The 72089-nt window shown below is 39.7% G+C and overlaps 1 protein-coding gene across 1 annotated transcript; it reads right to left on the bottom strand.

Annotated features, from left to right (window-relative positions):
- Positions 1 to 28287: 28287 nt before the first annotated feature.
- On the bottom strand, positions 28288 to 46880 carry LOC136740511 (neurexophilin-1). The gene is made up of 2 exons (XM_066698443.1): positions 46436 to 46880; positions 28288 to 31095 (listed from the first exon to the last, which is right to left on the bottom strand). The coding sequence occupies exons 1-2, from the start codon at positions 46487 to 46489 to the stop codon at positions 30346 to 30348; spliced, it is 804 nt and encodes a 267-aa protein (XP_066554540.1). The 5' UTR covers positions 46490 to 46880; the 3' UTR covers positions 28288 to 30345.
- Positions 46881 to 72089: the final 25209 nt, after the last annotated feature.

The following is a 72089-nucleotide window of genomic DNA, read 5'->3' as shown; positions in this document are numbered from 1 at the left end:
CACCAGACATATGCCCATGCAGAGTCTGCCTAGATACGTATTGTGCCCTTTACCTCTTTCCAACATTGAGGATTAAAATTGCAGGGGGAATACATATGTTTATAACCGTTAATAACTGTTTTATAACCATGTAGATGGATCTTTCAAACATTGACCCTACAGCAGTAATTGAAACAAAGAATTCGTAGGATGTGTCAACATTAGAGATTTGTATAGCTTCCCATGTGACTGCTTGATGATACAGATCTGATAGTTTCAATTGTTTGGTGCCCATTATTTTGCTTGCCTGGTTGGCAACTCTTGCCAGTTTTGTCTTGTTTTTACTGAGAATAAAGTGTTGCTGCGCTCCTCCCATCATGGTGTTCAGTCTCCTCCAAACTTCCCTTGCATTGCTTCCAGTGAACTGTTCCTCTAGTTTGTGCTTGAAATCCAGTTTAGCTGATTTCATCTCTTTTCTCAGTTCTTTCTCTACACCACTGAGATGTTTATTCCCTTGTAAAAAAAAGCACTTTTCTTGTACACAGACAATTTGTGTCAAAATGTGTGAGATTTTTGCTACTATATGTGAGATGAACTATGTATTAATACAAAATGCATTACATTTATGTTAGGGATGCATTTCCTTGAACTGGAACTGAGGCCGTTATTTAAACGTGTTCATTTTGTGTGTTTACGCAGCAATGCCTGCATAAAAGGTTAATTGGCCCTCACAGCTCGGCTCCTGGCATTGTGTCTTCATATAGGATTGGGCCTTGATCTGACTTTGCTATTGTTTTGATGTAACTGGATCCAGGTAGCACAGACCTTTCACCTTCTCCTCTCTCTCTCTCTGTATATATACATACATATACATACACCGATCAGCCATAACATTATGACCACCTGCCTAATATTATGTAGGTCCCCCTTTTGCCGCCAAAACAGCTCTGACCTGTCGAGGCATGGACTCCACTAGACCTCTGAAGGTGTGCTGTGGTATCTGGCACCAAGATGTTAGCAGCAGATCCTTTAAGTCCTGTAAGTTGTAAGAGGTGGGTGGGGCCTCCATGGATTGGACTTGTTTCTTCAGCACATCCCACAGATGCGCGACTGGATAGAGATCTGGAGAATTTGGAGGCCAAGTCAACATCTTGAACTCATTGTAGTGTTCCTCAAACCATTCTTGAACCATTTTTGCTTTGTGGCAGGGCGCATTATCCTGCTGAAAGAGGCCAATGCCATCAGGGAATACCGTTTCCATGAAAGTGTGTTCATGGTCTGCAACAATGCTTAGGTAGGTGGTATGTGTCAAAGTAACATCCACATGAATGGCAGGACTCAAGGTTTCCCAGCAGAACATTGCCCAATGCATCACACTGCCTCCGCCGGCTTGCCTTCTTCCCATAGTGCATCCTGGTGCCATGTGTTCTCCAGGTAAGCGACGCACACGCACCCGGCCATCCACGTGATGTAAAAGAAAATGTGATTCATCAGACCAGGCCACCTTCTTCCATCGCTCCGTGGTCCAGTTCTGATGCTCACGTGCCCATTGTAGGTGCTTTCAGCAGTGGACAGGGGTCTACATGGGCACCCTGACTGGCCTGCGGCTACGCAGCCCCATACGCAACAAACTGCGATGCACTGTGTGTTCTGACACCTTTCTGTCAGAACCAGCATGAACTTTTTCAGCAATTTGAGCTACAGTAGCTCGTCTGTTGGATTGGACCACACGGGCTAGCCTTCACTCCCCACGTGCATCAATGAGCCTTGGCCGCCCATGACCCTATCGCCGGTTCAGCGCTTTTCCTTCCTTGCACCACTTTTGATAGGTACTGACCACTGCAGACCGGGAACACCCCACAAGAGCTGCCGTTTTGGAGATGCTCTGACCCAGTCGTCTAGCTATTACAATTTGGCCCTTGTAAAAGTCGCTCAGATCCTTACCCTTGCCCATTTTTCCTGCTTCTAACACATCAACTTTGAGGACAAAATGTTCACTTGCTGCTTAATATATCCCACCCACTGACAGGTGCCATGATAACAAGATTAATAGTGTTATTCACTTCACCTGTCAGTGATCATAATGTTATGGCTGATCGGTGTAATATATATATACAGCTCTGGAAAAAATTGAGACCACTTAACATTGATTTCTGAACTTGGAGTGGTCTCTTATTTTTTTACATATATATGCACTTATCCTTTTTAAGGTATTTATGTATTTCTTTTTCCAATCTATCTCTGCAAGTTGGTACTTCTGACCTTTCAGGCTGCTAATGAATTAGCACACCCACATCTGAATCGATTGCTCCCGGCTCTGCGAGCATTTTCCTCAGGGGGCTCAGCTAGAAGTGCTGTTCCAGGTCTCTCGGGGAGCGCGATCCGCTTGTGGCAATAGGGATTCTGTAGAATAAGATGTAACACACATTGCCTCAAACCATTAGAGACAATGTGTATGGTACTATAGGCAAAATTTGCCTGCAGCTAAATACAGGAGGAAGAAAATAGCTTGGCTAGGGTGGCCCGAGGGCTTTTGAGAAGGAATGCATCATGGAGTGCTTCTGGTTTTATTTACACTACTTGTTATACTGGATGTAGAAAGAACATAGTGCTCAACACTTTCATAGAGGGGAATTCCCATAATCATTCAAGGGAACTAAATCACTTGCAAATAATTTGAATTGTGGATATTTTTCTTTATTTTATTTTGTTTCTTGGCTACACCAGGAACATTTTATTGAACTTCAAAATCTTTGAATGTGAATTCAGGTTATTTTATGTGATCCACTTGCAGCTTCAAGCAATTGCCTTGAGTGGATATTGTCTACATTTTGTGTGTTGTAAAAAATTCTGACTATTTTATATGCTGGGGTCTTGCTCTATCTTTCCTTTATTTAGTGCTTTACTGTATACCCGCTGAAGAAATTGAACATACCAAGAACATAAGAACATAAGAACGTTTACAAACGAGAGGGGGCCATTCGACCCATCTTGCTCGTTTGGTGTTTATTAATATCTAAGTGATCTAAGGATCCTATCCAGACTATTTTTAAATGTTCCCAAACTTTCAGCTTCAACCACATCGCTGGGTAGTTTATTCCAGATTGTGACAACTCTCTGTGTGAAGAAGTGTCTCCTGTTTTCTGTTTTGAATGCTTTGAAAGCCCAATTTCCATTTGTGTCCCCGGGTCCGTGTGTCCCTGCTGATCTAGAAAAGCTCCTCTGGTTTGATGTGGTCGATGCCTTTCATGATTTTGAAGACTTGGATCAAGTCCCCATGTAGTCTCCTCTGTTCCAGGGTGAAAAGGTTCAGTTCCTCAGTCTCTCAGTAGGACATTCCCTTCAGACCTGGAATAAGTCTGGTTGCTCTCCTCTGAACTGCCTCTAGAGCAGCAATATCTTTCTTGAAGTGTGGAGCCCAGAACTGTACACAGTATCCAGATGAGCTCTAACTAGCGCATTGTACAGTCTGAACATTACTGCCCTTGTTTTAAATTCTGTACTTTTGACAATATACCCTAACATCCTGTTTGCCTTTTTTATTGCTTCCCCACATTGTTTGGCTGGAGATAGTGAGGAGTCCACATAGACTCCTAGGTCTTTCTCATGCGTTACTTCATCTAGTTCTATTCCTCCCATAGTGTAATTATAGTGGACATTTTTGTTACCTGCATGTAATACCTTGCACTTGTCCACATTCATCTGCCAGGTGTCGGCCCACAACTGAATGTTATCTAAGTTCCTCTGAATAGCTTGTGCTGCCAAGATTGTATCTGCTGAGCCACCTATTTTAGTATCATCTGCAAATTTGACAAGTTTGCTAACTATCCCAGAAGCCAGATCATTAATATAGATTTGAAAATGCAAAGGCCCTAGTACTGATCCCTGTGGAACTACACTAACAACCTCACTCCAGTTAGAAGCAACTCCTCTAATTGACACCCTCTGTTTCCTATACATCAACCAGAGATCTGTTTCAGATTTTACCAAATACATTTTGCAAGTGCTGCACTGTTGGAGAGTAATTTGTAGGGCTTCCACCAGCAACTAGGCTGGTGTGGAGTGGTTTGTTTCCAAATGCCCCAGTATGCATTTGCTTTCACACTGCAATACAATTGGTGAAGTTCACTTTCAAACTAACTGAGACCATCCTTTCTAATGCTTTCCATCCATTTGGTTTGATCCGAGTCCTGGTGCGATAGCATTACTATCAGAGGTTGCTAATACAGCTCCAAATGGACTGGCCCACACTTTAATCAAACCATAGGTGTGAAAGGCCTAAGTTTAACATGTTTTTGTTGTTGTTTTTTACTTTTCCTGGAAAGAGATGTAATTTGAGCTTTTTCAGCAAGATTTGTCCTTGATTTGTATCTTCAGTTTTATATTTTTAATGAAAATCTTTCTTATAACATTTCTATACTTGAAAGAAAAACTCAGATTATGGCAGTTTAGATGTTTTTTTTTCTTCTGCTTCTACAGATTTTCTTTTTAAAGTGAACACTTGGGAGCATTGGCTTCAAGCAAGAGGCAGAGGATGACATTTTTGCTGTAAGTCTTTGTAAAGGTTCTCTGTAGTGTTGGAACTCGGGGGTGAAGGGGAAAAAAGACAAAATCTGCTAATTTTGCCTGCCATTATTCCCTGTGTGTTTGTATGGAGTCTTCTGGGAAGGGGGTTTATTTGAAGACACTTGCAGGGATCATGTGAGGATAGCCTGCACATGTTCAATGGGAATGATCTTGAGCCAAGGCAGGGTTGTTAGGCCCTGACTCGCTCAGCATGCAAACCAAAGCCTGTCAATCACACACTCCAGAGTGGTGGGTAATAAAACAATTACAAAGTGTACAGCCTGCGATTCCACTCCTGTGTGTGAAAAGTGGCAAGCAGTCTGATGTCACACTGATAGAAGTTACTGTGTCACTCTGTGGTCTTGAATTGAGTTCATATGTCCTTTGTGGAATTAGTGTCCATTCTGCATTGTGGGAGGAACAAAGACCACAAGCAACTGACTTTTCATTTATAAAACCCACAACAAGCTGACATACCTGAGAGATATATGAGGCCATTGGAATCCAATTAGTATCAGCCATTATACCAATCAATCAATTGATTTTTATTTAGCATAGCGCCCTTTACAAAGGTTGCCACAGAGTGCTTTACAGATTAAAAATAAACAAATAGATAAATAAACAAAATTAAAAAATAAAACGGGAGGCACGGAAGAGAGAAAAACTAGAACTCCTATAGGATGGCAGATTTTTATAGGAGAAAATAAATCCCTGGAGGGCCATGGTTTAAGGCCTAGGCCTAATAGTTGGCTCCTCTCCAGGCAGTATAATTGATCAGACAAGTTGCAAGAAGATCAGAAAGTTCTTAAGTGGTCCTGCTATCTGTGGTCTTCCCTCTATTGGGGGTGCCTCGCCGGCCCTCTGGGGAGGGGGAGGGGGGTGTAGTGTAGTATGTTGTCAGCCCTCAAGGGTGGGGGGGGTCTGTATCAATATTTGTAGCAGCCTATTGAAACATAAGCTCGTATACAGCTCAGCTCCCAATGTCATAACAAGTAAATCAAAAAGGTAGAAAACTGACTGGAGCAGCCATCTGCAGTTGTGTGGTGTTATAAATGCAATCTAGTTTCATTCTTTTCCTAAAAGAGAACCCTTTACACTTAACATTGTTCCAGGAGTTCTTGGATTGTTGCTGTTGGCATCGTCTGGCAGTTTGCCATGTGACAATTTTTGTATTGGAGCCAATATCTGCTTTTCTTATCGGTACAGGAAAGGAGTTTTAAAGCACTCTGTTCTGTTTGTGTATGTATGTGTGTGTGTGTGTGTGTATATATATATATATATATATATATATGTGTGTGTGTGTGTGTGTACAAAAAGGGCTTTATTTGCTTGCATCTTGCCTTGCCTTCTGCAAAAGAACACTTGGCAAGATGAATGATAAACAAGGATCATTATGATATGATATTATTATGACATGACGCTACAGGGGCTTGTAACCTTGGTTCTGCTAAATTAATTTCTAACACGGCCACAGAAGAACAGACACTTGCATACAAGGTTAATTGCCTTGGAGACAAACAGGATCGTGAGACGTCAGAACAAAGACTCAGACAATCACATCACATTCCAGATTTCCCCGTTTGCTTCTTTATACTGTGTTTTTTTTTTTTTCTTTCAGGTACAACCACGATGGATATCGGTTATTAAAACAAATTAAAACAAATTTTAGGTGTCAAGTTTTGCGAGAGTATGCAAGGCTTCAATGCTTGTTGGTAATATTTTCTTTGGTTGAACAGCAAAATTGAGCGGCTAGATTGCTAAATTTTGAGTTTTTAATTGGTATCTATCTGCAAAAGATAGATCATAAACAAGGAACAAACTTTGCTGCCTTTGTGTCCTTTGCCTGATGGAGTAAATGAATACACTACCCCCTTCTCTGTACTTCTATGTTTGGTCATTGTATGAATCAACAATAACACTATTTTACAGTTTCATTCATAAATTATTTGTACATAGTTTATAAAACAGTTAGGAACTAGTAATACTTCAATTTATAAACTATAAATCAAAAAAGTAGAAAACATTTATTCTATATGATTTATCATTTATAATAAAGATTTGAAACAAAATAGTGTCTTGGCAAACTCCCAAAACACAGTTGTATCTTTTTTATATATATAAACAATACATCATATATTATAAAGGTTTATTGATCATTTGGAAATGGAATTATTAATGGTTCCCACCTGTTTTATAAACTAATTACAAATCATGTTTTAATGACACTGTAACATAGTGTAACCAAATAAACAAATAGCTGACCAATGCTATATTTTATTGGGAAATATAGCCTTTAGGCCTTTGAGATCAGTTGCAAATGTCACAGTATAGGAAGTGGAGTGACTGGACAATGATTTACCTCCAGTGTCCTGGAGTCATGTTGTAGAAAGCAAGCCTTTGAACTTTGAACTGGCCACTGCAATGCTGAGGAAAAGTGCCCAAGAAAGTGTCCATGGAGTGAGAGAGAAATGTGTTTCAAGGCTCAATGGCATCGTGCCCTGGGAGCGAACGGCATGTGCAGAACTGTTGTACCCGATGCAGGAAAGGAGCTTCTCTCTCCTACTGTGTTCTCATTCTGAGGTGAACACTCCTGCTAAATTTAGATTAATGGAATGAGAGCTTGGTTAGTTTCTCATTAATTTAGCTGACCTTGTAGGCTTGCATATTCCTGACTCTATTTACAATCTTTTTTTTCCTTTACTTTTCTTTTTCCCCCATTAAAGGGAACTTAAGCCTGGCCCTTTTAGCCTCAATTTTAAAAAGTTTGTTTTCCAGTGTGAAATATATTGTTGCAGGTTCTCTGTGTTTTATGGTGGTGTTTTATTTTTATTTCACTTTCAGAATACCCCCAGGTTTGCACTAGATTAAAGTAGGGTTGTTTGGGGGATCTGTGACATATCGTTTGACATGGCATCATTCCTGTTACAAATTGAGCAGGTGTGCCATTCCAACTATAATACGAATTAGACTATTATACATGTGGGCAACCCCAGATCTGTCTCTGCAGGGTTTATGGGTCCACTTGGTTCTAGTTCAATGCCCACAAGTGCAACCATTTTGGTTCCCCCAGGGAATTCTGTATCTCCCTCAACTCATCCATAACAATGCAGTTCACCTATGGTACACAGATTGATTTCATTCAAGTCAGTGAAGGTAACATTGTCTGCCTTTGGAATCTTGTTAAATGCCTGGGTTTGTCACTTACACTAACTGCAGTGTAATACTTTACATTGTGGTGTTTGTAGGCCAGTGGTGGTTGTATTGAGATCCGCCTCCCAGTCAGTTTACAATGCAAGTCACTCCCAGGGGTACAGAATTCCTCATGGTCGTATCAGCAGAGTGCTGTGCCAGGTGTTTGGGAGACAGGGCTGCTGTAAATGAAGGGCGGTGGTGGTTAATCGGGGGAAGCGGGCAATCTGTCAGCAGTTGTGCTTTGTTTTTTTATGAATGGCAGTTTCCTTTCACCACCATCCTACCTCATTTACAGCTTTGTGCTTCTTCCCCTGTACTCAGGTCAAGGATGATGAGGGGTGGTGGGTGGTTGGGGGCGGCAGGTGCTTTCACTGCCAAACTGTGTTTCTCAAGGCCCGTCACTGTTGGGGGAGACAGGTACCATCCATCACAGCTCTCCCTGCACTCCACAGAGCTGCTGAAACTCAATCACCATGGCTGCAGTCATGGAGGGGAATGGATTGGCACACCCACATTCACGGTCTCCCACTTATATATATATATATATATATATATATATATATACACACACACACACACACACACAGGTACTCAAAAATGCACACAGGAACTCACAGACACAAACACACAGACAGACACACACACTGTGCATCAGCAAACCCTGACTTCTAATGATGTTCAATTGCATTTCACGATATCTTTAAATCATATACAGATATCTCTAATTGAATTTGAAATCTCTTAACTCTATTTACAGATATCTGAAATTAAAGATCTTTATTCCATTTCAAGATATCTCCAATTAATGTCAAGATATCTTGAAATACCTACAAATCATTTTTAGATATCTGTAAATGACTTCATTTTCATTTGGAGATATTTGCAAATCATTTTAAGATATCTGTAAATGACTTCCTGTATGTTGGCTGAGATTATCACTTCCTGTTTACTCGTTAAGGTACATAGAAATTAATGAACGAGTGAACAGGAAGTGATAATCTCAGGCTTATTTACAGATATCTTAATGATTTGTAGATATCTTAATTTATTTCAGATATCTTTCAATAATCTTTCAAGTTATTTGAAGATATCTTAACATTTGTTGCAGATATATTATTTTATAGTGTATTTGAAGATATTTTCAAAATATTTCAAGATATCTGAAATTAGAGGAGATATGTAGAATTATTTTGAATGAAGATATCTCTAAATGATACCCTGGCTTGCCACACTAACAGGTATATTTTTAACATTTTGGTCACTTGTGTGTTAAGTAAGTAGCTTTTCCTTTAAACATTTTTTTTTTCATAATCTTAAAAATAATATAAAACAGGAGCCAAATCAAGAACACTCTCAATTAGAGTTAAAAAAATGACAAGCGAGAACTGAACAAAGGCAAAATGTGGCACTTTCACTTTCATAAGGAAGGTCAGAGAGCTCAGCAGGGATTGCCAATTTGATGTAGCAAAACCCAGATCAAAACAGTGGGAAGATAGATCAAGAGAAGGCGCTGGGGGATCAGTGCTGGTGGACACCTTTAAAACACAGAACACAAGAATTTAAGGTACCATGCTAAGTAGCTACAGTCTGCAGAGTTGCCAAGTTGTTTTGTCATACAATATACACCCTGTTCCCAGTGTATCTATTCTCCTGCTGAAAGGATAACATTTTTAGGTACTCTTATGCTGCAAATGAGCTTTGGATTCATCTCTACTGGGTATTTTAAAGAGCAGACATTTCTCTTAAGGGATTCTCTTATATTTAGTAAGGGAGTCGGGTATCTCAGTTGGGAACAATGAAAAATACCTTTCTAAAACCCTAGTTCTTCCGTGTAGTATCTGTAGTTATTTCTTCGAGGGTAATATTTAAATATACTGCTTTTTTGGGAAAGGTGGCAGAGCTCTAATAATCACTAGTTAGTATATAGTTGTCCTCTTAAAGGACTGATTACGTTGAGGAAACATTTCAGTTGACTCATTTTTTTCATGTCAACTGGGATTAAAACTCCCAGTTGATTCTGAGGGTTTGATTATTTGTTTGTAAATCCTAACAACCTGTAAAAATGGGCAGATCACTCTTACTTTAGTTGATGATTTTAATAAGACATACATGTGGTCCATTTCTAAGTACAGTATAGTATTTGCCATATTTTCTAAAGATATGGGTTTATGGATTAACCCCAGCACTGCAACAGTTTACACAGCTATGCTATTGGTTATTATTGAGAATCTCATGGGGTAGAATTGTTTTTTTCAAGAGCACTGTGACCCCTTCCAGAAATGCAACGTTTATTATTATTACTCTTTTGCAAGATCGATGGAAATCATTAAAATGAATGCTGTGGCAGTCCATGGTTTACACATCCACTGTCTTACCTTGGTTCAGTCATCAGTAAATCTTTACTGTTTTCTATAGGCTGAATTATATAATTGATAAATAAGTGTAATTTAATTAACAATATATTTATTAAAATAAACAATTGCAGAATAACCTTTTTTCCAAATATGGCTGTGAATACTATTGACAATAACTGTACAATCAGTTTTCTTGTATTTCTTTGTGTTTTTCAACAGTTGCACACTAATACATATAGCGTAATTATTTTATTATTTGAGTCCTTTGGCTGAAACTGTTACACAAATCAACTTGCAAAAGCAACTGCTGCCAAAAGAAAAGAATCATGGGCACTTCAAAGGTTTTTACAAGGTGCCAAGGCATGATACAGAATATGATCATCCACACACTTCTTTCAACTGCACCCCCAAAAAGGTTTTAAGTAAACTTCATTGTGATAGGACAAACAATCTGATAATCTCAGGGGCTTTTCAACAAGGAAAGCATTTTTTGTTGCAGAAATGTCATGAGACATCAAGCTTACAGGAACGTGCAACACTTTATTTATGGCTGCACATCAAATGTGCACTGTGCAGGTGATGTACAAATATAGTAAATGCAATACCATACACAACATACTGTAAAGTGGACTAGCCACAATTGCACAGCAGTTACTGGTGCATTCAGAAGCAGACGATTGTGTCGGTGTAAGTGTATGTGTGTGTGTGTGTGTGTGTGTCTATGTATACACATCCTATATAATATGAACTCAATGCCTTTTATTTCCGTATTTGACTTCCTCCATCGCCAATCAAGCTGTCAGTGGTGAAGCTCAGGGCCTCGCCAGTATCAGGGTGGTGATGGATGATCAACATGTGGGGAAGGCACACGCTTTAATAGAGACACAAGATTGAAATGCTTTGGGAGTAAATGCTAAAGGCCTCATAAAACATCCCCGCACAGACAGGTTCATTAATTGCTGTGTCCTGCCATTCCGTCTTTGTAAATGTCTGCCACGCAAGATCGAGATGGGCCGCGGACGCCCCGGTAAATGGAGCACGAAGCCATATACCCGCTAATGCATTGCAGGGGCCTTGCACTGCAGATCCCGAAGCCTATGAGTTGAAGACTGCCGTCAGTCTGAGTGGAATGGACTGGCCGCTCTGTAGTTAGCGCAGCACAGTAGGCCCTCTGCTGTGGATTTTTTCAATGAGGCAAAAATCATCTCCAGGGTGTTGTAAAGGCTGAAACGGAATGAGAAGCTCATTTGACCAAAACAAAGCTAAAGCTAATGTAGTCTCGGCCGCCAGAGAGAGATTAAAAGGTTTGGAATTTCTCGCTGTCTTAGCGCTATGTTTGTTTAAATGGGTAACAGTGCAATGCGAAGCTTTACCCAGGGGCCACACAGCAAAGGTAATGATGGGGTGTGGTTTCATGGGATTGTTTTGTGGGTTTTTTATTATTATTATTATTTATTTTTTACCTGTAATGTCTTACCAGTCTGTTTAATCACTTTCAACAGGGTTGGCCAGTGTTATGTGAAGTCAGGGAGGCTGGACTGTGATAGAGGCCAAATTGAAGCCTTTGATGGCTTCTAGAGTGTATGGAGTGTGTGAAGAGGAGAGGAGACAGCCCCTTATTATGTCATTGAGCCTGAGACTGTGTGTGTGTGTGTGTGTTGGAGCAGAGGGTGGAATGAGAACACCACCCTCATATTATACCAAGCAGCGAGAGAGACCGAGAGAGAGAGGGGGTGAGATAGGAAGGAAGGAAGTACGTTACAAACAAACATTACTGCGGTGATCGTGCGAGGGAGAAACTTAAAACAAAGACAGCTTGTGTGTAATGCTGGGGAGGCCAAGATTCAGGAAGCAATGCCTGGGCCTTAGGGAATCCAAGACCCGGGCCAGTCCTTGCCCGGACGAGGGAGTTAATCAGGTCGCCCTGCCGCTTGGTGCCTGCCATTTGGAGGATTTCTCATTTAAAGTAAATCAATTCCAAGGTGCTGCTCCGTCTCCCAACCAAATGGCCTGCTCTGATATGTTAATTCTGCCATTAATCACAATAATTCCGTCGCCGCACATTGGGGGCATTGAATCATATGGTTCATTCAACACAAATCAATCTGGTAATAAAAACGTGCATTGCGCACCTCCAGTCCCAGGGAATGGCAGAGGACACATGAATAATGCATTAGAGCTGAGAGAGAGAGAAAGAGAGAGAGAGAGAGTGTGTGTGTGTAAATGTGTATATGTGTGAGATAGTGAGTGTGTGACAAAGTAAGTGAGAAAGAGTGTGGGTGGGTGAGTGTGTGTATGTGAGAGAGTGTTTGTTTGTTTGAGAGTGTATATATATCAGAGAGAGTGATTGTATGCCCTGAGACTGTGTAAGACACTGGGTACTTGGTGTCCTGAGCTTTGGAGATTTGTGTTGGTTTTACACATCCCATCTGATTAAACTAATCATTTTTGGGTTTGATTGGTTGCATTGTCTTTGAGAATAGTAATCTACTTATAGAATCACACCAAAAGGTTCTCCTGTGAGCCTCCGATCGATTATACGCTGTACCTTCAATTAGTCTTGTGCTGATAGGGCAGCTGAGAGGAATGGTAGCCACTCCATGTGCTAACAACTTCACTGCTAAATCCTTTATTCTGGTTTAAACTGTGTCATTCCTAGTCAGCTATGCCTGCCTCTGCAGTTATACCGTGTATATTATAGTTTTTTCATATATATTTAAAATACAATATATATTATATAAACATTTTATAAATAAATGTGAGTTTAACATATGGACAGCATTTCCTGTTTATATCACCATGTCTCTTTCAATGTCGTCTGATTTGCATAATGACCATCCATATAGAGCTGCCTTATTTTGTGCACAGGAGAGCGGAAGACCCCAGTTTTGGCTTACAGTTGCTCGTTGCAATTTGCTCAAAGGTTGAATAAGGTTAGAAAAACCTGCATCAATCTAAATCCCTAGTCCATCTCTCAGTATTACAACCAACTGGGGAATATGTCATCTGCTGAAAAGATTAGAAGATGTATTGTAAGGACGACAACAAAAAAAGTCAGAGGTCAGTGGTGTTTAGATTCCTACCTTACCCTGCTCTCCGAATCACCTGGGCATCTAAACAACGAACTGCAATCAATACAAATTAGAGTAATTCATAGCAATTCAATAGGTAAGCAGCAAGCTGTAGCTGTGTCCTATGAGGGAATGTTGTGGCCCAGTTATCTATACATATATTATACAAATTGCATCCATTAAACAGAAGAAAGACAGTCTGCTTTGAATTAGGACAGCAATAGATTGGGAATAATTTTTTGAAAATATATTTAATAAAGAATCATTTAGAGGCTAAACAGGTTTGGTCTGTTACTGACCATCATTACTTTTTTGGTATATATATTTTTTTTCATGTGCACACTGCTGGCATGATCTAAATGAAGATTCATCTGCATAAGTATCCCATGTTTTAGCATTAAAAGAAGTCCTCTTTGGAAGGGACTGCCTGAGTTGCACTGAGAAATCGCTGGCAAAAATGAAGATTGATTGAGCTCCAGCCCGCTCAGCTTCTTATTAATGTAGCTGACTGCGCAGATTTGGATGTTCCTGATGAAACCCTTTCAATTGGGTTGATAAAATCCAAGACCGCACAAATAGCAGGGAGAGATTCCTCGGCGATACAGCGAGAGGCGTTGCAGCCCACTTTCGCAGTTATCAGCTTGTCTTCTGTTTGATGAAAAGTGACTGTCAGCACAAAAGTGGAGCTGCCTGCAGTTCTGAAGGACAGATTACCAGGAACAGCCAGATCAGATTAGCAGATGTTTTGACACAATGTCTTCATCACAAGTGTATGTTGTTTATATATATATATACACACACACACACACACACACACACAGTTTTTTCATTTCTGTGCATCCCAAATGTGTGATCAATGACTGTGTGTCTAGAACTCTTTCCTGACTGTAGCACTGTGGCTTTGAAACTAGTGCTATGCAGTCTGTTGCGATCTCACCCTATTGCGGTTGTACTGCTGAGTGTCAGGCACATAAGAAATTTGATCTAATTAAATGCTTTTTCCACACCTATTTCTTTAGTTTACATCTTAAGAAAAATGATACCTCCCGTAAAAAGCACATTGATGTAAGACATTGTGTCTGTCCAAATCCTTCCATCTCCATAAGCAGTACACAACAGCCCCCTACCCCCACAAAATCACACCATAGCAGTGGTGGTTCTAGACCATGTTAGGTGGGGGGGCATGTCTGGGGCAACTTGTGATTTAGGGTGGGCCCATCATCTTCCCCGCGTTTAGCCGAATTAACAGGGGGTGCTGACGGTGTTTTGTCCGCAGTGGGGTGGGGGGTGGTGCTGACGTTGTTTTGGCCGCGGTGCTAACGGTGTTTTGTCCGCAGTGCGGGTTGGGAGGGCAGCAGGGGGGCAACCCCCATTGCCCCCCTGTAGAACCACCCCTGCACCATAGACCTTTGAAGTCTGAACACACACTTTTCTTTTGACTGATTGATGCAGAGTTCTGCTTCATATCCCATGATGCACTGACCTTGTTGTTTTAAGAAAAGCTTTTAAGGGAATTCTTTAACTATATTTTTTGTCTGTATGCAACAGAGAAGCACAGACACGGGGGTCAATCAGCAGAGCAGCTTTGAATGGCCATGTAAGTCTGCAAAAAATTGTGATAGGTTGGACTTTGTCAAGAGTATCCGTCACATTAGGGAAATGTTCCGTTTTGCTGACATACCTTGGCAAACCGAACATATCCCCCTGTGAAAGATCTCGCTTCTATTCTGGGCTCAGCATACACAAATGACATGCTGTTTTGTAAACACAGAACTGAATTATATTTTCATAATTTGGTAGGCACCAGGTCTCGCTTACAGAACAGTAACAAAACATTCAAGTTGTAACGGCTTCACAGATATGTTTCAGACGTCATATTTCAATATTTTCCTTATGGGTTTGAACTGGGGTAGTTACTAAAAAGGTGTTGTAAATTGAAATACTTTAGGAATAAGACCTGTAGTTTCCTGAAATCAATGCAATCAAAGCACAGTGTAGGGTTGTAGTTTAATATCTTTACATTTATTTTTGTGCTTATTTATGACTTCATCCAAATCATATAATGTTTGTTAACACTTTGCAAAAGGTCTCCAACATTAGTTTATTAAGATAGTAGGTACTCAGTAACTACATGTTAGTTACTCATAATAACAGTGTAATTATACAGTTGTTAATGTGTACTTAATGTGTAAAGATTGTTAAAGGAATAAGTAAGTACACATTTGTCTGGTAAGGATGCATTTGGAGCTGTACCGTGCATCATTGGCGTAGGTTTAGGGGGGCGGTGGGGACGTTGTTGAGAGAGCCTTAAATTGTCCCCCACAACATTGTATGCCTGACTCCATAGGCATAGGGGACACATTCCCCCCCATATTGACAGCGTCCCCTCCAGTTCAGAAAAGAAACCTAAGCCCCTGCTGGGCATGGCTCTTTACACGTTATCGCATATTAAGTACATATTAACAAATGCATAATTACACTGTTCTTATGAGTAATTAACATGTAGTTACTGAGCACCTACTATGTTACCTAATGTTTTTCACTTGGTGTAGTTTAGGTTCTATTTATGTCCAGTCGCTCACCCTGGACTCGGGGATTTGCTCTTGGTGAACAGAGGGGACATCTGTCAGTTACGACCCTGCTTCTATGAAAAAAATTTCGGTTTAAGAAGCTTTCCAAATTGCACTATGGGCATCTCGACTCCACTACACACAGTGTACACTTTTCCACTGGGACTAAATTAAATTTGGTCACAAAAGTGTATTTTAAAGCCTAATTTATCTAATCAAATCCCTTCATTCACAGTCCCAAAGGTGCATAAACCACATAAAAGTATACAGTCATTTGAATGGATTTTGTACAGTGAGTCAAATGAGGTTTTAGAAATGACTTTGCAACCAATCTATTTTTTTAAAATATATTTGTAATTATGCCCATGGTATTATCCCAGTGCTTCAGTTCAGGGGTTTCAGATTTAATATTGATTTAAAGGTCTGACTACTGACACCAATACCAAAATATGACTGCTTATGCCGTGTAATATTTCCCTCTCCCGGCCTCCCTGACGCTGCCCTGCTTTATTGCCAGTGACCGGACTGAGCCCCACGGGAGACGGTCATCTTCTCTCCTGCAGCCTGCCCGGGGTGCTCTGGTTCAGTGCATTTGAGGCTCTGGGCCAGTGACTGCATTCATACACGCTGTTCTACCTTGACTTTTAATCAATAGTTGAATCTTACACCTTGTTTTTAACTAACTGATTTTTTTTCTTTTTCTTTTTAATTATTTTTCGCTACTGTACAGATTTTCGGGCGGCTTGCCATCACGCGCTCTGTAAATTAAATGTTGCTGTAGTTTAAGTAATTGGTTCAATTAACCAAGAGCTTAGGTGAAATGAGAAACATCAGAGGAGCCTGCTCTCAAAGGAGAGATTTACCCAATGCTCCTCCATCAGCCTCCCTGTAGACTAACACCAACTGGCTTCTTCCACAGTTTGAGCATGCAGTGACTATTTTCTATTACCCAGCATGCTCCTTTCTCCTTTTAGCATGCATGTTATCTCTGCTAGGGTGGTACCTTCTTCGTAGAAATGCTCCGAATTGGCTTATGACAAAACTTACTTTGATCCTTCCCCTGAGGTCTTAATTTTAAAATGGTCTAGCAGTAACATTTTACTTATGAAATATAGTGTATTGCACTGATCTTTCCGGTCTACAGGAACTAATAAGTAATTCTTTGTGTTTGCATACCACGGGTTTGTGTGTATCGGATCCTGTTTGATGTTCTCCTCTAGGCAAGAAATCCATGGAGTGATGGTCAGAAAAAAATACCCCTAACCCCCTTAAGCAGGCTGAATTGGTATTAAACACTTTAGATTACTGCTGTCTTTGTCTTGGTTTATTGTGTATGATATGTTAAATTGTCTTGTACTTTACAGTTTTGGTTGACTACTGTTTCAAAATGAATTCTCATATGAATTAGTTTCTATTTCCAATTCCAATTGATTATTATTATTTTTAATTGCTCTGTGTCTGAAAGCATTTATCCTGTGCTATTTAAAAAGAAGAAAGGGATTGTTTTTGGTCAGAGGCTTAGGAAAATTAATCCTGTAGTGAATCAAATGGGCAATTTAAAAGTAATGTTCTTAATAGATGTTCTACGGAGCAGCATAAGAAATAAAAGTTTGCTTACATAACTCGATCAAATGTGACCTCCGAGGTTGTGAGCAGCGTCTCGGAGATTGTTTGTGAATGCATTAAATGAATATAAACAATTATTTTTAATTGGATTTTTCTTGCTTATCAGTACATTATTAACATGATATAGGTGGCTCGAATTTGTCAGGGGGCATTTAACTTTTATTGGTTAACAATAAACAATACAATATAGTGTCGTAAACAATTCAATCAAGTATCATTTTGAAGCCCTTTAATATGAGTGTTGTATTACCAGTCTGCCAAAGAGAATATTGTCTGTGTTTGCATTTAGTAGAATGCTGGTGATTTACTCTTTATTAATACATGTGTCCTGCCTACATTTATTGAGATGCAGCTATCGGCTAGAACGCATTTCAGGAACGAAGGCAAGATCACGTCTCCAAACAAGAGCCCCTAGATTGTATCTCTGCTGTCACAAGGGATCAGCACATTATTCGTGAATCGGATTCGATATGACCGATATGTCCAAAACAAGCAGAATCATTCCTATACAAGCTGCTTCTGTTTTGGCCGAATATGTGCACCATTTTTTAAATTTCCCTTCACTGCAGCTCTGTGCCCCCTTTCTGAGAGGCCTGTCTTAGATACTTAAATAACCACCCCCTCTGTAAAGTATAGCAGGAGGCACCAGATTAGATGTTCTCCCGTTAATCCTGGATAGGGTTAAATAATTTTGTCATCTGCAGAATTTTTTGAACCCCAGTGAGTTTAAATGACACTACCGTGTCCTCGACCAAGTGTCACCTTTGACTTCCCCCCCCCACACAAATCCCATTGTTATGTGTTTGCTGTGCAATAATTACTGACAGCAAACACTGAGAGCTCAGGACCGCAAAGCATCCCACAGATATTGCCTCCTGCTCGGCTTGTCACTCAATCTTAATGCATTTTCTTTTTCGCACTGAATTTAAACTCCTCGCTTACGAGCACATATTGTCAGAGTGGGGTGGTGGGGGTTGAAGCACAACATTCTATTCTACCAGGAATCTACAGACATGTGTGAGCATTGGATTAAAGCAGGGAAACACATTGTGGCCAAGTATGCAACTGCTTGAGGATGCTTTCAAACCAAACTTTATGGCATATAAGGAACCCTAGTATATATTCTGAACAAGAACGTTTTTTTATTTTTGATTTGAGGTGCTCTTCCACCCGAGAACAAGACAAGTTTCACTTCATGGAATTTTAGATTCCCATTTTGTCTTCAAGAACAAATCGGATCTTTCTAAGGGTGAAAGAACCGTCTATCAGTTGTTCCTATTGATTTGTGTTGAAAAACAAAAATGATCGATAGGGTTGCCTACTCGCCTGATGTTTTGTTTGGCTGTCCTTGCCTGTTTTTTAAGATGTAATTAGCTTTGATAATCCATGTCCATTTCTAATTTGGTGGTCTGATGAGGAATCATGCTGTTATTAATAATTAGTGCCAATGACTACTAGAAAAATAACATGGCAGATATCTGACTGATTCTTTAATTAATTTGTATCACCTGATTGTATTTTAAAGACTAATTTTAATTGAAGCCAATGCTTAATAAAGTTGTGATTCCTCATCAAATCCATGTGATCTATAATATACTGCATCAGGTCAGTCTAAAAGACTTCAGCTGGTAAACCTCAAATGGATCATGTGGGTTCGTCTTTTGCTGCAGAACATTTTAATCATCTTCTCTGTCTGACGAGGAAGACTGGACTTAAAACGTTCCAGCTAGTACAAATCTAGTTTCTGTTCCCATAGGGGTTAGAAATCAAGAGAAATGTAGTATTAGAATTCTACAACATGAAACCACTTAAAGCAGCAGTATGGACTGTTTGCCATTTGAGGCAATTGAAAATTAAAAAAAGATATGTGAATTAATCGGACATGAATATATATGAGCTTTTTTTTTTATTTTTTATTGCCAGACAGAAATGATTTCCAGGTAATCACTGTCTAATTATCTTCAGTAGGACTACACTGTTTAATTAAATATGTTCCTCCTCGACCCCCCAACCCACCCCCCCCACCGTCTCCTGAAATTCTCTTTATGGCAAAATGCAATCATCTCCTATTTCCAAAATGAGAAGGCAAAGACTTGAAAAATACAAGCCTATCAGGTTGCAACTATTTACATTATTGCTAATATCTAGCTGTCAAGAAAAAATGGATGTGTTATCATAGCTGTAAATAAGCGAACTACCGCATGCTGCTCAGCTCTGTACAATCATGTTGATGGTAGCTGCCTTTGTGTGTGCCTGTCCTTGTTTGTCCATGGGTTTAAAATGATAGTTGCTACCCCTCTACCACCTTGTCCAATACTGTAATTTGGCAATGACCTGATGTTCAGTTATGCAGTTCTGTTCGCTAAAGACCTTTAATGACAATTTACGACATTCACTGGATTGTGCAAGAGTCAGTGATGTTGTTGCCTTATTGATTATGATGAATAGAGAGCCTAATAAAACTGAAACTCATAAAATGTGTTAATGGATAATAAAACCATGGCTGTTCATTCTGTACCAGTTAAAAGGTTGTGAATAATAAACAGTAGCAAGACAAAGCAACTCTTTTCTTCTGAGGTCACACATCGATGATCATGAAATTCAATTATCAAATGAGTAACTCTGTGTTTTCATAGGTAACACACAGTTAATTAATTGGGAATTCTATAAGCTTAGACAGAGTCCCGATTCATGTGCAATCAGACAGTCTTGCATACCGAGTCTGCATCTCTGACCCCTCTCAGAAATTATCATATTAAAGCATAAAGCTGACATGATGTACAAAACAGGATGACAGCAGCAGAGTGACGGTGCTGCACAAATTCAGCCAAGACTCAGATCTCGGTGACAAGTCCCTTGCCTTCTACCAGGTTTAGAAGAAATGTTCTTTCTTAGCTGCTGCAGCAGGCTGGCTGGCATGTTCAAAAAGTGGAAGTCACAGTCAGGAACGCATCTCCTGTTGTTTCATACTCTTGGCTCTCAGTGGATGCCTGAGTTTCATTTTACACTTAAATGGCCGTTGGGTTGATCTCAGCAAGCCTAACTGCCGATTGCAAGCGAAGAGCTGTCTTTTAAATATTTAAACCACCCAACATTTAATTTAACACTTAACCTGGCAGAGGGCTTTTAAAATATTGTCAGGCGCACCACAGAATTGCCTGTAGTCTTGCGAAAGGACACACACAGTGGGAATTGAAGTAGCTCACAGTCATGCTCAAACACAGCGCCTGCTTATTCTGTGAGCGTGTTGGTGTACTTTGACTGGTATTAATATTCTACCACCCTATAGCTTGCATTTAATCAAATGTTAAGGGCTTGGTTAAGATGCAGAAATAGGGTGTTAAATGACTCCTGTGGCAAATACACTTGAATATTGAAATCCCCCTCCCAAAGCTTTGAGGGTGACCCAGAGTCAGATGCTTACCATACAATTGCCTCCAATCAATAGATGTCCAGCAAAACTTACTGGAGCAAAAATAAACAAGCCTTTGATCATAAAACGAAACAAGGGGGAGGAAATCCTGTTAATAATTGAGTTCCAGCAGAGACTGACACACTTTTCGAACAGTTTGCTGTTTAAGAAGTGTTTAAAGAGGAGTTGACATGTTTCCACAAAATGGAGCAAAATAGAGGACATATCTGTTAAATTACACTTCTAAGCTATTCTAATCTTCTCTTATACCCTCATTTTATATACTGTGATGTGTAATACATTTTTATAATGGTATTTGTCTAACCCATGTAGTATTGTGTATATTATATATTTTTTGTAGTAAACATCCTTATCCAGAGCAGCTTGTTATAATATATCATGTTATTTATACAGCTGTTTTTTTTACTGGAGCAATGTAGGTACAGTACCTCGGTCAAGTGTCCCCCACCTGGGACTGAATTCACAACCCTCTGCTCAAGGGTCCAGAGCCCTAACCACTACTCCACTCTTCTGCCCATATGTACAGTGTATGCAAGTGGTTGTTGAACCATGTAAGTCACCTTGGCTAAAGGCAGCTCCTAAGTAACTTGATAGTATAGCAGAAGGGAAGGAAGACAACAACAACCTCTAATAGGCATGTTTCACTTTGAGTGATCTCCTTGACAAAACAAACTTAACCATGCAATCCAAAGGTACTTGGAACACGCTGAATAAACTGGGGGTAAAACCTTCAGCAACTGTTGGAACAGAGCACTGCAAGATTCTGTGTTTTTGAGGTGGATTTAACAATTACATTGTTTTTGTTTGCTTGTATTGCTCTGGTATTTAATGAGGGTCCTATAGTTGTATAACACATTTCCTCCTCATAGCAGCATCTGAATACAGGTCAACACGTTGTACAGTTGCTGACTTATTTATGATTACATACGCACAAATATTGCACAAAATTGTGTTACTGCAGACTCAACTAAGCACTTTGCATTCTAGCTTCTTGCCATTATTTTGAAAAATCTAATCTGAGAATATTGCATAGTGTAGGGACATCTGTTCTTCAGATAAAGATCAAATGTTTTTCCAGGTTTCTCTCTGATGGAGGTTTTATGTCAGTAAATGTTACACTTTGCACTGGGGCTGAGGTTGCCACAAACTGCTTTACTAGGTAGGATAGATTTTGTATTTAGTGGCCTGTCTGCCCAGGTCTGTGTGATTATCCAGCTTTCTTATTCTTGTACTTTTTAAAAGCGATGCCTCTTTGAAAATGTTTTTATGAGTGCCCTTTTGAGATGCATTTAAAACAAATGGAAAGCACTTTTGAAAAGAAAAACCATGCTCACTTAATATGAGTAATCGGTACTCAGGGACTACATGCTCCTTGGACCCACTTCCAAGGCCATGCACTATATATATATATATATATATATATATATATATCTTAGCTCCTGGGCCTGCTCCTTGTGAATTGTGTCTGATTGGGCTGATTGAGTTTAATAAGAGTTGAGCACCAGTCTCACACCTTGTAAATGTCAAGGTCCAAACAATTTCATGACGGTGATGCACACTTACTGAATTGACAATAAGAGTCCACATTTTCACGATCTCAAACTGAAGGCTAGGCTGTGAGGGTGTGTGTGAATTTGGTTGGTGGTAAATAGTGTGGCACATACTTTTGTGATAACATATGATATATCTCGTTTTTGTTTTGTTTTGTTTCAGGCAGTAATGTTGTTCTCATACTGAGAAAATTAACTAATCCTTCCCTCACATCTCTTAATACCTGATGATCACAGACAATGCCACCCCCAACCCCTTTAAAAAGTAGTTCAGTTGGAAAAAAAATATTGCATCCCAAACTACTTTCAAATGTTGCTTTTTTTTCATCTGTTTTCAGCGATTTGTGCATGAATGGTTCAAGTCAATGAAGCCTTATCCTACTTAGTGAGTGATGATCTTCTCAGACAAAGCCAGCACCATCATATTCCATACTTTCCATCACCGATCCTGTCTTAAACTGTGCTACTTACATGGTTTCTTAATTGTGCTTCTCAAACATTGTGTTTGCATTAGCAGTATAGGAAGACCGCTCCAGATTGAGCTTCCTTTCCTTTCCCTTGTGTGAGCCAGGGGGGTATCCTCTGCATGCCAGCAGTCCAGCCCAGCCCAGATCGATCTCCTTTAAGAGGACGGAGCGAGCTGAATGTTTGAGCGTGACACCTCGTTAACAGTTGTCTGAAATTTAATTAAGGAAGTGAGAAGACTTAATGTCAGCCACGTCTTAAAAGCCAAGGAGCATGGCTAGAAATGTAACAAAGGAAAAAAGGAAAAAACAAAGACCTTTAGCCACACTGGTTCTGAGTACTGCATTTTCAAGACTTTCTTCTGCTAGCTTCTTATACAGCCAGTAATCAAAATCATGACATAGCATGCAAACTTACCATTGTATTGTTGTTCACTATTTATAATGACTAGCAATAACACTTGACAAATGGTGACTGCTGTAACATAACATGCTAATCTTTACAAATTTCAAAGGCATCACTTTTTGACAGACTATCCACAAATACTCCTCTTGCCTGACTATTGCAAACATAAGTTGAATATATAACTGATGGAGAGAAGAATCCAATCTAGGTTTTTCTAGTGGGGTTCATAGTAATCTGCCCTTAGATATCTGCAGCTCCTTTTTTGTGAAGAATACCTCCTGGTCCCAAGCCTAAATCTACTTGTATTAAGTCTCATCTCTATAGTGCTTTTCTGTGTGTTCAATGTGAAGATGCCATTTTGGTTGGCAATGGCAGCTCCCTTTTTGGGGCGATTTTGCAGTACTTATTAAGTCCTATTTGTATTGGGTTATTTGAACCTGATTGACCCGCAATATTTTTGAGTCGTGTTGCATCCTCTTCGGCCTCCTTCTAGAACAGCAGTGGTGCTTTTGTGAGAGTGTTCTGCCAATCGCTTGGCTTTCTCAAGCTTTCCTTCACTTGATTGGTCTTCACTCTCCTCCTCGTCACACTCTTCCTTCTTAACTTGAGAAATCAGAGGTGAAGAAGGGTAAATACATTACAGTTCAAAGCCACACAAGTTTCATGTTTTTACGTGCATTCTAGTTTGAGGTACATCAGGTCATTTTATTTTCATCTGCTGCCAGAGTGTTCACTTCACTTCAAAGCCCCCGCCCCCATATCCCAGACAAATGACACAGAAAAATATGGCTAAGTCAATAACTAAGGATGATTGTGCTGAATATTAATGCTAATAATCTTTTAAGTCGGTGAACTAAAGAGTGGAAAAGTAAGAGTTACAGGATTTTCACAACTCCGGTGGAAAACCTACACCTCTTCAGCAAGTCAATTCCCGTTTTTTTGAAGCTGCTAAACTAGATATTAAGAAAATGCAGCTTAGATCTGCACAGGAGGGATTCACTGTGTGCCCTTTCTTCTTTTATTTCATGTGTGGAACATAAGGCAATGTTTTTCCTTTCTAGCTAGAAGAAAGGAAGGAAACCATTTTGATCAGGAGCAAAAATACTTGAAAATTGTCCTGTAAACTGAAAAGAATATTCCCAGTAGTGTTTACAGAAAGAGAATCATCATTGACTCTGTGCAATTGCTTAACCATTAAACCAAATTTTTTACTAGATCTATCTATCTACTTATCTATCTATCATGCAGTTGATCCTCTCCAGCATTCCAGGAAAATACAGGATTGCAGCAAAACCAGCCTCCACAATTGTCCAGGGAGATAACTGGTGTCAAAAAACTCTGTGGGGTGGGGATGTGAAAGCACAGATTGCTTCAAGGTGGACCTGTGTTTTGCCCTGCACCCAGCCCCACCTCCACTCTGCTGACGGAGATTGAAGTAACCCGCCTCACCTTGTCAAAGATTAGAAAACACCTGGCGCCCCCCTCCTCCACCTTGAGTTAATTCAGAAAGCACAATGAACAAACTATTCTAGGTGGGAACTTTATTGTGCTTGGAACAACATACCCTCGAGTGCTGCTGCTTGAGATGGCTCTATGTAATCATCTTCTTCCTTTTCCATTTTTTTTTTCCTTTTTCTCCTTGTCTGTGATCAGATCTGCGCTGTGGCAATCCTGCTTCACGCTGCCAGTTATAGCTGGGGCCCTGTATTTGAACCGTGAAGATTAGCCTGCCTCCCAACCAGCATGAGTCTAATAAAACATTACATTAATGACCAGGATCCTGTACGCCCGAGCTCAGCCGGAAAGCAGTGAGGCCTCAGCGTAGCAAGCGATGTCTATCCAAATAAAAGAAACAAACACAGAAACAATAAAAACAAAACTGTAACATAAACAGGATAACAATATTCTCTGCGCATGTGTGGAGGCCAAGCCCAATATCTCTTCTTGAATGTGCTGAACATCCTCAATTGACCTGGACATGTTTCATAGTTTGTTTGCCATATTTTCAGGTCTTCCTGTAGAACAACACTGCTCCTGTATCACTAAGGGCTTTTGAATTCAATTTGTTTGACACACAGCCTAAAGAATGATTTATGCATTTCTGTATGTGGCAGCCAGTGTGCAAGTTGCAGGGATCCTTTGCAATGATTAATGCAAAAAAAAAAAAAAAAAGGTGACCAGTTGTAAATGCCTTCCACCAATTAATCATGAAATATCGATTTCCTCTTTTGTTTACACATTTCGTTTTGTCTGGGCAACGAATAATGATGCTCGAATATGTAATTAAATCTCAAAATACCGCTTGGACTAAGTCTTGCAAACACAAAAGATCCTTTGCTTATTTTGTTCACTGTTTGTCATCCAGAAGCAGAGAGAGTGTCTAGTAACATGTTGTGGAAAGGCCTGCTCTAAGTGATTTATTTTCATATCTGTACATTTTGGTGTTAGGCTAATTAACTGCCATGTCTAAATGAAATGAAGATTTGGATGCTTAAAATCCACAGTGGAAAAAGAAGGAAAATCCCCATTTATCAAACTATCGAACAGTCAAAATTTGCTAATGGTCTTATTTTTATATTGAGCTGGTTTTAAAGAGTAAAATTTACATTAAAATAAAGCATTGAAATTAGATTACTTGTGTGTCTGGTCTAGGGTTAAAGTTCCCAGTAAACTTAGGCCATTGTTATAGTCAGGGATGCATTTCAACTGACTTAACTCAATAGGGTGTAGATTTGTATGCACCTATCTTGAAATTCTGGTGTTCTTCTGGTCTAAAATTGTTGTGGTCTCTTAAAACCGGAGTGATATGGGATCTACATTGGCTCCCTATCTGAGCGCGAATAGATTTTAAAATTCTCTGTATGGTGTATGAAGCCCTAAATGGAATAGGTCCAGTCTATCTTAAAGCAATGTGTAATGTTTGATCCACTACTAGGGTGCTGTGCTCTAACGGGTCACTCCGTATTTCCCCTCCTAGGTTCTCTAGAGTTGGTTTTGGAGGCCGTACTGTTGAAGCTCGAGCAGCATTGCTATGGAATGTGCTGCCTGTAGATATCGGGGTCTCCTCTAGCCTATGGAGGTTTAGGAAACAATTGAAAATGTGGTTATTTAGAGGAGCATTTACATTATCATGTTGTAGCTGAATACTGACAGGACAAACCTGTGTACAATGAGATGTATTGATATGTTTAAACTTTTATTATGTTTTTTTACTATATTATTGTTTTTATATGAATGTATTTTGTATGGCGCGGGTGGCACTAGAAATTGAATAATAAATAAATAAATAAAATGGGGTAACCTACTGAAGAAGTACAATTTTGCATTACCTGAGGTTTCTTCATTTGACCCTGCAATGTAGTGTCACGGGTCACATTAAACATTCTGGTTCTGATGTAGGTGTGAGTTTAATTAATTTTCATCCCTGTATGAAGCGAAGATGTTCAGTGCTACAGTGCAATGGTTGGGAAACACTGATCTAGAGTTTTTTTGTTTTGTTTTTTAAGAATTACATCTTATGCCTCCTTTAGGGCTTCCTTAAGTGTAAGCTTGTATTGCCTGTACACTAAATTGTGTGTTTTTAAAAAAATAGCACAAGGAGTATTCCAAGAACTGTAAGATAATTGCTCCTGGAATGTTAGCCTCTGGTTTTGCTTAACACTTCATCCGGCTTCTGCGATTACGATCAAAGCACTCAGATTTGCTAGTCACTGCCCAGAGTTTGCTATTCTTCCCTTGTGATGGATCGCTGGCCTCTCCGCACATCATTGGTCAATATGGACTTGTTTCAGTGGCTCTCGGAGCAAATTAGCCACCAACCATTTCTTCTCCACATTTGTTTCTAATTTGTGTATCTTCCTGCTTAGCAAGAAACAGGGTATTTCTGAAACGAGAATTCCCGGTGATGCACCAGTAAGTTTTTGCAGGAGTCGATTCTGCTCGCAATACTGAGCTGAAGGAGAGGAGGGGGTAGCAGGGTGGGTGGGTAGCACTTCTGGCTTGAAAAAACACAAGATGGGATTTGTGTACATTAACAGGAGCAGTGCACCTGCCATTTATACAAAATCCAGTCAGCATTCAAATCCAGGCATTTGGATTAATCCCCCTCCCCTCTTTCAGTTCTAATTGACTGCAAACAAAATAAAGAGGAAGGGGGAGAACGTTTTTAATTGAAACACGGCTAATAATCATTTGATCACATAAACAAAAGAACAATGGAAGCGCTACTTAATTAAAACACCTTATCTTTCAGTCTAGGTAAGTGCATCTAGAATCTTCATATATAGCATGAGTTACACAGTATATATTAAAGCCACCCCCATGTTCTTCAGCCAGAGAAGCACAATATCCTGGATCACATCATCAAAATCATTTATCCAGCCCTACACAGCTCAATAACAGTTAGTGAAACCATCTTTTTCATCTCTCTACTTGTCCTTACATCCTTCAATAGCTCACAATCCACCTTCGGGAAAAACGATTGGGTGACGTATCTTTGTCACCGCTGTGGGTAACTGCAGTGACATCGGCAACTGCAGGTGATGCAGTCTCTTATTCTGCCCAGGCGCCTCACAGCTCTAGGCCACGATAACGATCCGAATGAAAGCCTACTGCTTTGCAGACATGCATCTGCAAAAGCCACAGCCTGAGCCAGTAAGGAGGTCTTTCATCTCTACTTAAAAAGAGATGGAGAACAGGGACCTTCTCCGATTACATGAGAAAAGTGCTTAAAGAATACAGTCATGACCTTCCAATGCAACAAGATTTGAAATACATCCAACAAGCTTTTGGTTTATAGTAAGCCCGTGTATTTTTATGGCTGAATCAGATGTGGCTGTGACACTCCAGAGCTTTGATCAGTCGTTTATCTGCCCCCCAGTCTCCCCCCCCCCCCCATGCTGCCTTTTCCTTTTAAAATACATTTGTAAGTTTCTGCCTATAGGGACACTGACATCAGCATCCTGGGAGAACGTGGGTTTCAGTGTGAGAGTGGTGCCTGTGCAAGTAAGCGTATTAGGGAGCACGTAATAGTTATTTAACCCCCTTAGCCAATCAGAAAACATGGCAAATAACCAGAGCTTAAACTATTAAGAGTGCAGCAGTGCTTTCGTACATCAGACCGTTCCGTGGGGGAAGTAGCCTGTTGGGCAGGATTTCATCTTCGGAGATTGGACCCCAAGATCACTTTTTCAGAAATGCAGCCCTGAGCTGAAATTTACTTAACATCATGTTCATTTAAATTATTATTATTATTAGTAGTAGTTGTAGTAGTAGTGGGTTCCTGAGTGAACATTGATACAGGGGCACTAATGCATTGGGATGAGGCATTTACCAAGAAGACAATTCTTAAGTCACTTAAGATTTGCACAACCTTTCAATTCTTGTTTAGATGTGTTTTATTTCTTTATTTCTTTATAGCAATTGAACACATGGGAATCTCCACACAATTTTAGACTATTTCTTACACAGGATTTCTGTACAAAGATTAAAACTGATCTGGTTATCCAAACATACTTCAGCTCCTCTTGCTGTTCGTAGACAATCATCACATTAGGACATTATTGTTTGATGATGGCTGATTACAACTTGAAAGGCAGGCAGACCAGCAACGAATCAACAGTAAGAAACACAGAACCCTTAACCACACACAAAGTTGCATCAGCTTTCCCCGGGATTGCCACCGGTGAGCTCTCATGGATACACATTCAGGAAGGCAGAGTTTCATCAAAAGGTTCCAGATTGTTCCACCACTCTTAAGACCTTGTTGGATTCTTGGTCATATCCATGCAAGGTCCCACATCTACAGCCAACCAAATGGTTTTGGCACTCAGGGTCAGTATTTTGCAGCTTTTGGCAATTCTGTGTATTCTGCTTCACACAGGAGAAAATAAATAACAAGGGTCAACATCTACAACCCATCTCTTGACTTTCCATTGCAGGACACAGCAATTTGAGTGAACTGTCTACTCCCTGCAAATAAGAGTTATGGTGTCTGACGAGCTGCTGGTGGTTGTGGGGTGGGGGGGCGGGTCTTGGTGGGATTTCTCAACTGGTATGGGAGAGATGTATCTGGGGAGAGGTTTCAAACTGCAATCTTTGAGGGATTTGTGTTTCTGAGTACTTATTTTTCACCTGAAGTAGCAGATATTCCTCTGAATGAATTCACCTACTTCAGTCGCACACCTGTATGACTGTTTTCTCAGGAACAAATGGTGTCTTAGTTGAGCCTGAACTCTACTGAGGGCTGAAAACATCAGCAGAGGTCCAGTTCCACCATGCAAGAATGTCATCAGAGCACATTGTGCCCACATGCTTTCAGGAGTTAACCAGGCTGGAGTTGGGGTTGGGGTTGGAGTCTGACATCCATTGCAAAAGCACAGATCCCCACTTACAGTTGGAAGACTAGTTAACTTCATGTTAGATGTAGTGGCTGGGAAGTGTTGGAAGCATGGCCAGGGAAATTATACATTTTTTGGGGGGTGGGGGGGATGTGGAAAATGAGAGAGAGATGCACACTATCTTTCTTACCAAATCTAATCCAGGCCTTTGTTGTGCCTTCACATCCGTCTTTATAACTTTTTTTTGTCTATTGATGTACTGTAGGAAAGAGTGGAACTTCTGTAAACTTTCCCATGAGCTCTCATGTTTTACTGGCATCACCTAATTGTGTAATTGGAATGCAGGGCTTACTTTATCTGGAATGTGAGAGAAGAATCACAATAATAATAATAATAATAAAAATAAAGAAATGCCTCCTTTCTTGTCATACTTTGAATCACTTAAAGGGGAAAACTATTTGATCCTGCCATATCTTAATATCATCCATATCATCATAACTGATGAAATGAAGTCACTTTTTCACAGAGTAACAGGGGGGGAATGCATTAAGAAAAAGGAAAGACCCTGTTGGACTAGAAATGGATTTTAAAAAAAAGGCAGTACAGGGGAACTGTGCAGACTTGACTATGAATTTTAACCTTGAGCAGAGCAGGGGGAAAATACAAGAAAGAAAATAAACAAAAGAAAGAACCTGAACCTCTTTCAGCTCAGCCCTGATTGAAAGCAGTAGGATTTCCCAGACCCATCCCGGTGTCTCGAACTCCCCCAGCTTGCATCACCTCCCTGGCCACCCCATTATCCCGATGGGAGATAGGGCATCTCGTTGTGGTAATTGTAGTCAGGGCACACTTTCTGGACCAGGCGGTAGTCCGTGCTGTAGAAGGAGATATAGATGCAGATGACCTTAAATGGCTTGGAGCAGATCCAGGACACATGGCTCTGGGTCTGTTCCTGGAAGCAGGTCTTGGAGGGGTCGTAGTTGCAGAGCGAGGTCTTCTTGTTACGGTCCACCTTCTCGTAGTCCACCCGGCAGTTGAAGATCTTGGAGTCCTTGGGATGGACCACGCTCTGGCGCTCCAGGTCAAACTCCACAGCTTTTACGGGTGGCACCAGGCTAACCGAGATGTTGCCCTGGCCGGTGGAGTTGTGCCGGAAGTAGACGCTGAAGGTGCCATTGCCATGGTCCACAATCTTGCCTGTTATCAGCAGGTTGAGGCGCACCGTCTTGATGTTGGAGTAGAAGTCCCCCCAGCCGAACATCTTCTTAAACTTGCCCGTCTTGACAATGGGCCTCCGCTTGACCCGGGACACCGAGTCGGGCCGGAGGTCGCTCCCCAGCATCTCCCAGAATTCCTGCTTAGAGAAGGGCACAGGCGAGCGGTAGGGCAGCTCCAGGGAGGTGGTGTTGGCCGCCCGGCTCTTGGTGTGCTGCATCCAGCGTCCCAGAGGAGACAGGCCCTGGCTGCCAAGGACGCCCACTGACTTGGGCCGCTCATTCTCCACGTTTTTGTGGCTTTGGGAAGTGTCTTGCTGTCCAAGAGCCAACTGCAAAAGAAGAAGGAACAGAAAATAAAACAATGGACTCTTCTGCCTTAACGATACTGGCAAGTCTTTTTTTTTTTAATCAATGCTTCCTAAACAAGGGTCCTCAGACACAGCCCTCCCTGGGGAAAAAAACAACAACATTTTCAACCCCGAGATAATGCAGTTTGTGCACATGTTCACTGCCCTTAAAACTGTCTCCCATGTGCTCCAAATCTTAAAAACACTTGAAACACTTCAACACTTTACCTGTGTTTGTGCAAAATGTGCATAACTAACCCTAAAAAAACTAAACTGATATAAATAAATCAATAAAATGCAGTAAATGAGCGGGTTGTGTTTTTGTCCTCCCAGCCATATTCATTTTTGAAAGTGTTATTTTGCAGAACTTTGCCTAGGGCAGGCTAGGCTGATTATAGCACACTGAGGTGCCAAGGGGCCCCTCTCTCCCACGGGGGCTGACTGCACATTGCTGCTTGTTCTGACACCATCTCTCTGCTAGAGGCACAGACCCACACCTCTGGGAGGACCGCTGAGAGGTGAGCTCTTTCAAAACACAGAGGAGCTCTGGGACTGTGTGTGTTCAAACTCATTTTGTCATTACTTCAGGTTAGCTTGTACATCTCTATACCACTCTTTGCCATTGTTCTCTACCATTGCAAGACATGTGCAGAACCCATCCCACTCAACAGAACATGGCCTCTTCCACTGTTCAATAGGTGGTTGAGGACCCTACTGTTTGCAGCAGATGGTGCGATATTTTAATATACTCACACGTACCCACAGCAAGCTACATTTGCAGCTTATCCCCCTGACACATCTTTAAAAACATAATGAAATATGCTATGTATAGTTGTAGTCATAAGTCACATCCTTTTATTTGGTGATGTGTTTACTAAACTGTACTTTTGTAATGCCTCAATGGTACTTTTGCAGAACTTACTGATTCAGCCTAGGGAAAACTTAAGATTCCAGATGCCACCTTGTCTGAACTCAGATATAGCATGTAAGCTTTGGACTACCACTCCACAGTAGTCAATGCAAAGCTGAACTTCACAATGAATGATAACTGCTTTTCATTGCTTGGTGTCTGATCTGCTCTCCTTCTGAATTTGAATCAATTCTAACAATAATGCACCTACCTGCTGTTCAAATTACATAGGTGAACTATGCCTGTAATTGCCCATCTTAATCAACACCCATCCCATATCTCTATGTTGTTTCCACATTTGTTTTGACACTTGGCAGAAATGAAAATAAATAAAATACATAAAAAAGTACCATAAATATTAGTCGCATACAATCCTAATAACATATTTGTGAATGCACTGTTCTGTGTGTCAGAGTTCCCAGTGAGAACAGATGTTCTAGGAGAGCTGTCAGAAACACTTGCAAATTCCCTGCTACTTTTTTGTGCCACACTCTGGTCTGGACAGGGGTTTCTGACCTTCAGTTATTGCTAAATTCACAGTCACAAATGAAAAAATCAAAGCCCCAACACACGCCAGTGTTAAGGTGCAGCGGGGGTGATTTGTGGGTGGAATGATTTAAGTCTTATAATGTCCACGCTTGAGTGGAGAAACAATTATCACTTTGAGAAAGGGAAGGCGTCCAAACTCCTTGTACAATTAGGGCTTTTGATGTTTTAATTAAAAATCCCAATCAGCTGGGGCTCAAAGTCGTTAGATCTTAAAGGAGAGCAGAAGAATAAAAAAAAACTCAGTGTTCAACGTAGGCCAAGTACTTCAGCTGATTCAAAAAATCTATTTTATTTTTATTAATATATAATAAATAGAGTCTAGAAGTAATGGAAAATTACTCTCTGGTAATGATCTGTTAGCAGGTAAGCTTTTTTTTCTGATACAGGCTAAAGTGCGTTGGTTTAAAAGGTGGTCTTTTATGAGGTAAAAGTACCAGAACTGATTGCAGATGCATTCAAAACAGTCAACTATTTGAGTATGGAGAAGTCTGTGAAGTACTGCATGGACTATTTTACAAGTACAGATACCAGTAGAGCCTATAGCTGTTTGCAATGTAGATTCTAGAAGGAATGCCCTGGAAATCAGATCTTTAATTTCTTCCCTTTTTTTGTTCTTTTCTTTATTTAATTAATACAAATCAAGAGCTAGAAGGTACTGTGATGTAAATCTATTCAGACATTCATATTTCAGGATAAATGTGCCATGAGACAAGATTGTGATGACAAATGTATGCCTCCTGTTCATCCTAAAGATGCTATGCGGGATTTATTTATTTATTTATTTTAGTTGCCATCACTGCCATATTGCACTGGGCAATGCCTAATACAGCGTAGCCAGTCTGGCTGTCCTTGCTAATTTGGCACCTGAGTGGCAGGTAGCCAATATCGTCTCTCTTAACCTTGCAGTTTTAAAATGTAAGAATTTACATAAATAAATAAATGACCTTAAGATATTTGGTGCAGTGAAGATTTTGTTACTTTTTACACAGCTGTGGTCAGTGATAGATTGCATTGGATGTAATTTCAATCATCAATCCTGAAATGCAATAGCTAGAGAGTATAGAAGCATTGCCGAACCTTGCCTGAATCAAATTCTATTGTAATCACCCAGCACTTCTCCATCCATGTGCCACGTCTCAGCTGTATAAGTTGCTGCCTCAACCCTTGCCTGCTGCACAAACTCAAGCTACTGTAATAGTTTCTGCTCCGTTGCGTGCTTGGAGTTATATGGCACACAAGTCACATATCAGGAAAGCTGCAAAGTAGCCAGACTTAACATCTCCTGGCCTTTTTCTTTTTAAGGTTGCATCTTTGCTCACCATTTCGGCAAAACATAGTCTAAGAAGCATTCCCACTGTGGAAGTGCACTGAGCTGGAGAGAAAAGGCATGCAAACTTGGGCTGCATTATACACTCAGGTCTGGTCCAGTCTCACCACCATGGTGGTTTGGCTCGATGGTGTTATTGAGCCTTCTCAAAGTGTGGGGAGCTAGTCAAAGAAGCTTTAGAGATGGGAGGTGTCCATTTATCTACACCTTTGAAATAGAACAACTAAAGCCAGTTTCTATCCAGAGGTGTAAGGAAGGGACTGTTTTGGCTGATCCTCTGAGCTATCTAGCACACCAATATCCAGGCGCCCGTATGAAAGAGGAAATTGACACCAGCTGCAGTCTCTTAACACACCTTGCTGGTATTTGCAATGGCAATGAGGGTAAAGCCTGTGGTCCCATGAATATATTTGCTGCTACACTTAGCTTTGCAAATGACAGGCTGAGCAGCCACCACGCCGGGGAGTCGCCGCAGAACAGATAAGAGTGAGGAAATGAATTTGCAGTACAGTTCGGCTGATATAATCTGCTCCTCGAATCTAATAACAGAGGTTTATGCATTTGCCTTTTTCAGATATGTTGCTCTTGTGGCTTTGTGAATCTTCCTCCACAATGAAGAGGAAGAGGAAAAAGAAGAAGAAAAATAAGTAGATTAGATCATAACAAAGGAAAAAATATTTTTTCTTCACCATTTTCAAAAAACTCCCTTGTTTTAATATGACTGCCTCAACAATGCCAGAAGTAGGACTCCAAGGGAAATCCTACAAAGAATCCTAGCAGGAGAAATCAAATCAATTAAAAAGGACAATGGTGTGCGAAACGTGACCTAGGCACACATGGTCCTCCTGATTTACCCTCTCAGCGAAGGTAAAAGGTTAAATATGTGGATTTTCTATATTTATATTTATGTGTATATCTTTAGTCTTTGAGTCACTCAGGATTGCTGAAGGGCTTATCTCTATTGTGACTCAAATGCTCAGAAAGAGCTCGGGGCTCCTGATGCGAAACAGTGAGCGACTGTGACCACGTCAGACAGAGCAAGCACTTTCACTGCCTGATAGGAAGTACCTGCCCTGCTAAAATGTTGAATGTGCAAAGACTTCAGGAAAACGTGAGCAAACACGGAGAAGTGGGCCTCGCTAGGGGCTCATTAAGTTAATGGGCTTTGTTGTTCAAAATTGTTAGTGGGCTTTTTGGAAGTTTAAATATGTATAAAAAAGGCAATTTAGCGGAAAAAGTTAAGAAAATACATTAGAGAAGGGGAAAAGCTGACCCATTTGAAAAACGAATTTAAGTGGGCAGCGGTGTGGAGTAGTGGTTAAGGCCCTGGACTCTGGAACAGAGGGTTGTGGGTTCAATGGGGACACTGCTGTTGTACTGTTGAGCAAGGTACTATACCTAGACTGCTCCAGTAAAAACAGTATAAATTGGTAATTGTATGTAAAAAAAACATAAGTTATATATGATAACAATTGTAAGTCACCCTGGAAAACAGTGTCTACTAAGAATTGTAATATTATTATTAATTTATTAGCATAGCCCTTATCCAGGGCGCTTAGTTTACACAAGACACATTTCAAAGCATTACAAGAGTGTAGTAACACAATCGGTACAAAATATAATAAGCATACGTCCTAGTACATTCCTAGGATTGTGCTCAAGGGAGGGGAAGACAGTGTAGGTGTCGCAGTAACACAGTGGAAGTGCTAACAATACATAAGTATTATAAGTATACTATTATTATAATAATGATTTTGTCTTCATATGGGGCTATGATAACTTCAAGTTGCTATTTAATATATATACTCCGTGAAGCACCTTATGGGACTGGCAGATGATGTGCTACAATATGAGGTCTGTGCCCTGGGCTTTGAATTGGTGTCTTACTGACCATATTTGCATATGGTTTATGCTTAATCCAGAAGAGACGCTCTGGTCACCGGCAACCTGCTTATTTAGTGGCATCCTGGATTAAGTCCTGATGAGGAGGAGCGCTGCCTATCCTTCACATGTCCTTCTGCAGCCTTGCTCCCATTTCCCGGATAAATAGAGGAGTGTCTGGAATTCTATATTAACCAAAGCGAGCGTGTGCTGCCCACGTCTCAGGATGTGCAGCCAAGCGTCTTGTGGAACATTCTGACTTTGTGCATCCAGGTGGAAACCCCGATTTTTTTAATATATTTTTTTTAAATTATAGGGATTCACCTAGTAGAAGTGGAATCTGTTGGTTACAGCGCATGGAGTGCCGGGGCTGTTCGCACTCGTTTGCAAGCGTGCGGGACACCTTCAACACCTCTGTGAAAGACAGCACACCTTCACTTTACATAGGATCACACACGAGTCCTACGTGCAGTAGAGTTGTGTACTTTTCAGGCTTTTCACTTTTTTCCTGTGTTTCTAGTAAGGAGGACCCACTTTGGGATTTGTGTTTCCAAGACTGCGAGGCATCTCCTCTCAGACAAAACAGAGGGCAACTTGCACCCTAGTATTCAGTGTCTCACAAGGGCTTCTTTTCAAGATGGCATACAAAAGTCAAACCAGTGGAATTCTCTCGGGTTAATTTAAAGACAACACAATGCTGACGTTAGCTGCTACAATTACTTATTTTGTGCCAGTTGTAGAGCTTTAAAATACATTTAAATCTTAGTAAAAAGCCTGATTTCAACCAAACACGGCATTATATTGTTTATGACATGACATCTCTTTCATGCTGACCAATACTGGGAGATATTTTGTCCTAGTTGTACAGGGATGAAATATTTGGTATTCATATCAGAATGTCCGGTTTTCCAGAAGCACTAAATCATGACACTCGTTTTGAATGCAGGGATTTATTGAGACTGATTCTGCTAATGGTTTATGCACAAACATATACATAAGAGTGTGACTCACGTCTGGAAAATTTGATTGTGTAAGAGAGGACTGTCAATTGTTTTTGGTGGCTGGTGATTCCACAGTGTGGGAAGATACTGATCTATGTATAGCTAATATGTATATATTACATTGTAATCATCACCCTAAATGTTATTATTATTATATTTAATTATGATCATCTGGCCTAGACCTCTTAAAAATTTGACTGGATTTTTGCATTGTGCCTGTGATATCACCACGTGGCAATGTATTGTCAACTAATCACATGACTGTTATTTCCTTAGATTTTTTTTTTTCTTTCAATATACAAAATTGCAAGTATGTACATATCAATTGATTCAATGATCAACATTTGCAGATTAACAAATACTGACATTTTTTCTGGGCAGTAGTTGTTCAATAGCCCGGTACCCCACTAACCGGATTTGTCTACCTTAATATGACATAAATGTTTAATTAAAAGCTCAAATGCTTTGCAATTTGTAAAATATTCAACACGTTTCCCCTCCGTGTAGTAATAATGGGCTTTTGGTCGATGATTTCTTGTTTCATCATGCAATTAAAACTAGAAATTGCTGCCCTTTAGCTAATTATTACAATAGAAATGGGGGGGGGGGGTTGGGGGGAATGGTACTAATTTCACAAGAAACATGCTGTTTGACTTTGAATTAATAATTTATGTTGGATTTAATCGGCTCATTACAGTGCATTGGGCTGCAAATGAGAAAATTTAGACTCCACAACACACTTGGCAATTTGTCACCTTATGAACATCCAGTTAAAGCACACTGACCCATGGAATTCATCTCTCTATTCCTGCTCCCACAGACTGATCTTCCACAACACACACATCACCCCATGCAAACTCATCCATATACACACTACAAACCCCTACTGCTCCGTTATAACACCCTGCTGTTTGTTCCAGGGTGGCTGGCAAGGAAAGCTAGGATCTCAGACCTGTCCGAGGGGCCGAACGACTCTCTCTGATTCAGTGCTAATAAAGTGGCTATTGATCAGTACACCTCATCTCATAGCAACTCCCTGACTTCATGACTTACCCTTTTCATTACTCCTAAAAATATCTCTCGGAGATACAAATTGTTCAGCATGCTGTGGTTTGGGGCCTGACCCTCACCAGAGCCTGTCATCATGTCAGATATAATCCGCCTATATCTGCCTTCCTCTCCACCCCTAAAAGACTTGAACCCATGATCCCTTTGCTTACTGTTAAGGCTTTGAAAGGCTAGGAGTATGCCATTCTGGCCCCTGGAGGGGGCACTCTGCTCAGGCCCATCCAACCACCTTCCCACCCCTGAAAATCTCTCTCTCTCCATTTGTTTCTTATTTCACTGACACCACATTTGTCCTCGTATGAAAAAAAAAAATTAACTCTCACTTTGAAATCAACATGGTGTTTCTGAATCAATCAAGTATCTCAGACACACCCAGGGAGAAATAAGATGACACACAATATTGTCTCACACAAACTGCAGCAGGACACATGAACGTTGTTTTTGTGTTTTTTTCTGGGCCGCACATGTTAAAGTTAGGGGATTATATGATCTATAAATAGATATTGGCTATGCAGTAAAGAGTATTTATTTAATAATTAAGGACACGTGATTTCAAATCTAATTTTGCCTGCTGTTTCATCAGTTTTCCCTTTGACTGAATATGGGCTTGATGAGGTTTGACTAGCTTATGTTTCCTATTCCCACACATTTTTGATTCAAATGGAATATGGAAATGCGTAATAGGTGTTTGAAATTGGAGGCGACAGCTTTCTTTAACACCTTTAGTATTTGCGCTGATGCATTAGTGATCTAGAAACAGCAGGCAGGTGTTGAAATTGGTGATGATATCTTATAGTTGATACAAAGCTACTCAGAACCATGTTCCTGTTCTTGATTAATCTCTGGTTCTGATTTGATTGATTGATCGATTGGAGAATTATTCCATTAGTAGCTCCTAACTGTTTATAACTTGGCCTTCTTTTAAAATTTTCCTACTCTGTTTAAAAGTGGGCAACCTGCGACCCTTATGCAGCCATCTCCTGGTAGAGATGATGGCAGTGCTGTAGAGAGATATTGGCATGATCAGAGCAGAGGTCAGCCACCCTGTCCTGGAAAATCCCAGTCCTGCCGCTTTGGTAAGTGATTAAATGGTCAGTGAGCAGATACCTGGGAAACATGTCATCTTGTGTTAATTAATCAATCCATTAAGTCGTTAAGCACTCAGCTGTTATTAAATCCAGAGCACGTTGTGGATGCAGCTGTGGACCCTTGGCCTAGGGGGTCAGATGAGGTCCAACCAAAGCAAGAGCAGTCACTGGCTGACAGCAAGGCAGTCTGGAAAAGCTGAGAGGTCAAGCTGAGGTGAATGTACAGTTTCAGTCCTCCTTTTCAATTTATTAGTCTTCCCAAGCACTGTGGGAAGTGGCATTGACATCCCAGCCTCTTACACTACAAATCACTGCACCCACACAGGGTTTACTAACAGAAGACACTGGGTAAATGTTTTGGACTCTGTATGCTACCAAATAGTGGGACCTGGGATAAGAAATACTGCACCAGAAGACTAGCCCCTAGTTACATGGGTATTTGTAGAGTCTTGAAAAGAACATGGGGATTCATCACCTAAGCCCTATTGCTTTCTACACCTTAAGACCCCCTCAGTGATTGACAGGTGTTGTATTTTTTTTATCTAAGCAATGCCACCACTACAGTGGCTGCAACATAGCATCCCCCACCTGGTATTGAACCTATGAACCCTTGAACCCTTTGTTCCAGAGTCCAGAGCCCTAAGCACTCCTCCACACTGCAGCCTATGCTCCAGTGTTGCTGCTTTTAGCTTTTACCTTCTTAAACTTGAGATTGCAATTATCTAATTCATACATACATATAGCTAATCTATTTGCTCAATTGGAAAAAAAAACGTATTATATGTTATCAATAAGACCCAGAGGGAAGTTTTACATTTGACAATTTAATTCAATAATTAGACCAATTAAGAGTTCATGTGAAATGGAAAGACTTGGAAAACACTACCTGGCACAGCTGAAACACATGGAAATACAGCCAGTGTTTCCCATCTCCACATCATCGTAAGGATGGAGGAGCCTGAGAGAACGAAGATGAGTAAACAGACTCATTCCTGGGGCCAAGGGCAAGACATTTTAAGTTCCTCAGCCGGTCCTCATATTTGTCGTCTTAAGCAACAACAGCTGAAAAGAGACAGTTGGAGTGTTTTTAAGGGAAAGGACTAATGTTGATCCCATTTCATTTCAATGCAAGTGTACAAAGTAGGAAGGCAAAGGCATAGACAAAAAGTTAATAACGGTTGCATCGGTACTAGAAACATTGTCCAAGCACAAACAAAATATGAAGGCTTGAAAAACAATTGGCAAACCCTACTGTGGGGAATTAAGGTTTTTTAGGATAGAGTCACCATAATCGTTCCATTTTCTTGTGTTCGAATGGATTGAGTGTAGGGGTGTTTACCTTGAAGCTGAAGACCAGACCTCTATAATAAAAGCTTGAGACTGACAGTTGCAAAGAATAGGTCAAAACAGTTGGGCATCTTCCAATCAGGCTGAACAAAACTAACTCCTGACTGAAGTATGTAAAGAGTAAACTAATTACAGGTTATGAAACTGATCAGATGGTGTAATACTTTGAATGATAAGACTGGTATCAAAACAGTACAGGACTGGGAATGAAGAGGAACAGAGCCTCAAATTTGGGTAAAGTGTAATTGGCATTGACAGGCAGTCAGCATTTTAATTTAACCCCAGTCTTAGCCTATATCACTGATGCTTCATTCTTGTATTATATTTCTAAGACCTTGCTTGCTAACATTCTCATACTGACCTTCCTGTTTTAGAAATGACTAACGGCCCATTTTCAACCTACAGTCAACTTCGGCTGAAAATAAACATGTCCCTTGTGACGGAATAAACACTGAGCGCAGTCATGATCCGGCACTAAGAGATTACTGCAGGCAGAGCGCCGGAGAGCAGACACCCTGGACCAGTCGCTGGCTGAAAGTATTGAAATCTCAAAAAGTAACACTTTTAAAATTAGAGTCTAGTTTAATTAAACATGAATTTACATGTGGTTTCCTATCAAGTTCCTAATGAATTCATATGAATTAAAAGCGTTGATGTATTATTCCACATTGAAGCTTACTATTGCCCTAATTCAGCCCAAATTCTTCATCACACACTTTTCTGGTTGCACTTTATGATAATGTCTCATGTACTTCAACTGAGTTCTGATGTTGATCACATGTATAAACCTTAACCCCAAACCTAGTCCGTAACCCTATCCCTAACCCTGACCCTCACCTTGGTATACAGGTGATTAACAGCAGAACTCAGATTAAGTGGTATTCATACACCAAATCATTAAGTATCAGTACCCATTATTTTAAAGCATGACCTCTTAATGTGCCACCACACAAGCAGTATAATAAAAATAAAAAAAGTATAAGTAGTTGTCTTTGGCGTTAATTTTGAGATTTAATCCTAGCCTTTATTTTCTATGGGGTGTTTGGGTCCTTGGGTTTATATGCTTTGAATGGTCTCCAATTTCCAAGGAGGATCCCTCAAAACCCCTGTAATGTTGCTTTCAGATCGATTGATTTTAGAATAATTAAAAGACTTGGGGAAAAACACAAAAACAATCTTGTGAGGATAAACAGCAGCAGGGCCCCACTTGCTAATCCAAGCAGGTCTTCTAGGTCTTTAAAACAACACAGCTTTAATACCTGGCAAAGGTGTTAAGAGCTTCTAATTAAGCAAATAATCAAATCAGTTGAGTAATTCAGAGCTCAGACAGAAAGAAAAGCACAAGACCTTGAGGACAGGATTTGCTCCTGATACAAATTATCATCAGAAGAGCAGTAAAGCATAATATTGTTTGTGATGACAAATTGTATAAGCATTCCTCTTTAAGGAGGAACACGGTCAGTCTTGGTAAAAACACATAAACAACAACTACAAAAGGAAGAATCTGAATTGGCTATTGATTAAGATGAAATTACATTAACATTAAGTGAATGCAACATGATTCAATTTGCTTTGGTTTTACTAATGCCTTAGACAAGAGTATGTTTTGTTTTATTATTTTTTAACACTATAATGACCGTAAACACACAGCCAGATTTGACCTTAAAAATCTCATCAGCCCAGAGTACTTCCAACAATAAAGCATTTTCTATAGAGATGGGTAATCATGTTCCCTACAAACAAATAGCTTTTCTCCCATTGTTCCTTCCTCAGTTTTACTTCACTGGGATTTCCAGGTGACTGACAAGTTATATAAAAGTGCAATTCTAGTCAAGGTCTAAGTGCAGAGGCATGAATGGCCTTCCAACTAATAATCTGGTTATTGCAATTCTCAGACTAACCTTAGTTACATTCGGATTTCTCTCAATTAACCTCCCCCACAATGTTCTCACAGGCTTCCTATTCTGATGGGACCAATGGCTGTACAACCAGGACAATGTTAAACAGCCAGAACAATAATATTAATAATAATATTTGTTGGGGGAAAAGGGGCAGCAGTAGGGTATTGTCCTTGGCATTAGTCACGTCCTGCAAGCTGACAATCTAGATAAATATCCATGCCAATGGACTGTGAACACGAGGTTCTGTTTCTGTGAAGGGTGAGTAAAGAATTTACTGACAGGACATAACAGGAGATATTAGAACTATAACTGCCAGCTTTGTCGATGGATGCTCTCTGTAGCTGTGAGTCACACACCTCTATCAGGTCTCCCTACCCCAGTTTAGTAGATCTGATCTGATCGCCACTCATGATCTTAGACAATCTCCTTTGTTTTGTTACAGTTTTAGTACATAAGATGTATATACTCTGAAGCCACACACTTGTGTAAGCAATCATTACAAATTTAGTTTCACATTTATGAAAAAAAACCAACTAAAAACACACATGACAAATAGACACTCACATGGGATAAGAAAACAAGCAAAGCAAACTAATTGGTACAGTAAGCTTTTAATGTTTTTGTGTGTTTGTCTCTCCAATGGTAGCACCTTCAGCATATGCTATTCAAGTTGATGAGATATGCTTCACCTAGCTGTGAGGCTCTGGGCTTCTTTGTGACTTTGTGTCCCTACCCAGTGATGGTATTTTTTAGTAAGGTCTTCATTGTTCCAAAACTATTTTTGATGTTATATTTAGCTATCTTGGGAAATTAACATCTGAAGACATGCATCCACAAAGAAAGATTCCCAACCCACATTGAAAGAATGTGGAACAAGTCAGAAATGAAATAGCAGGGACGTGGAGATGAACAGCTTCATTGTCAACAGTAGTCTTCCTCCAGTGAGACAGACAGAGAAAATCCTTTAGCAGAATTTCGCCTTACAGTCAAGCTGTGCCTTGTTTAATGTTGGGAAAACTGCATAATAAGGATCTGCTCTTATGTATTAATCATGAATAACTAACTAATACAACTTAAATAACTTATTAATTGCACTGAGATTAATCATTGTCAGGAACCTAATGCATTATCCATGAATTTCGAAGTCAGCTCCATATTGTGCTGTTAAGCTCTTTAACGTGCGTCTACAGTGCAAATACAGCAATGAATTAATGAGCAAGTATGCCGTATATAAAATAATTACCTAATTAACCCATTTTTTACACAGTCATGAGTAATTCAGATAAGCAAGCCTTTGCGTACTGGCAGCTCCTTCATCCGCTGTTACTCCGGGGCTTTTCCGCTTACATTGTGTGATTCACACTGCTGGACTGTACATTGTTGAAATGCGTGCCACAACGTGTAATGTGGGGAAAATCTAATTTACTTGACTCAAACTGTAATTGCCACCATTATTTTATCAGTCCTAATAAAATAAACAACGTTGACAGGGATAAGGATAAGGGTTTGCAACATAACGCAACGCACAAAACACAGCTACCACAAGAGAGTCGTGGTAACTTTCCTCTGTACAATAATATACACCACTGACAGTTATACGTTTGCAGGGTATTACTTTTCACATGAAAGGCCTCTGTATTACATTTTACATTTTTAAAAGCAAAGCCTTGGGTTTCTTCTTCTTACTGTTGTTTTCTTTTTCGTTTTTCCAATATCCCTGGTCATTCAACTGTTGAGTTTGGGTCTCCAGATAGAGTTAATGTTACAAGTGTAAAATAAAATGTTTTCCCCGCTTAGCCCTCAGCGGGAAAACAATCGCCAATTTTTCACAATTGGTTACTTGTACACAATGTCATTGCCAAGCAGTGAAAGGCAATTGAGTCTGAAATATCGCCCAAGCCTCAGGGCCGGGCTGTCCATTGCGGGTAGTTGATGCACTGGAATAGGGGGACAGTCTGGGCAGTCTCATACGAAATCTCAGATACCGAAAAGTCTTTAGGAAATATACTAGTATTTTTCTTCACATCAAACAAACATATCACACAATGTATAGGTGTGTGGCTGTCACACAGTGTTTCAATTAGACTAATACAATGTGGATAGCATGACTGATCATTTGTCCGATACAGACACAGTGAAACGGGAGTGCGTGTGATTTGACTGTTTAAACACCTCGCTGCGTGCTGTAGCTCAGATTTCAGTCTCGGGATTCGCCCTAATAAAAGATCATGAAAACTAACAGCGGAATCTAACGGTACCAGTTGGAAAATCCGCCAGTGCTTAATGAATACAGCTCTAGCATGACTTCAGCAGCTCCAGATGTATTCGTTTTTAACTTATTGATTTGCAGATGCTTTCCCCCCCCCACCCCCTCACTGACAAAACCCCGAAAGAAAAACTGAAACACGCAAATCGCATAAACCCCACCATAGAGTGTTTCGCGCAATCCTATAGATTTGCTTTTAAAAATCAGTAAAACAATGTGCAGATCGATCCCCGCTAATAACTTGCTGCTGTTGCTCCGGCTGAGCCTCCAGCTGTATTGATCCGAATGAGCGACACTAGAGAGACGACACTGAAGTGCACAATCCTGAACGGTGTCAAGTCCAAAAAGGTTGATCTCAACGTTGGAAATACAGGTATATGTCAGTGTGCGTCATATGAAGGTGTTTTCTTGACCTGTGTTCACACTTAGTTGATTTTTTTTTTTACATTAATGTAGTGTACATTAGTGTGTCGTGCCGGGAGGGCGGGTAACATTTCTGTCCCGTTGAGCGTCAAGGATAACTATCCACCTGACTTCTATCTAGCAGTCACTGAGCAGAAACCACCTCTGATATTAATACGAGTTGTTGTCGAGCAATATTGGCTACTATAACTTACTACTACTATATATATATGCATATGAGAGGTGATTTGGCGTCACCTCTATTTGTTTTTGAGCGAAAACAGATGTTCCAAAGCACAGCTGCAATTACCTGCAAACAAGCTGACAGTAATTAAGGCTTGGAGGGTAATTATTATTCATTTAACTACAGGGAGGGCTGTAACATGCACTGTCGTGAATTTGAAAGCAATTTATTTCAGACATAAATGTGCCTATACATTCCCGGTGTCTTATTACAGAAGCCACATTGCAATACGCGGTTAATCCATTTTCTCTGTACTTATCGAACAGCAGAAAACAACACGTTTCCTCGAAAATCCGGGTTCCTAGGTCCAGAGCTAACCAGGACGTTAAATGACAAGACACTGGTATTTCCACCCGTGACCCATCTATGAATTACTGACGACTCAATACATTATGTTTTCATTATTTTATTGCCGCTGTGTGAATGTGTTAGTAAGACATTTATGTTGTATGTTGGTTACAAATGATGGAAATAAATAGCGGATCTGAAGTCTATCCCCTATAAAACGAATATAATAAAACGGAGCTAATCTAATCGTTTTAACCAATAATACGAAGAAGAAGAAGAAGAATTCATTATTGGTTAAGTGTAATAACGTGTAGCTACTCCAAGTGTTGATATGAGAATTAGGAACGTTTTCACTACAAATGAAATGAACCCTAAGCTAATTTTCAGGATATTTTCCATGTTCTATATTATTATTATTATTATTATTATTATTATTATTATTATTATTATTATTATTATTATTATTATTATTAAGATTGCAACAATAGAAAAAGTTGTACTCTGTTAGTATACGTATACAAATGAAACACTAAATAATGTTCTTATGTATATGCAGAGAATCTTCCACGGAACGCACAATTCGATGTACTAGTGTGTTCATTGTATTGGATGTCAATTAAGTAAACTTTGTAGTAACTACGCCATGTTTAAATAGCAGAAGACGCAGAAGTACTATGACTCTGATTAAGACGTATTAAAACAACTTTTTTCTCCGAGCGAGTTTATGAACTTGACATTGACCTCTCGATGCCTCTTCGGTGACTTTACATGGAAACGACAGAAACGACCGACTCCACAGTCTAACATCAGTTGCTTTAAAGAAGACGAGGATGAACGGACTTGAACCGAGGATGCTGGAATCACATGTGCAGTGCAAATGTCGCCTGGGCTTTAGGATAAGCCACAGTTCTTACAGACACGATCAACGCACAGGACTTGACTCCTAGATGCACGAAGTAGCGCTACTGTGTCCTACAATGTTATTTGTAACGAGTCCAGCATTTTACAGAAGCCAAAGCAAGAACTAGGCTAACTTTCCTTCTCTCTTACCAGGCACGCAGTCCCGTTGAGAAGCAGCAAGACGAACCAGCGGCTGGACCGCATCTTAACGGCGTGTTGTGTCCCTCAGATGGTCAAAGCCCGTCTTCATCTAGGAAGAGAGAGGTCCTCCTCTACAGTAACTCGCCATTCTACAGCAGGGTCCCATATCCAAAGCCTGGCAACGTCGCTAGCACATATTAAACCATCTATCATTTCCCGCTGCTTGTGACGCCAAACGGGTCTTGGAGATCCATAGGTGTGGGGAGAAAAGCACAATCCAGGGGTAAGAGTCGGTTTGCCCGTTTAGAGAGCAACGAAAGCTAACCAAAAACCTCGTATCATAACCAATCTCCGCTTAAATGGAGATACTTTACTTCCACCCAGAGCACCTACAGAGTGCGCACCCGGTACCCTTCACACGCACTGACTGGAGCCTACAGCCTGACATGCCCGTTAAGATCTCTCTCTCTCTCTCTCTCTCTCTCTCTCTCTCTCTCTCTCTCTCTCTCTCTCTCTCTCTCTCTCTCTCTCTCTCTCTCTCTCTCTCTCCCCCACCCCCCCTACCCACTCCCCGTATCTCAGTGTAACATCTAATGACTATCGCATAGGGTACCTGGTGAGGAGCAGACTTCACATTAGACCAATACTGTATCACGTCTATGGAAATAATGTCTTGCAATCCCGTCCTTGCCGACCGAAGTCAGTCAACGGTCACAATCTGAACTGACCCTCACTTTTCCCCGATAGACGAGCTTCAACCCAGAACCAGTGGAAGTAGAGATGCTCTTCAGCCAGACAGGCGTGTCACCAGCTTTCTGTCTCCTGGGAAGTGTAGATAGAGATTGCTAACCAGATCTATGCCAGCAGGTTTTCTATAGCTTTTCTTCTGCCAGTTGAAAAAGGGCTACAGAATATAAGCTGCATGTTAGGGGGTGAGGCATTCACACATGAAATAGCTTTCCCCCGGTTGTAGATATCACCACGTTTAGGTAGTATCAAAGTTTGCTGATGTGTGACTGTATGGGGTAATTCCATGTGCTGGAAAATTAAATGACGAAAGGGGTCCCCCATTAAATGCATAGACTCACAGGGACGTGGGCAGCTCTATTTGATCTCATATAGTTGCACACGATTCAGGGGGACGTTATTGTCTGAAAAATGCAAATTGCACCTGTAATTGTGTGTTAAATTATATCAGCTGATGTGTTAACGCTACACACACGTTCTCTCGTCTTACTGTTTCTATTACTATCACTTTAAATAGTAAACTTGCACACGTTTGTACAGAAACAAGCTGACCTGCAGTCTTTACCAATTTACCGACCGATTCGTTGTTGTTTTTTCTTCTCCTGTAGCTCTTAACAATAATGTGGATTTAAACCCTGCGTTGACCTTTGATTATATTTCTATTATTTCTCATGCCACTAATAAATAATAATAATAATAATAATAATAATAATAATAATAATAATAATAATAATAATAATAATAACAATCATCATCATCATCATCATCATCATCATCATCATAAATTGAGGACAAGGTTGGTAAGGGAAAATGTACGTCCCACAAACATTTGTTATCCCTTGCTGCCACCATGTGGAGTCCCAATTTAAATAGTGCTATGGTGAGATTATGAGCCCGTGAGAAAGTGTTTCTCCCCATGCATATATTATCATGAAAAAGATGGGTCCATTTAACATCATAGAAGTCTAGATCTGACGTTCGTGCCAGGATTCATTACTTAAACCGTCCCTTTTATTTGGTTAAGCGCTTCCATGACACATTAAGCCGTATTTTCAATTCAGGCCCATTAAAGTGCAACTCTAGAAGACCAATCCCCCGACTGATTTAGTCTGTAACGGATTATGTGCCTGGAAGACAATACAAGACACAGCTACCCATTATCTCGTTGGAAACACATATGTAGAGATAAGTTATACATTTTTCCGTAGCTAGATTGTATCGAAAGAAAACGTTTAAACTGGTATAATAAAATACGCTTACGTTGGTTTCTTATCAAAACGTATTACGTTTATAGGCTACTTGAAATAGGTACAATTCCCCTTGCAGTCCTAACACCAACTTGCGAATTAATATTTAATCAATCGATTCCAAGTTTACCATTATTACTATTAACCACACGTGTAATATTTTAAAAATAAGACCCATTCCAACCACACCTTAATCGCATGCATGACAGGTATACGAATGAAAATACTAGTAGTAGTAGTAGTAGTAGCGGTATTCATATTCATTTTATTATTATTATTATTATTATTATTATTATTATTATTATTATTATTATTATTATTATGTATTCATATACAGCTTAATGACGACCAATTTTAAAGATGAACTAAACATTATTCACCAACAACTTGTTTTCCATGAACGTCACTTTTAACATGCTGTTTTATTAAGATGGATAATAGATTGTTGCAGCCAGACATATGCCTGTAACAGTTCACAACACATCCCCAGTTCCCCACTAGATGTCGCCATCACCCTTCCTTACCGGTCACTTCTCCCAGCTCCCTTCATTCAATCAATCAATCAATCAATCAACATTCCTGAACACCATGTGCACTTCAATCACCCTCTGCTCCCATTCGCCCTGCATCTCCCAAACTTGGTCCCTTGCTTCCCTCTGCTCCACATATAAACCCTCACTCAGTCTTCCCGATGTTTTGTCATTATCCACTACAATCCTGAGCAGTCTCCCCGTGCCTAGGTAGAGCCTTGAATCCTCGAGCTCTTGTTTGACCTCCCGACCACGACTTTGATCTTCCCCTGATCGCCCGACCCTTTCCTGTATCCCCCACCACGTCTTTGCCTTGCCCTTGTTTGCCCTGTCCTGCCGGCATCCGACCCCCGCCTGTCTGACCACCTCCCCCCGAGCTGCGTTACAATGCAATGGTTCTCCGTAAGAGGAGCTGGCAAGAAATGAAAAATAATCGCTGACAAACGTATGTTTTAGCATTGAATTTAAAGTTTTAATGTCAATATATGAACCACAGTAGGAGCATGTTGAAGTCCATAGACTTCCAGGAAAGTCAGTGGGTTGATATTGCAGTGTCTTGTCCATCTGAAGTTCACAAAACCCATGCGTATCACTACGCTGTAGTGATAGTAGCTGTTCATTCCACGGTCAATAGCACACAGAAGTAATAGGCTTTCCAAGGACTTTAATTTAATCTTCAGTGATTTTCAGATGTTAAATAAAAGAAAATTTGAAAGCATAAACATTTTGGTCTGTCCGATCACTGTGTGTTTAATTGCTTCCCCACACAAAATTAACCCAAAGGGTCTTTTCATAGCTTGCCTGTGCTAACTCAAGTATTGCCAGATTACTCTAACAGACCTCAGAGAACTTTGCTTAAGTTGCCCCAGGGACTATGCATGGTGTTCTAGTGCAATCTCCTGATTGATCTTCTGTCCCCCATCACTGTACTTTTTAATGTTCTTATTTTGAACCTGTTGAGCAGTTCTTTCTGTACAGAGGCACAGCAGTGCAATAATTAAGTCAGGACAGTCCTTCAGCATTCCTGCAATTTAGGGTAGCCAGACTGGCAGGCCAGAGGTCGTTTAATTGCGTTCCCAGGCTAATTGGTGCTTTGTGATTCAAGCCCTGCCAGGGAGCGACCTTTACCCTGTGGTCGGAGTGCATGCAAGGGGGGTGTGTGTGCTGTGTCTGCTGTGGACTCCAGGGCTCAAGGTCAAGGCCTCAGTGTGTGAGTATCGATCCCAGCCAGGCCAAGAGACACTTAACCCTGTATCCAGTTGTTCACAGAGACACAGCACTGCCGCAGCCCTGCTCTCATCTCACCTTGGTCTCTTATCATTATTGTAATACAGAATCAAGACTTATTCTGTACGGTGCACAGAAAACTGGAGACAAGCGTATGCCTTTTATCTTTCTTTCTTTCTTACCAACCTTTAACTTACCTAACTACCTACCCCTGAAAAGCAGGCCCAAAACCAAACTGTCACATGCAGGCATGCATGTATTCAAAGGCGTAGGTTTCCCCCCATCCCCCCCAATGTTGAGACAAATATTAAATTGTCCCCCCAATAATGTATGCCAGGCTCCATAGACATAGGGGGTGCTGTGACTGGGGGAGTCAGTCACAGAGGGCAAGTTGTATAGAGGTTCCCTGGTTCCCACTGGGCAGCAGGCTGAGAACAGTGTTGCTCTTTTAAAAGCTGTGTCTTAAATACTAAATCTGTTGTAGGAACCCTGACTCCCTCTGATTATTTGTTGTTTCTGTCAGTAGAAAAAAGGCTAAAATGCTACAATGTGTAATAATCTCAAACCTCTGATCACATTATTTAAAATAGCTGCATCAAAGTCATTTTGGAGCACTGTATTAAAAATGAAGAAGAGGGTCAAGTGGTAATAGTTCATGTATAGATACTAAATCATAATGCTTAAGGACAATACAGAAATCGTGGACCTGAATTATGAATTTCTTGACATGGCAATGCGTATGGCCCCATCTTGTGGCATGTCTGATGGTGACAACTTGCAGTGAGTAAGGTGTATTCTTTCTTGAACATGGTACCACTTTACTGAGCTGAATGGAAAAGTCCATAGTTGGACTTTTCTCTCTGCATATGAAAAACAAATCAAAGTCTATTACATTGATGAGTAAAATTTCAGTGCTCTAACCACTACTCCACACTGCTGTCATTTTGTATTACTGCCATAGGTACACATTTTTAGTAAGCTTTCTTTTGAAGCTCTGTAAAAGACCAGCTTTCCTGATAACATTTAACTGAGAATGAAACCAAACCATTGCCACTATATTGAACCAAAGATTGCACCAAACAGCCTGTATGCCAGGTTATCTCTGACATCACCCATGTTAATTTATTGTAATTGTAGTCTAGCCATGATTTGCTCTCTTTACTGAAGTGGTGAAGCACACAGTGTTTTTCACAGTGTGGTGGCTCTGTTGCCATTTGATTCAGACCTCTAAATATGGCACTCAAACTGAGCCAACCACTCAAAGACGATGATCTGTAAGGATTTGTCTTGTTTGCAGGCATCATCAGTAGACATTAAACAACCCTGTAAGTAGAGCTGTCTAAGAGGAAACATAAAATAGACAATAAACAGAGGTAGCACTCAAAACCACTTACTGCATACAAGGTCTGGCATTAAAAAGAAAATTCTCAGGAATGAAAGGACAACTAGCACTTTTAGAACTTGTACTTTGAGTAGCTGCAGTTCTAGTTCCTGACCCCAAGAGGGCCACATAATACCAAGTTATCTCCCAGGGTTGTGTCTGAGTTCAAAGCACTGAAGGGTGCTTCATGTTTCTGGTACTAGTATTGAGTTAATTCACATTCTTACTATACTAATGAAAATGTTGCAATAATGCAGAGTTGTAATAATCCATTTATCTTCTCTCCTTGATAAAAAGAGGAGAAACTCACTGCAGAAGTCATATTTTATATAAGAACATAAGAAAGTTTATAAACGAGAGGAGGCCATTCAACCCATCGTGCTCATTTGGTGTCTATTAATAACTGAGTGATCCAAGGATCCAAAATATACAGCTGTGGAAATAATTAAGAGATCACTTAACATTGATTTCTGAACTTGGAGTAGTCTCTTAATTTTTTCCAGAGCTGTATATACTTAATATATATTCTTAAATATATACTGTATACTTAAATATATATGATATAGTTATACCACCTCCATCTTTTCCCAAAGCCTGAGGTTGCTCTGTGATCAGGGACAGTGAAGGACTGACCACAACGCTCAGTGATTATTGAGCCAACTAATCCACACATTGATTTCCAATAAATAATTACAAGGTAGACAGTCCAGCTGGAACACAGCACACAGACAACTGGAGCCCCCAGCTGTGGGGGAAAGAGTCTGGATCTGGACCTTAAGATGTGGGCAGTGGAGGGAGTGGAGGGTCACTGCCTTGTCTGCCTACAATTGTTGGGTGTTTGGATTATTTATATCCCTGGCTGGGCTTGTGTGGTGGGCTTGGGCTCTCACAACCTCCTGGTAACCAGAAAGACAGTGGATCTTTCAGCTAAAAACAAGAAAAAAGAAAGATAAATGACTAATGACTAACAATAATAGTCACATAATGGTGAACAGGTTGGGTTTAAATAATTCCATCTCTTTTTACTGTCATTTACTGTAGCTATGAAAAGTTCAGCGGCTTCCTTTCGCAACACTCTGACACTCTGCGCTACTTCTACAAGAGTGTTACAGTTCCGCATGCTTTTCCAATATATATATTGTTCTCTTCTATTGACTTGAATTGTTGAATTGTATTCCTTTTGTTAAGCTGCTGGGTTGGGGCCTGCTAGGGGCACAGCGGTGGAAGATTATATTAGCAAATTATACGAGATTACAGAATTATAAAACTAAATGCAGTATAAAACAAGACAAAAAGCAGTGGAAGATGCCGGCACTCTCACATAAAAAGCAACTGCAGTGAGTGTCCTGGCTGGTCTGCAGGCTCCCCAGAGGCCGCTTATCCCAGTGGAGCAGGTATCACAGGAAGGCGTGTAATACTGGAGTGCAGGTGTTGCTGGCACTAAAGCACCAACTCTGAGCAAAGTAGGCAATTATGCACTAGCTTAGTTCTCCTCAGAGCCTCATTTTACACGCAATTGCTATTAATGGGTACATGGCTCTGCTAATTGAGACAGCTATGGGACAGCTCATTGAGGCCATTTGTGAGATTTTTTGATATTTCTGTTAATCTGTGTGCACCTATTTAAGCACACTGTAATCTGTGTTAATACAATGGACTCCTGAGATTGTTGCACCCCCATATTGCACCCTGACTTATGTTTCGAGTCTTGGGATTTTTTAAGAACGGGTGACTACTGTTGTCCTCTATTGCACTTTGCTTATAGCATTCTTAGATTTTGTCTAAGTCCATTCCTAAGTCAGGAGAAACAGGGACTGAACTGGGTTTATAAATCACGCTAATTACTTGATCAAGGTGAATGTTCTGCCAAATCTCCCATAATTCTATACATTGTCAGTCATGTTTTTTTTTGTTAAATCATCAATGCCCTTTGGATTCCCATTCACTGTTTTATGGGCTTTCTCTAGTCTAGCCAGTGGGTCAATTTTAATAGGTGTCTACATTAAGTGCCACGTTTAGTCTGATTGCTATAGTTAAGCATACATTTTCAGAGACAGACAGAAATGTATCCTCAGACACTTAATTATTTACCAAATTTAATTGTAACTGTAAACTCAGGCAGACTTATTTTTTTGTTGAACTTCCCTATTTGAAGAATTTCTGACAACACAGACAATAGCAGACCCTGTTCTAGGGCCTCTCTCCTCTGTGTTCTGCCACTGCTTTCATAGATTTGTTTTCTTCATTTTAGGTTAACTGTTTTCAATGTGGCAGGTATGGCCTGATATCCCTGTATTTATGCCTTAGCTTTCTTGTCCTATTATTATTATTATTATTAATAATAATAATAATAATATTATTATTATTATTATTATTATTATTATTATTTACAATGGTGCATTGAGATCAATAGCAGGATCTCAATATCAGGCATTATGAGATAATGGAGTAATGCAATGATATTGAGATTCTGACATCATGTTGTGATAATGACATCATAATCATATAAAATTCAGTAATCATGAGAAATTCATTGACTTTTCATTTGCTTTTTGTAAAGTGTAGTAAAGATGCGTTCTCCCCTTGCAGTGGCTCCTCTTTCACACCATCAGAATTGGGCAGGGATTACATTCTTATCCCAGCGTTCGTGCCCAGTGGAGGGAGATTCCCACTACCTGTCATGCAGAGGGATCCCAATGAAGTTCGTATGCATTTTACAGAATGGAAAAAAAAAAAAGTGCACTGAAAAGCCTACCCGGTGTGTGTGTGTGTGTGTGTGTGTGTGTGTGTGTGTGTTTGACTGCATGCTGCTAATGGCCATACTATAGAGATACACCTTGGACTGGACTGCAGGAGGAAGGAGAAATCAATAGCAGAGTGGAGACCTGTCTTTAATGCACTCCCATTCAATTTCTCATTGATTTTCAGGCAGGGTTTTATGAAGCTCTGTAAGTGGCCATCCTGCTCTCTAAATGAGGCTGACATTTAAATACTTGTTAATGGTGCCACCGCGATGCAACACAACACTGCTGGATGATCTCTCAGTCCTGCCATTATGCACATTGCAGCTGCCTGGCATCAGCATGTTTGTGTGTGCATGCGTGTGTGCTTGCTATTATTCTTCTAAGTCGGCAGGGCCTGCCTGACACACTAACTAGGGCCTAGACAAACATCTAAACTTTTACACACCACTAAAAGCAAATTATAGAACAGAACTTCTAACAGAAATATACTAACACCATTAGGTAGAGGTCTTTCATTTTTGAAGAGGGTGGGTCAAAGATTAATGTAGCTGACATACATGGATCTAGGCCAAATCAGAAGTTTGACCTACTCGTGAACAGCAAGATTATAGATTTTTGCCTAGAACCACGTGGCATGTGATAATAAATTAAAGCATGATAGGGTAGAGGTTTGTACTTTGCCATGCACAGGCAGGTCCAAGGCTTGTCTTAGTCTGGGTGTAGTTGATTGGAAGACAGATGCTGAATAGATTTTGGTTCATTTGGTTCATATATATATATATATATATATATATATATATATATATATATATATATATACACAGCTCTGGAAAAAAGTAAGAGACCACTCCAAGTTCAGAAATCAATATTGAGTGGTATCTTAATTTTTTCCAGAGCTGTATATATATAGATCAGTTTTGAGCATCACTGCTACAGATAATAATCATCATCATCAACATACATACATACATACATACAAGCATATATACTGTATATATAGCTGGGAAGATGAAATAATAAACTTTTCAAGTGTTACATGGAAAAGAGAAGCTTTAAATCAAAACAAGTTAACACATCTTTGAGAGGCTTTCATTCAGCAGTGGAGCAAAATTGGCTGATGATAAATGGTGATGATAATATTATTATTATTATTATTAATAATAATAATAATAATAATAATAATAATAAATAATGTATTATTATGATAAAGATTAATGCAGCCTTTGCCTACCAGCATTAGCTTTCCCCACACAGCAGAAAGCTTGCTGTGGATGATGCTGATTTTTCTTTCTGAACTTTAAACGCACTGCGCAGTGCTAGGTGTAAGTTACTAACATTGTTAAAGTGTTACCTTATGCCCTGTAATTAGCTATCATGTTTGCATAGATTTTTATATCATGTCTGCTTTTTTTCCTTTCTTTTTTTTTTTTTTTGCTTGCTCACCATAACAGATTGAAAGCCCCATTGCTGACGTCACTGATGAGTTATTCACTGCAAATGCAGGGATTGATTTTCACAGCATTTGTGTGTTTCAGTGGGAAGTATGCATTACATTTTCTGGAATCAAAACCAAGCTGCTGTATTTGAATCTACCCAGAAATAGCTGAGATCCAAGAAGTAGAAATCAAATTGATTTTCCAGTGTCCCCTCTCCTGTCCTCTTCAGTTGAACCCTGATATCACAAATATCACTCTGTAGAAAGTCTATGCAGGGAATGAACTATGAAATTATACGCTGGTGTCTTACACAAGGAGAGTCTAAAGGGTGTTCAAGATCAGTGATCATGCTTCTGTTTTTCCTTGCTTGACGTTCATTGAGCATATTTCTATCCATTTTCACATCAAGGAAAAACAGAAACATGATCACCCTCCTTGTGTAAGACACCAGCGTATAATTTCATAGTTGTTTTAATTAGGAGCCCTGTGTGTGTGTGTGTGTGTGTGTGTGTGCAGTTCTCACAGAAATAGCCAGCAAATTAGTTTATTTCTCTTGTTGTTGGACTGTTTTTTGCGAGTCTGGTTGGGAAAATATGAAGAATAATGTAATGCTGAGTAAAAAAAACTTTGAAAGCTTTTGATTACCCAATACTTTTGGTTTATAGTTGTTTCAAATGAAAACGAATACAATTAAAAGCTAGTAGTAAGTTATTGTGTATGTATATATATATATATATATATATATATATATATATATATATATATATATATATATATACACATACAGCTCTGGAAAAAAAGACCACTTAACATTGATTTCTGAACTTGGATTGGTCTTAATTTTTTTCAGAGCTGTATATACAATCAATTTGATTTATTTGCTTTTTCTAGCTTAATACACTGATTTTGCAATTCACATGGACATGGCATCCAGCAAGATAATTTTCTCACATGGGAAAACAGAATTGTAAAAACTTTTCTTGGCAGAAAATATACATTGCCAATGTCATGCATGCATTTTCACATTAATACATAAACCTTTTTTTGACATGTGTGATATTGAATATATCATATATGACATTAAGATATGCATGGTATCGCATATCCTATATATATATATATATATATATATACATATATATAACTAAAGGCCCTGGGTGTAAATTGAATTGGGGATGAAAAGGTGAATGGAGCGTCAAGAACAATGGAAAGAGCCAAGTTCCTGTGTGCTAAAGAAAGCTTCTGTTTATACTGGCTGTCATCTTGCTCAGTAGATCATCCCACTGTGTATGTTAAAATCTGTGCCCTGGGGTACTTGGAGAACCAGCAGCGCAGTCACACACTTTGTGCCCAGGACTCTCCTTTTCTGTTGAGCGCTGAAACTTGATCCATGGGGTCATTTTGGCTCATCCTATCTCTATCTGCTGATTGTGCTGTTTGTGTGTTTAGCAGTCTGAATATTCTGTGTCAAGCTGCACACACACACACACACAAACACACTCACACTCACACACAGGAACAACCAAAGCCAAGTTCAATCTCTCGCCTGCATTTCTGACAGATCAAGTAGAGCTGGGTATCAAGACACTGTAGGAAGTAGGAATATTGGCAAATGGAATTTAAAATGATCCAGAGGGAATCCAGAGTCATTTTTTCCAGCAAATTACTAACACCAGACAGTTCAAAGTGGTGCAGAGTATTTACAGGTCATCGAAAGCTAAAAACCAAGAATGCATTACTTTGGTGTTACGGAAATGCTAGATGCACTTTTTGGTTTTATGATTTTGTGTGTTTTTTGGGGGGTGGGGTGGCAGAGCATACAGTTTTGGTAACAGCCCTTCCTTTGAACTGCAACCCACAGCTAAGAGGCTGCTCAATTACGCCATAGAAACCAGTAGATGTCAAAATTAATTCAAGTGAGTGTGGTCTAATTGACTGGGGTTCTGTATGGAATCAGCTGCTTTGTTCTTGGTGCGCAGTGGCTCTCATACCTGCTTCACAACACAAAGAGAACCTGTCAGAATTTAATTTACAAGCCTGATGAAATTAAGATTAGCCAAACAACCAGGATAAAGTCCTATTATTTATCTGTAGCTCTTGAATTTAATTGACTTGAGTCCAAGGGAAGCACAAAGATGTCAAATTTCTCCTTACATTATGCTGTGAAAATCATTTTCTAAATGAGGCAGAGGTTGTAATTGTGTAAGGAAAAATCAGGCAATTGTGTTACTGACACTGTTTAAAAAGAAGGTTCGAATTAATCAATGGCCTTGTTAATAGGTTACATTTGAAGTGTTCCTTATCTCCATACGCCTTACCATGAGAAAAGCATGAATTGGATGTTCCAGCTAGACACTGGCAGATCAGAAAACTCCTCCATCAATTACCAGCACATTTCTTTGAGCTTAATTATGAACCCAGTCAATCAGTAGATGTTTAAAATGAAGTATACTGATCAAGAATAAAATGGGAATCAGTCCAATCAAAAACATTTTGGCATTGTTTCGGTATGCAGAATCATAAGTGTATATACTCAACTTTATAATGTATAAAACAGACAAAATACACTACAGAGCGGAAAGCATGGTATGTAGATTAGTACAGGGGGGGAACAGTATAAGGTATTGATGGGAAAATATGCTGGATTGTTGGGTGCAGGAGGACTGTTTACTTTGTACTGTCTTTGAAGTGGTTATGCTTATTAGGTACATTAGAACATCCTGCCAGCGCTCACGTGTGAACTGTAAGCCTTCAGTAAACTGAGATCTAAAGAGTTTCTCCTCCTAATAAGCTTAATTATTAAAAGGAATGTGAGCTTTTCTTTTTTTCAGAGTTATTAATGTAAAATCCATTAGGACTCCCATCTAGGCCATTTTGAGAATCGTTTCTGCCCAGCCTGAAAATAGAACACAATCAATCTCTCCAGGGAAATAAAAAAGGAAAATAGCAGAGTGACGTTTTGCTCTCATTACTTTAAACGGTCCGGCTCACTTTTGTTACTGTAATACGATTAAGTGCCTTAAGAAAGTCTTCTGTCCCTGACACACTTTATCATTTGCTTTATTATTCCTGACTTATATGTTGTTCTGTGCATGTTCAACATACGTAGTGGTGGGAATCCTAGTCCTGGAATGTAACATGTAACATAATGGGCTATGTAATATTAGGAAAATGCCAATGATATAGCCTACTGTAGTTCATTGGTAAGTTTAACCTTGTATTATTCATTACTGTATGTGATGGATCTCAAAATGTATTTTTTTTATTCTTTTCCCGTGGATAAATGATCTACGCCCCTGCTAGGTGAAACGTATGCCTGCCAGAAATGAAAAAGTGTGAACACGAAAGCAATGATTGAATCAAGCTATCGTATCTCTTAAAAAAGAATTCAATAGGGTTTCCTTTTATCACTTGCAAGAATGCTATAGATAGTGTCCAGTACATATATGCACACAATACAGGTTTTCCACAAACCTTTAAAATGTCAGAAAATGACAATAGTCAGGAAAACTAAACTGTCCAGCGCATATATGGTAATATTGTTTTTAACTGCAAACGGGGGTGGTTGTATGTGTCGTCTGAAAGCTAATAACACCCAGGGGAGTTATCTCTTGAAAATTATCTGAAACCTTGTAATACATTAAACACCCCATCAAAGCCTTTATCCAATTACCTTTATCAATACAGACCTGGAAAGACTATTCCATCAAAGAATTATGGCAAGTGAGCTGCCAGATTGAGTTTCTGTTCTTTGTCCCAAAACTTTTTGTGTGTGAAGAAAATAGAGCAATGGAACCTGACCTTACGCCTTTGTAAAGTGGGAAGGATGAGCCAATTAAGGTCCGGGTAATATTGTCGGGCTTGTGAGAGATGCAAGCGTAATTTGTGAACATAATATGGCTACAGAGTCTGTTTGCTGGGACATTTTATACACCTGAAATATACACTTCTAAATGCTAAATTGCTTGACTGTATCTGTTCCTTGCACTGCACAAAGTGAATCAGCTCCATTTAAGGTGTTAGAGAATAATACATTTACCTTAATTAAGATCTCAGGTGGAATGAAAGTCATTTGGCCCTTGAGGACTGGAGGTGAGGAGCAGCGTTTCCATCAGTTGCTGTTGTTTCCGGTGAACCAGTAACCAATTACTATTTGAACAAGTAACTGTACCAGCAAAAAGAGCACATATTCAAAGACGTGTAACAGCACAGTTAACAAGGATACTAGCTCTGGGAAACTCTTTCATTGTGGTGCAAATAAGAAAGAGTAACAGTTCCATATGGCGATACTAATTAGTTCTTCCTGCCATCCCCACTAAGAAAACTTCCCAGATGCCAGTTTTGTTGTAATAGTAAAATTAGCACGGGAAATAGGAATGGCTCAGGAGCGCAGAGAGTTCAAACACCAGGATACCCAACGAGTATAGAAACTGAATTCTTTCAGCAACACATATGGCAGGAACTTTGAATTAAAACAATTCAAACATGGTCAATTTTTCAGAATAGCAGATCCCACACAAGCTGAAGGTACATTTGCAGTAGAGGATGACATTTTCCAGCAATCTGACATGGGAAAAAGACATCCTTGTTTGGATGACCCTGAAGGTCAACCTCTTTGCTTTGTCATGGTAAATTGTCAGGGCTGATTTTTTTATTTTATTTTTTTATACAAATGCTTTCAAAATACAGGGGAATTCAAAGTGTTATTCGCTGTAAATCGAACCCTGGTGCTGAAATCCCTCTCCGCTGATTGTGTTTTTCTATATTCCTCTGGCTAATTCTGTGGGGTGTTGTTGTTGGCAGTTAATACAGTAGCAGAGACCAGAGACAGATGCTGTCTGTTCTCTCCAAATGGAGAGCTGATGATAGGACAAAGGTAGCTGGGGAATCCAGGTCTAGGGTTGAAGAAGGGCTACAGCGGCCAGGCATTGCCTCATTAATCCCCAGTGCATCTCTTTACTTTGCATTTCATTTCCTTTCGTGGCTAAATAAAGCTTGGACTCTGCATTTCCCACCCCACCTACTCCCAAGGCCTCCCATGACTTGTCTTTTTTCCTTGCATAAAGGTCACCACATAGACTGTGCATCACTCTCACAGACGCAAATGATTAGGGGGTGAGTGTTTCGTGTTTGTGTAGGGGATCTATTTCTTATCATCCCACTGGATCCCAATTAAAAGTTCGTTGGCAACAGCGGAGTGTTTGTGATTGAAATCAGGAGGGGGCTGCAGGTGGGATTTGACTTTCATAAGTTGGAAGGGTTTAAAGCAACACCATTGTATCATCTACAATTTCCTGTTATTTCACTCTGCTCTCTGCTTCTGTTATGTCCCACTGTGTGCATCGCTCAGTGTTCACTGCTGCTCTTTCCCAATCGGTTGCTATTCTCTTCCCACACTATGCACTACATAGCCCCAGACTGGCTTTTTATTGTTCTTCCATTTGCTGTCAAATTCTGTGTGCCAGACAGACAGCAACTTGTCTGTTACTTTAACGATGTTTTGTTCGGCTTTTAAACCATTATTTTTCCTGCTACAGTATCTGTTCAATGTGATTTCCATTTACTGCAATTATTTATTTATTTACTTATTGGAATGATGCTTAAAATAGGAGCTCAGAGCCCATCATCAGAACCCGACAGAGATACATGACACACACACTCTCAACCTCGCGGCCGTACAGACCTGCAGTCATCAGCTCCTCCACTGTGAGACTTGATTAGTGAAATGTGGATATCAGTGATCTTAATGATCATTTCAGGAGTCCAGACAATCCCAGTAGACATCTGTGGTAGAAGGTAAATAGAGTTTATTTTGGGCCTAGACTCTGCTTGACTAAAGGATCAATGACCTGGCCATGAGGACCTGACCAGCCCCCCCACTAGATGGTATGTGTCAAGGAGCTGCTGCAGGAACCATGTGTGGGGTGGAGGAGAGATGCACATCGATGAATGCTAGGAAGTGCTTTTGTTGCCAGATACTTATGTTTGGGGGAGTGCAAATCAGGCACGAGATTGAAGTTGTCTTCCTCCAAACCTCAGTTGATAAACTCCATGAAGGAAGTAGGCAATGTGGGGCCCAGTCCTGTGGAGCAGTGGATCCACGATCAAAGAGAGCTGCATGCTGAACATCAGTCCAGGTTTCAAATAGCTAACATAAAATCAACACTCAATATTTGTGATAATGCGATGGACAATGGACAGCTCATATAGCAATTCATCACTTTTAAATAAAATTTCCCTGTTCTAAGCCAGAAGCCAGATGGTTAAATTAAACGAGGAGAACAATGCCAGAAACCAAATGGGTGCTCTCCATATGATGACCACATTTACTTAATTACTGGAAAACCAGAGGGTGTCTGAAGTGCATTAGCTCCAGGAGACTGGGCCTATCTAGGCTTGTGACATGGGCCTTGACTTCAGAGGGCTGTGAATGAATGAGTGTAGCTTTGAAACTGGCTGGATTCTTTATTTCTAGCTCCAAGGCATTATTGGGGTTTTCCTCCTGCCTTTTGAAAATAAAGGGGCCGCACATAAAGAAAGAAATGTTAAGCTGAAGCGAGTGATTATCAACAGGGCCTCCATGTGCTTTTCATCAGCATTATGTCCTAGGCTGCCTGAGCTCTGTGTATGAATGAGTATAAATAATAAATAGGATCCTTGAATCACTCAGTTATTAATGGACACCAAACGAGCATGATGGGTCAAATGGCCTCCTCTCATTTGTAAACTTTATGTTCTTCTTATGCTCTTAAAAGAGGTTGGGTGAGAAGAGGTCAGGGAGTGGCAGAAACCCACTGTAGGATGTCCCCTCTGTACTGTACAGTTCCTCTCCTTGACCCACGCAGGAGTTTTTATTTAATTTTATTTTATTTGATCTGTTATCTTTCACATTTGGTCTGTTCCAAAAACCACAGCTGGAAAGGGGGAAGTCAGTATTATGTTTCAATGCGGTTAAATGAAAAGAAAAACGCACTTTTGCCAAGATAAATATCTCACCCCATTTACAGACCATTTTGTCCAATTTTGTTAAATTCTTGTTTTTTGTGTGACCAATATTTATTTTCCTTTTCTATTTTTGTTTCACATCAAAACTCCATAATCCCTAATCCATCTAGCAAATACAGTAAAGCAACTTAATTTACTTTATTGCCATTTGTGCACACACACATATACAAATACTCAAGTAATGATTCAAATTAATTACTGAGATTCCAATATAATACAGTAATGCTTTTGCTTCTTCATACCAACTTAAGACTGAATTCAAGCAATTTGGATGCATCTTATCCTCTGTGACTCAGTGTTTTCCTTGCTCCTACTTTATTTGTTGTGTTAGTCAATTCAACAGGAAAAAGACAACTTTACCCGTTTTTCCATTTGCACTATTTTATTCCAGTTTCTAAAAAGAAATATTACATAAAATAAAACCTGAACAGAATTCTGGTAAGTGTGTCCACTATTGTTTAACAGTCACTGCAATAACAACCTGGCCTGTATTGTGAAGATTTGGATTGGATCTCTGGCCCAGATGATTTCCCCCTCAGTACTACAGTGAAGGTATCATTCTAAAAAGAAACAGGTAAAAATCATATCAGTGAAGCTGATAATAAGCACACAATAAAAATAACCATGAATATTACTTGTCAAGTCTTCATTAGCTAAAATTAGCTGGAATTATTCCATTCCATTCCATATTTTCTCTGATCAGAAAAGATTGGTACAAACATGGATTCATTAAAACACTAAGAAGAATTCAAGAACATTTGTTGGAATTGCTTTTTTAATAACTTCTTTTTTTAACTTCAGACCCTTTTTAAAAACATTACAGGACATGATTCGCTCAGTTCTTTCATAACCTTATTATGATTATGATGATGATGATGATGATTATGATGGTTATTATTAATATTATTATTGAATTATTCACAAAAGTGTTGAAAACAAAGTCATTTAAACAAAATCAAGCAAAATGATCTGGCCAAAAGAGTGAGATAATTACATTGGAACCACTTGGGTTTCTTTTTTATATTTTTTTCTTGGAAACCATAATGAATTTAGAGAAGGAAGATTGCTGTTGTTGTTTTTTGCTCAAGGGAAAGTGAGAGAACTTGATTGGAGCAGCTTGGCTGGAAGCTCCCCTGATGGTGATGTTCTTGCCAAGTGTTCTGCTGTTGATGATCTGTATTTAGTTTGAACTTTAGAAACTAGTTGAAATCAGAGAGGTTCTACCTCTTTTTCACTCTATTGTATTTTTTTACATATTCAACAAGAGAGCATCCTGTATAGGAAAATGAATACTAAATTAAAACATGAAGACAAAAAAACCTTTGTCCTTTAGTCAATTATTTTAAAACTAAAATGAATTTCCCTAAACAACAACAACAACAACAACAATAATAATGTGTATCTCTGATCACAGGAGGAATCAGGAAAAGGAATATTTACAAGCCAAAAGTTTGGCAAAAGATTTGTAATCGGTTCAAAATAGTAATAAGTGAGTTCTGATTGCATATTATAACACAGCTTTAAAGATAATTCAAAGGTCAACTCAAAGTTCAGTTCAAATCCACATCGTGTGTGTGGAGGGCGGTGATATTTTTCAACCCAGCAGGATGGGAACTTTGAATGTCCCCAGGAGTTTGTGTAATAATGTGTAATCGGCACTAATTAATTAAAAGTTAAATTTAAATGATCCTGAATCTTTTGTTTGAACGTTGAAAGTTGTCTATTTTACCTTTTCCTGTGGTTCTTTAGTTGACATGTGCCTGGTCTGTTATTCTGATCCTATAGATTTAGATCTCCTGGCTCTGAAGCTTTAAGCTTTATGATTTGGATGTGTGGTTTTGATTAGAACTAACTATGTGGTGTGCAGTGCATTTTGTCAGACTGAAGGAGATTTGAGCAAGAGGACAGCGTGGCCTGGATGTGTGGGTCCTGTAGAGCACAAACCAGCACTACAAGAAGGCACTGAGTGGTGCCTCTGAGGTTTCAAGCTAATTGACGCTGCCATTCAAGCTTCGATCGAGTCGGATAAGAAGTCGTGCCCTTATGGTCGCATTCGTTTGATGTCAATCAATGGCCGGGATGCAGTGTGACTTGGTATCCACCCCTGGGCATTGACGGCAGTCATTTAGCAACCTGAGAGCCGACCTGCAACTGTCCAAGAACAGCTGCGTTAATTCACAGTGATGGGCAGGGTCTCCACCTTTGAAGTTGTGGGCTAGACAGCAGCGTGCACGTAAGAGTGCCAAATGCAGGGTGACTTTAAATTGCACACACTCGGGTAGACTCAGGTACTCCATCCCTGGCTGCCATTTTGATATGAACCTTTCTTTCAACATCCCACTAAAATATTATTATTATTATTATTTAATTTTTTTGGTATAATCAAGTTGAGTAAGTTACTGAATGCCCAGGCTTTGCATCCCTTGTCATCTCATCTGGCTAGAAAGGCCCTGCCTCCTATCAATGTTGGGGAGGCCTGCGTGTTGATGCCCAGGTCACACCATGCTGCACTACACTTGTAGCGTTGTGTGTCATAGTATACTTTAGTATACTACCCGTCATCTAGCTTAGCTCAACTCAATCAGAGACTTTCAGCAAAACCCAGTGCTTCAGAACCGAAAAACATTTAGCACGTTTACCCTGCTTTATAATTCATCCTATTCCCTGTTGTCTCCCTGTTGCATTTAAAAAAAAATCTTGTAATACATTTGTTTAAGGAGGATGTAAAGGGCCTTTGAAATTTGAGGTGGTACACAAGTGATAACAGGTGATAGTGATAATGTAGTTTTGTAGTTTTTATTATACACATCCTGCAGGCTGTGTATGCTAATGTATTGCCAGTCTAATTCAATCCCTGTGAGGATGACAGCTTGCATTGGTACAGTGGACGTGTCCTCAAGGCTGATGTCTGTCTGACATCACTCCCAACTGTGGCACAAGCGCTCTGATTGCATCAAGGTTTGGGGAAAGGTAAATCTCCAGCAGCTGTTAGTAATGAACCATATTTTCTCCTTTGAAGCGCTTTGTAACGATTTCTTTACTGCAGTGTTTATTTGTGTTTTATATATTTTGGAAATTATCAAGCTCTCTTGTCCCCTTTTAACATGTGTTTACTGAATTTCTGCTGCCACCAAAATAAATAAAAAAACAAAAAAGGCTTTTAGGAAAGAAGAAATATTAAAAAAATATTGACCTCCCGTATTAAAATCAGCACTGGGTCTGAGAGGGGGAACGTTGTTTATTCTGGAGCACTTTGAGGCAGCTTTAGTGCGTGACTATCATGTGTATTTAACACTAAAAATAGCACAGCTATGCAAAACGTGAACTTCTTCCACAGAAATATCCTCAGATTGCACTGTGTTCAAAAGGTTGATTGTTTATTAAGGAGTCAACTCTTGTATTATAGCTTCTATAATTATTGAAGCAATTGATACTACATGCAATTTCAGTTTTTCCAATTGTCATTGGAAGCATGTATTTCCAGAGACCCACAATTTAGCATAGCTCAGTGGTGTATTTACCAGGCATTTACCTGGTGATTAAGGATGTGCATTAATGATGTCCTTCTGCGCATGTAAACACAGCACTTTCCTTGGAAGTCTTCAGAACTTCTAAACAGAAGGAAAAGACAGGAAATTATGCAGCTAACAACACTTATTAATCTAACATGTTCTGATATTTTTTTATTTGGTCTTTCTTATCCTTTGGTGTACATGCAAAAAAACCAAAATGCTACACTGTTTTCAAACCCCACTGAAAGGCTTTACTGTTCTTGGGCTTCATTTCTGAACTCTCTATTTCTGTGAGCTTGTCACTTGGCGCCTGAGGTCAGGTAGTTTTTGCAGTTTGCTTAACTCTTTTGTTGCACTTTAAGATCCATTGTGCCCGTGGAAATACCTGCCTTGAGAATTCCATCCCCTTTATAGAATAGAAAATATTTTATTTTTTCAAACTGTGAATCTATAATGATAATGTTTTAATTTCCAAACTGTTTCACCACTGCACTGCTGTGCTGATTTAGAGCAGAGGTCTCAAACTCAATTCCTGGAGGGCCATGTGTATACTGGTTTTCATTCCAATTGAGTCCTCAGTTACTTAATTTGTGTAATTAATTATTCCATTTGATATATTTAAACAATATATTGCAAAGTATTTTACAGTTGATGGTCTAAAAGTGCATTTGATTCAAGGTACAGTATCTTATAAAATATCTTGGGCCTGGATAGGTGTTTAAATGTATGTAGCTAATTAAACAATTAGATCAATTAAGTCAATTAAGACTCAGCTGGAACAAAAACCACCATACACATGGCCCACCATAGATTGAGTTTGAGACCCCTGATTTAGAGAATGCAAGGGTTGCCAGGGTCTAATGCACAACCTTAGAGGAGGCATGACGGATTTGCTGCTTATCCCACTTGTTATTTTGCCCCATCTCAAGAATTTGGCAGTGCTTGAAGAATTTTATATCCCCACTGTGCTCCGGCCTGTATTGTGGTTTTTAAGTCCAGGTGTATCGGTCACCTGTAACCCACCTCACTTTTCAACTGCAGTGTGAAGGTCAAGGCTGTTCTGAGCTGCAGACTGAGGACCCCGACTGGAGTACAGCATTACAGACTGCACTGATTCTCAGGGGACCAAGGGGAGAAAATAATCCTAATCTGGTTAAATCAGTTCCCTATTACAACAGCAGTCAGAGCTAACTGGATCATGTCACTGTATCTTGTTGTCTAGTCTAGTATCATGATAGCTGCCCTATTAACCTGACCTCTGATTTCCCCCAGAAACTGATACCAGTCTTTATGCAGGTGACTGGGGGGTATGGGTAAAATTCAATTTCAAAGCATCGCTAAAGAGCTGAGGCCATAGAGTTTGTGTGTGTGTGTGCAGGAGGGCTTGGGGTGTCTCTTCTCTCATGCTCCCCCACCGGGCCCGCATGTTTCTAATTACCATCCATCCATCGCCGGCTGCAGCTGGGGCTGTAACACACACAGGCTGTGCAAACACACACCCTCGTCTTCATTTCCGCTTCTTCTCTCTTTATCCCTGTAAGTGAATTAAATGCATATCACAACCTCAGAAAAGTTTGACAGCTTTTTTTCTTTCTCGCTCATATCTTCAAACGCTCAGTTATTACAAGTGTGGAACGCTAAATTAAGCTTCAATATCCCGGAGGTCACAGAGCTCTCAATCAGCAGTGATGTCTAAATTGTCTGAAGGAATTAACTTTTAACACTTCCAGGATTAAGGCTTGCAAAACCAAAGTGTTAAAGCATTTTTTAAATCATAGCAAGGACTATTCATTGGGTTATGTCAGGGGCTTTCAACCTTGATCCTGGAGCCCTGCTGGTTTATGTTCCAGCTGGGCTCTCAATAACTTAATTGAAATCTTAATTGAACTACTTACTGCTTTCAATTGACTTGACTTTTACAATGGTTCAACTTGGAGAATTCAGGTTCCTTGTCATGGTCATGTTCTTGGTTAGAACAAAAACAATTGCACAACATTGGATCCCCAGGACTGGTGTTGGTGTTTTAATTCCATGTTTAAAATGTTTTGCTTCATATAACTGCAATAATGCACTAGAGGGGGTTCCTTTCAGCCCAGTTACTGAAAACAAGCCAGTCCTGCCCAAACACTGAGCAATTGCATTAATAGGGGGAAGCAATTCTGCTTTTACAGGTAAAACAAGGGGAAAGCAAAGAACAGCAGCATGTAGTGCTTGATTGACACCTACTTTCACCTCTAGAATTCACCATTTCATTTAAGACCCCCCATTAATTAATTGATGTAAACCCCCCAAAACACAACAGCCAGAGCCCAAGCACTTAACCTCCTTCTTAAAAAGGCCACCAGTCCAAAAACATAGCACTACTCTGCTACTCAACAGCGCAGACTGAATGAACAGGAGTACAGGATGAGCACAGTGGCTTTTAATACTGAAATGTAAGCAGATAAATGCAGAGCATATACTAACTAATGACAAAGGGAGAAATATATATTATTTAAACTGTTCTGCTACTGTCTTTATTGATAAGGATACTTAGATGTTGAAATGGCAATCAAGAATATACCACTATGAAATGTGTGCCCCTATGAAATTTGTATTACTTATTGTGAAAGCAATGAGAAGAATGTTAGCAAAAGGAAACTTCCATTAATTTCAATGGTAAACTTTAAAAATGCATATGAACACCAAAATTGGAAGCTGTTACTTGAGCATACAGCATGACAGTGAAGGAATTAATTTGTTTTTCAGCTAAAATCATAAAAATAATCTCCAGTGACGTACAACTTTCTTTTACATTGCTAGTATTTATGTTGTTTATATTGATTGCCCCTATGTCCCCTTCCCCTGAGCTATTAACTATGACTTCACATCTTGTCTGCAATTATTAGCTCACAGTCTAGGATGTAGGACTTGTATTAACTATATTTTCTTACACACTTATGTAATTTTGAACTTGTAATTTGTACTATATTTTGATCTGTAATTCTAGACTATTGCACTTTTATAATACTCTTACGTTTTGTAAGTCACCCTGGATAAGGGAGTCTGAAATAAATAATAATAATAAATAAAAATAAGTGTGGTTCAGTGTAATACAATGCATTACTTATTAATTTATTTAATGTTTATTTATTAATTACAAAATGTGGAGTGTCTCAATCCTGAGTTTAATAAGGCACTCTGCAAGGGGCAGAGTTCTTCTCAGGCCCATTTTTGACTCAGGTCTGTGGATCACGCTGTGCCTACTTCACTGCAATGACCTGCAGACCATGATACATCACTCCACAAGATCCCCTTCACATCCGCTACGGAGACAGCGTAGACCAATTCATTCTCACCCCCGACCTCAAAGTTGTCATAATCACAGTGTGTAAGTCTCTGTCCAAAACATGGGTCAAGGGGTCACTTCTTTTCAAAATGCAGATTGCAGAAATATGGTAAAAAATGAAATAATGTTGTGACACTATGGGGGGGGTAACAGTGTTGGGCTTTTGAAATAGGCGGGGCCTCAGGAAACCGACACAGGAACAGGGGGTTATGGCACATGAGTAAAGATTTATTTACAGTGCAGGAGTGTGAAACAAACGAAAACTGAAAACAAAACCCTAGTTGTGCTCCTCCTAGCACTGTGTTACAATGTGTACAGTTTAATTTTAATGACACAAAACACAGAAGTAAAGTATTTTAAGGACATGAGAAAAAAAAAAATGTGTCAGTCACGTTGTGTAAGATTGCCTGGGGTGGGCCGATGCCTCTCTGTCAGTCTGTTTATTCCTATGCTGTCAAAGAGTGGCTCAGCCACTCCTCCTGTCACCTGCCTCTTTGTCTGATTGAAACAGTGACAGATTGATATCACTGTTATTACCCTCCTGGTGGTGTATTGAAATGTCATTCATCTCCAGCTGCCATGGCCATCTGATGTCAGTTCAGCTCTAATATGTGCAGCTGTTTGGACAGGCGATGCTACATTTTCCTTTTCTGCAAAGGGCTAAATGACACCACATGGTTGTTATTTGAATACAACCTGGTCTCTTGTTATGTTGGGCAAGTCACACATATTATGCTTGTATTATCTTTGATTAATAGATTGCACACTTCTTTCCGTTACAGTACCTAATAAAATCAAGTTATGGAGACTTTTGATCTTTATTGTTGATGGTTACTTGCAGCATAGCAACTTTGAATGATCTAATATTTGTAAACAGGTGTGATGAGCAAAATGGAGCATAGCTGTACCAGTATATTGAGTCTTTAGTGTCAATCAGATCCCAGCACCAAAATCTCAAAGGTTACTCCATCTTGCATTTATACCTGGAGGAAGGATCATCTCCTCATTGACTAGCAGTCCACACATTGTTTTGGTAATAAATCTTGTGACAGTTTTATAATTTTTTCCACAAAGTCTGAAAACAAATAACATGGATGGAGTTTGTTAAAAAAACTTCTTCAGGGCAATATCCATGCAGCAGCTTGCTTCTGATTTATAGATCATTTACCTGTCAACATATTATGCAAAGCTGGAGAACATATTTTGATACTTAAAATGTATTTATTTACTACTTTGTTTTGCAAACGGAGAATGTAATATTTTTGTCAAAAGCTCTGCAACACCCTGCAATTAAAAGTGACATGCAATGAGCCTTTTTAGGATACCTGCAAGAAACACACATGTACACGCATGCTACATCACTGCAGTGCACAGTGCAGTGCTAATATAACAATTATATTATATAATATTATACAAGGAGGATTGATCAGATGCGTATAAAGCAATGAATAAAATTGCATAATATTGTAAAAAGTTCCGAAGAAGTATTAATTTAAAGCCAGTGCAACACTCATATACAACAGGTGTAGGAAAAAAGTATATCCTTGTCTGTGGTTTAAATATCGGTCTTCGGAAGGATTAGACACTGTTGGAAACATGCATTTGTTTGCTTGTTTCGGTGTTTGCTGTTAATTTTATGTCAGGGCTTGGTACTTTCCTATATCCTTTTACCTGCCATTCAGTGTTCAGACCTCTCTTTAAAAGTGCAGCAGTTGACACAGTGACACCATAATCCATAACAAGCAGGAACAGCACTCAATCAGGCAGAATGTGTAACCCAGAAAAATTAAAATTGTATGAGGGAAACAATAATACTGTTTGCATGTTTGTCATTTTTCTCCATTTAATTTGATATTTCATGTGTTTGCAGACTCAGTGGATTCTTCCTTTTATTTTATTTTCGTACTGAAAAGTGATTAGAAGAAATCAGAATTCTTGCTTCGAATGAGTTGCTTTGTATATATATATATTGTTTCTGTACACAAAAACAGCCACGACTGCAGTGTGCCCATATTCTAATTTAAACTATTTGGCCAGAGACTAAAGGAAGCTTAGTGTGGTTTATTATAGTTTACTTCCTAACTACACACATGGCACTGTCTTTGTTACACTGCTGAACCTGCAGTTTCTGGTATAATCAAATACCTCTGAATGTTTTATGTTTCTTCATTTTTTCCTGATCCTGTTGTTGTTTCCACATTGTTTCAGTCAAGCCCAACAGTTTAGACATCTAATCACTACAGTGGTAGTGGTATCACTCAGGCATAACCCAGCTATGGAATGTAAGCCCTACATTTGTGTTAAACTTGATATGAAGAAGATGTTTTTTTCTTTCCTGTGTGTTGTTTCAGTTTTTTTCAGAAATTCCAGGTGTGGAGAGAAAAATGTTGCAAAACGCTGTATCGTCTGCATATTCCAGGTTTCGCAACCTTTTGGTAGTTGCCAACCTTTTTGGTGCCTGATTTCCTGAAGCCTTCCTGGTTTGGGTGATAATTTGAAATGATTA

The sequence above is a fragment of the Amia ocellicauda genome, chromosome 3 (genome assembly GCF_036373705.1).
Source record: "Amia ocellicauda isolate fAmiCal2 chromosome 3, fAmiCal2.hap1, whole genome shotgun sequence".
Classification (NCBI taxonomy): domain Eukaryota; kingdom Metazoa; phylum Chordata; class Actinopteri; order Amiiformes; family Amiidae; genus Amia; species Amia ocellicauda.
The sequence above is the reverse complement of the archived record's forward strand: the minus strand, read 5'-3'. Positions and strand labels throughout refer to the sequence as shown.

What these genes read in the sequence shown, in the direction of transcription:
- LOC136740511 (XM_066698443.1), bottom strand. Translation starts at nt 46,489, where the DNA reads ATGCGGTCCAGCCGCTGGTTCGTCTTGCTGCTTCTCAACGGGACTGCG. An exon ending in TCAACGGGACTGCGTGCCTG is followed by an intron (nt 31,096 to 46,435) that starts GTAAGAGAGAAG and finishes CTTCTTTTGCAG; the next exon opens with TTGGCTCTTGGACAGCAAGA.